Raw genomic sequence first — 72089 nt, forward strand, 5'->3', positions numbered from 1 at the left:
AACTTCTCCATGAAAAGATCCTCCCACGTAAGCATTCCCACAAGACCCCCCCCCAAAAAAAAGAATCCATACTTTCCAATAGCCAATACTATATATAAGCAATGGGTCAAGTTCTTAACTTGAAGCCCTTTCTCCGGGAGCTGCGGGGCGTCAATCTATCCTCAAAGACATAGTTATTAGATCTTTCGACTATGTTGAAGAAAACATCTATCTCAAAATTTTGATCGGACAACTTTGGGTGATAAAGGGGGATGGGAGAGGGCTAGCTGCCCTCCGATGTTTTCGGTCACTTAAAAAGAACACTAGAATTTATTTCCAATCAAATGATTCCTCTCCCGATCTTCTAGGATCGCTGTCTCGACATTATCATCCCTGGGAAAAAACACAAAAAACAAATAAACACGCATCAGTGATCTTTCTTCTGACAAAAAACCAAAAATCCACTTTTTTCTACATAGGAACTTGAAACATCTACAGTAGGGTTCTCTAATATGCTGAATCTCATGGTGTGATTTTCATTAAGATCAATTGGTTTTTTTCGTGATGTTTTTCCCTTTTTTCAAAACTAGGCAATTTTCTCAGGCTCGTAGCTTTCGAAGGGTAACATTAAACTTCATGAATTTTGTATATTTTGAATAAGCATCAAGACTTCATTCTCTTGATGTATCTTTTATTATCATGACTGTTCTGTTACAGTTTTGGTTACTATTGAGCCGCATCGCTCCTTACTTACAGTTCGTTACCGCGAAACTGTTTGACTACAATTGATTTGTTAATTTTTTTTTGTCTCGGCATTAGGCTGTAATTAGATAATTTGTCAGTATTTTGTGAGTTTAAATGTTGTTTTTTGTTTTTGTAATTTTTCATTTATTGTACCATGCTTTTTGCACATTTTCTTTAAATCAAGAAAACAAACAGAAATTGACAACATTCTTCATAATAATGTATTTAGGAAAAAGCATAATAATTTACAAATGAGATACAAGTAAACTCCACTGCAAAAAAAATGTACTGTACTATGCTTACTATACTGGGCACACTGCTACCAATCTCTATAACATATCCTCGTTGTTCCAAAATAGATTAAACCAGATAGACCATATCATTTGATCTATTTTGCCTAGCTTAAGAAATTAGACTCTAATAGCAGCTATTACCTTTAAAAAACTCATTAGAGTTCAATTAAAAAGTCAATACAGGGGTAAGCGTATAGATGAAAAACCACCTCAAAGAGAATCAAAATTACAACATCATCAATTAAAAATTGTACAATACGACGGAAATAGCACACTATGTCGGTCTACATAATTATTACTATTTTAATGATACCCAGATACTAAAGAAATGGGTGACCCGGTGAACTTACAAAACCAATTATTATTAATTAATTAATTAATACAAACTTAATTAGTTAAATTAAATTAATTAAAAATTTAATCAATTAAGACGGATTTAATTAGTTCATTTTGATTAGTTATTTTCAGGGTTCAACGTGGTAGCAAAGCGAAAATGTAGCACTGTCCTACTTCATGATTTTGACAAAAACCATTAAAAATTAGAACCCATTTCTAACCATTAGAAACCATTAAAAACCATTAAAAATTAGAACCCATTTCTAACCATTAGAAACCATTAAAAACCATTAAAAATTAGGCTTTTGCATTAAAATAGAGTTAAGATGGGTCCAATGAGAAAAATGTTCTTATTTTGATGCCCTTGGTACTTTAAAGTAATTATTTATTTAAAATAGTTATTAAAACTTATCAACGTTAAAATTGCATCACTAGCCAAAATCAAATTTTGGGATCAACTGAATCTCCACTACTGCTACTACTAACATCTAACTGAAGTAACAAACCACCTGAGGCAAACACAGCAATATACACTCCTCCTCCATCCCCATCTATCCAAATCCTCCCTATTTGCACCCTCTCAAGAAGGTCCTATTTCCCTAAAGCCTTTCCTTAGGATATATTCCGACCTCAAACGGACCCAAAATAGGAGCTGAACCCCAGTAGTAGAAAATTTTTGTGAATAAGTGTTCAACTTTCACCATCAACGAGGTTGATGTTCAGGTCTCAGAATTCCAGAACATGCAATTAATGTTTGCACATTTTCTCAAATAACTTTGAATCGACTTTGTGAAAAAAAAATTATTACTCGTAGCGCTCTAAATTTGAGAAGGATATTCGGCTATCAGCATTCATTGTAATTCTATAAGATAACTGATATTCTAAAAACAAGTAAATTTCTTTTAATAGAACGCAATATATTCAATAAAAGTGATTGGTAATTTAGTTTCATTAGAAACTAGTAGAAGAAAGATAGCAAAATTTTGAGAAAACAGGACATAACACTCATGAAATGATTGCCGATTGCTGCATAAAACTATATGGCAGTAATTTAGAATTTTAAAAGCTCTTCAGTCAGAACCGACAAAACTTTCAGGCATCTAAAGGACATCACAGCAAGGGTCAAACTGAAAAGCAATCAATGTTCCTACCTATCCTAATTGAAATTTCCCTCAGACTCAAGATCTTGGCACTTTTAGCTCGGGGTAAAAAAAAAAACTCGATACCGAATAAAAGGATTTCAGTTATATAATAGCATTTTTTTTAAATCGCAAGTGAAAAGCCAGGCGAATAGATTCTAACATATACATAATACGATTACACGTGTGTCGATGGACGTTTGGATACAGACATCAATTTGTTACCTGAGTATCTACTAGGTAGTATACAAAACGTATGATAATACGCAAGCAAGTGAAGGACCACGAGAAATCATCTAAAAAAATTGTGGCATTCGGCCAGGTAATGAAAATCAGACCGGTTTTAACTGCTTTAATAACCGATTTCAATAACTGGCTGCTTAATAACCGGTTTTTAATGCTTTAAAAATCTCTAAAAACATTTCCCGGTGGTATAGAAGAAAAAGCGAAGGGAGCTTGTCTACATCTATGGTCCCTAAAGTCTATTATAAATTGATATGTAAAAGGGTATTACACATCAGCTGATCAACGTATTACATTCCTTTCTTGTAATTGTCATTTGAGTTATAGATGTAAGGAAAGTGTATTGAGCCTCCAACACAAAACCCTTCCATAGTCAAATCAATGAAAAAAAAACTAAACATCATTATACAGGTTTGCCAGACTTTATGATTGTGCCATACGTTATAAGTGGACCAGACTTGATATGCCCACCACCTGATTACGGGTATACCAGACTTGATAAATACCATAGGTGTGATATTATATTATAGGTGGGCCATACTTGATAAGTGTACCATCACATTACAAGTGCACCATAGTTGATAGGTGTGCCATAGCAAATATAATTATATCGGTGTGTCAGACTTGATAGGTGTGGGATTACAATATAGGCGTACCAGCTCTTCAATATTGAATAGCTAGGGTAATGTGTTCTAGTTTCCATAAAAGTTCATTTAATAAATCCAAGGATGTAGCCAGGATTATATTTGGTATGACCTAACGCAAGCTAAACTAAGGCAATAAACAGAGTAATGATAAATCATGTTGGAGAGGTAAACTAAGGAGAACAAATGACGTCACTATAAATAATTTTTGCTTTGTTCACGTTTAGTGAGTGAACACAATTAAAAACATACCCCCCCCTCTCTTGCTTACACCTCTGAACTTAAATTGTTTATTAAATAACTGAAAAAAATAAGTTTTCGACATTAAGAACATCAAACAGTTCGTGATAACAAACTGTAGTAAGGAGCGACCCGGCTCAATAGTAACCGAAACTCTAAAAAATGGAATTTTGGTATCAATAGTTAAATCAAAAGAATTGCATTTTAATGCTGATTTTAAATATATAAGTTTCATCAAGATTAGTATTACCCATCAAAAGTTAAGAGCCTGAGAAAATTTGCCTCATTTTAGAAAATAGGGAGAAACACCCCTTAAAAGTCATACGATCTTAACGAAAATCACACCATCAGATTCAGCGTATCAGAGAACCCTATTGTAGAAGTTTCAAACCCCTATCTGCAAAAATGTGGAATTTCGCATTTTTTGCCAGAAGACAAATCACGGATGCGTGTTTATTTATTTTTTTTTCCCCAGGGGTGACCGTATCGACTCAGTGGTCCTAGAATGTCGCGAAAGGACTCATTCTAAAGGAAATTAAAAGTTCTAGTGCCCTTTTTAAGGGACCGAAAAAATTGGAGGGCACCTAGGCCCCCTCCCACGCTCATTTTTCCCTAAAGTCAGCGGATCAAAATTCTGAGATAGCCATTTTATTCACCATAGTCGAAAAACCTAATAAGTATGTCTTTGGGGACGACTTACTCCCCCGCAGTCCCCGTGGGAGGGACTGCAAGTTACAAACTTTGACCTGTGTTTACATATAGTAATTGTTACTGGAAAGTGTACAGACGTTTTCAGGGGGATTTTTTGGTTGGGGTGAGGAGAGTTGAGGGGAGGGGTTACGTGGGAGAATCCTTCCATGGAGGAACTTCTCATGGGGGAAGAGACTTTCAATGGAGGGGGCGCAGGTTTTTCTAGCATTATTTAAAGAAACAATGAAAAAATAAATATGAAAAGTTTTTTCTACTGAAAGTGAGGAGCAGCATTAAAACTGAAAGAAACATACATTATAACGCATATGAGGGGCTTTCATATACGGAGTAATTTCTGTTCGTCTTAAGCTTTAATGTCGCTCCTTACTTTCACTTAAAAAAAACTTATTTTTTTTGTTTAATTATTCAAGGAATGGGGGATAATGTTTGCTAGGCATGAATTCAATTTCTCAGGCTCGTTTTTTAAAATACCAATTATCTATTCTATTCAACTGTTCAGTTTATTCAATCCAAATATGCGATTTCCCATTTGATTCAATTTCATTAATGAATCTTTTCGTCATTAATAAAATACTCAACGGTTTTGCCTACAATTTCTGTACGGTTAATTTTAAAAAAATCGGTCAATTCTACATAAAAAATAATATAGGCTATCCTAAATAATGATAATAAATTCGCTCTATCTCCTAAATATAAGAGCCAATTTACAATAAATATCAATTGTGACAATAAACATTTTAATGAAATTAAATACGAAACTAACTTGCAATACATTCTAATAGACATTATAGACCATCTCTAAACAAGATTAAAATCTTATTTTGAGAAATTTGGCAATTAATTTCTCAATACTACTAGGAAAAAGAAAAACTGTGTTATGCTTTTGCATGGGAAAAAATACTCGAGTGACCCTACAGTAGCCAAAGCCGGTGTTCAAATGAAAGACTGATGGTGAATTACAAATCATAACTGCTTAGATTTATCAAGCACAAAGTGGGTTTTGAGAAGACTAAAAGCGGTTTTATAGTTAATATACTCTGAATAAAAGAGGTTGGGAATCTCGCGAGAACTGGATATTTCGGGATTTAAGGGGATTCAGTGCCTTAAGATCATTTTGCGCACCACATCGTTGACTGGCTGTCAAAAAGACAAAGGGTCTATTGTTGGATTCTCCCAGAAGACTAGCCACCATTGACAGTTATTGAGAATATGGGGTTTGGCTAAAAAATTTGATTCAATAGGCAATGAAATCTTACGTATCCTGTGTCGGCAAGATTTTCAGTAAAAGCAGATAGCCCCACAGGGAACTCCCATTGCTGCCAAATTCCTCAAATATATTTCCTTTGTGCTAATTTTCAGCTTTTTTCCTAGTAATTTTGTTAGAACAATTTTTGAGACTGCCATTTCCTGAACTTTAAAAGAAAAATTCACCTCCGTTTGATCGGAAAAAACAACATTCATTCTTTCTAATATCTAATAGCTTCTAATGATTTCTAATACCTTTCTAATTTCTAAAATTTTTATCAAAACTGAATGTCCCAAGTTCTGGCAATAAAAAATAAAAAAAAAATAAAAAAAAAGAAGAAGTTAAATGGTGTCTGGGAAAGCGAATGTCGGCTTTTAGTTTTCCGTCGTTTATTATGATCTTTTATCAAAGCTCTACAAGTTAAAGAAAAATCACCCAGTCGATTCTAAATATTTGGCAACACAAACTAAAAAGGTTTAAAATGGACGAGGTAGTGCCAATTACAGGGTAGCGCCTAGCAATTGCATAAAAACGAAGAAAGATTTAAAAGAAAATTGAATATTTAATATTATTGATCCATAATGTAGTAGAATTAAAGGTGACATTTGTCCTTAAGTAGTACTTAATTCAGTATGTTCAACGACAAAATTCGGTTTGTGTCAAGAGGCAGAAGTCAGCCTGAAAATTTATGGCAGGTTTGGTAAGCTTTTTCCACCTACGGTCTAGGATTTGGTTTTTCTCCACCCTCCTCTACAATTTGAAACAGCTGCAAAGATGAGTGCGCCGCACTCTTGGGTACAACAAAGTCACCAGAAGCAAGATGACGTTTTGATTATTATTTGCAACACTAGCTCCTAGGTACCACTCTTATACTTTCCCATACACTGTGCTCTTAATTCTAATAACAGTCACCAGATGACGATGACGTTATCTGGCGTCATTGACGATGAAGTCACTAGAGGACGTTTTTATTATTATTACTGCAACTAGCTCCTGGGTAACACTCTTATACTTTCCCATACACTGTGTTCTTAATACTAATGACAGCTAAAGCGCTTAACTTTAAAACTTCGAATTTCAATAACTAACTTCGTTCCACTCCCACAGTTATGTTTTGACAAAAGTCGCTACATATCCTACTCTAACTCTATATTTTTAAGTCAGGGTCACCCAACCGAAAAGGTAGGCACTCTACGGCTAGAGGAAAAAATTCTACAGATAAATATGGAGATGATTTATTCCCAATCAATTATTTAGCTAAAAATATATGGCACCTTAAGAAGCTATAACTTTCCTTTGAAATTGTAGTTGTCTTTAGGAATCAACAGAGTCTTAATGTTTGAAGTTTTACGGACAAATATCACTGTAACAAAGCAAATTTTTTTTTGCATTTTTCATAATTCAACGTGGCAAAAATGGTATAAATATGGTACTACTCTATAAAATTCATAAATCTGAAAAAAACAAAAAAATAGTATTGAACATTTTCAATGAAACCCCAATTAATAAAATTGCGGTTTCCACGCATGAATAGATGAATAGACCTCAAAAGATAAAAAGCATGACCGTGTACAGGACCTGCCTCCCCCCTGGATACGGCCAAGGTATAGTTTTTTTTATTATTTTGATGTCCTTAGTACTTAAATTAGGTATCCATAGTGATACTTTAGCGAATATCTTATGGCTGTATTTAAAGGAGGTGAATAAGGATGTTACAAGGCTTAAGAGGGTGCTGACATGGAAAAAGGTTAAAAGATTGTGCTTTAAACTAGCTATAAATAAACTAACAATATTTGACACTGTAAACAAAATGAAAAAAAGAACACTCATTGTTTGGATTCTCACGGTCTCAGACATGGCTCATTCGAAGCGTTAGTTAGCCCACTTTTCCTGAGGGAGGGCTATTATTCTCTCCAAATAGAAAACTGATTGCCAGGGATTCAAAGAATGAGTAAGAAACACACAGTAGAAGGTATTTCCACAAGAAGGAATAAGATTAAAATATTGGATACTACTTATTTTCGATAAGTATTTGTAAAATTATTGTAAAAACAAAATTATTATTTGTAAAAACAAAAAACTTTCAGCTTTATTGCTTTCTGATAATTTGTTTTTATCCTTCTCAAAATTTACCCTTTGTCCTTTATCCGGGAAAATATACATAAACCATTTGGATTAAGTTTATTGGCTGCTGTGTATTCACAAAGTAATAAATGTTTTGGAAACTAACACAATAAGCCACGCGGGAAAGACATTTTTTCGCTGATTTACTTAATTTCCATCCACAAGTATATACGGCATGAAGATATCAAGCTACAAAAGATTTTCCAGCTACAAAAATATTTGGGATAAATGTTGATGTTTACAGGACTCTACCCTTTTGTGTAGAGTTGACTTGGTTTTTTTCTCGTGTTTAACTTTCAACATTCGATGCACATATGATATGCAATTATAAGGGTTCAAAATCAAAATAAATATTGAGCAGAGTAACCAAAGAAAGCTAGGCTTGTATGACTATCTAATTTAAAGTCTTTTTACTATTGAAACCATTTTACATTACAACAAGAGCTAAGAGCTCATATGGTACTTGTGACGAGGCCGGAAGAGCCAAGAGCTCATATGGTATGAGCTCTAGCAAAATTCTAAGAATCAATAGATTGATTTAAAAGGAAAATCAGAGGCTTAATGCCGGCCGGAATTTAAAATAAGAGCTCCGAATCACGATGTCCTTCTAAATATCAAAGTTCATTAATACCCGATCAACCACTCGTGAGTTATAAATACCTCCTTTTTTCTAATTTTTTCTCTCCATTCAGCCCCACAGATGGTTGAATCGGGGAAAACGAATTTATCAAGTCAATTTGGACAGCTCCCTGACACGCCTACCATTTTTCATCGTCCTAGCCCGTCCAGAAGCACCAAACTCGCCAAAGCACTGAGCCCACCCCATAAATCCTCCAAAGAGAACAGATCCAGTACGGTTACGTCAATCACGTATCTACGACATTTGTTTATTCTACCCACCAAGTTTCATCCCGATTTCCCCACTCTAAGCGTTTTCCAAGATTTCTGGTTTTCCACCCCAACTCCCCCCAATGTCAACAGAACTGGTCGGGATTTGAAACAAGAGCTCAAATAAAATAATCATTTGGTGATTATTTATTCGTAATTTGTATCTGGGAATAAACAAGGTTTTGACTCGGATAAAAGTCTCATTCAGCTTATTCATGATGACCGTGTGAGCCCACGGAAAAATTTCGGTAGAGGAGTCGTTGTATATTTCTTTTTATTTTAATCGTTTGTTATTATTTTTATATTGTTTATTGAGCGATGATTATTAATTTTTGCCGCTGATTAATGTTTCTGCAAATGGAGCTAACTTCAACAGAAAAGTTGGAAGGGTAAACGCTACTTTTAATTCTCCCGAGGTATTTCCAAGTAATACCGCTGAAGGGTACTATTTTCAAAATCCGGTCCAAGATCCAGGCCAAACTTAAACCGAGCTATGTTATTATTTGCCTTTTACAAAAAGAGTCTAACAAATAATATATACATGGGCTATTTCGATGACACTTTCATATTTTAGGCAGTGTTAAGGCAACCCTGAATAAGTTACAATATTGAAAGACACTAGGGTGGAATGGAGTCACAGAGCTAGCAACCTTAAACTAGCTGCAACACTTTAAACTAGCTTAAACTGGCAACAGCTGCTATGAGAGCAAAATGCAACAGAAACAACAGCACTAATGTTTCTAAGGTTTAAACATATTTCTTTGGAAGAGTTTTAAAGGAGCAAGTGCTGGTATGATTTATAATTCTGAAAAGCTAAGAAAAAAAACGAGAAATCAGCTTAAAAAAACAAATTGAAGTCCTTTTTGGAAACTGCTTAAAGTGTGTCAAAAACTTGCATACGTAAAAGAGCAAAAGCAGACAAAGGAGGCCATTATTCTAGCACAGGTCTGAGAAAGTCCTGCAACGTCCTCAAACCTAACCCCGAAATCCATTTATCTTGCCTCTGCTCTTTTAGACTTAATAAAAAGAGAAAAACAACTCGAAACAAAACATCTGAAAACAGGTTTAAAATTTTGAAGAATAAAAACTTCATTGGATGCAGTGGGTTTTCACAAAAGGCGGAATGGATTGGATATTTACAAGCGGTGGAAGAAGTTCCATAGGTGGAATGGGCTGCACGTTTAAAGTGGTGGAGGAAGGCGGTATTGGTTGCTGAGGGGTTTGTAGTTGTGCTTCTCGTTCTTGTATAATTTTCAAAAGTGAGTTTGGCAAGCGACCGCGCCTACCAGCAACAGATACAGGATTGCCACTACACTGACTGAGGATTCTCTCACGTCTATGAACCTAAAAAAGGAAATTAATTCAATTAATTGAAATGAAATTTAATTTTTAATTGACTAATTAAAATTTTAATTAATTAATTAATTAGAAAATTAATTATTTGAAAATAAATTAAAGCGAATTGAAATGTAATTCAATTCGTTAAAACTGTTCTTTTGCATTGAAAACGAATCTTGGCCGCTATTCATTTTTTTATATATTTGAATGGACACACGTCAATGTCTATTCGTACCTTTTGAAATGTAACACCCATCGATCTTGTAAATATCTGAAATCGATCTTGTAAACGTAATGAAGGTTTTCTGATAAAATTATAGAGCAAAGTTTAAACTTGATACAAACAAAAATTACTACATTGGGGTCTAGACAATACATATATGAAAAATTACTTCAAATAAACTGAATCCTGGTATTTTCATAAATTTGTAGAATTTCTGAAAAACTAATCTTTACTGAAAACTGAGCATACTTCAGTTTTTAGAGAATTAAAATTGCACAGAGAAATCTACTGATTTCATGGCCACTGAAAGTCATTTGAGTGCCATGTTAGATAGTATTTTATTTTGTAGGCTGTTAAAGTATTTTTTTTTTGTCCTAACCATGAAATCTCCATTTTGTCACAAAGACCCCAAGGGGTATAATAACGCTGGTATATTTGAGGAGTTATTTATAAAATACTGTACAATGAAATATATATTGAATCTAGAAAATTGAAAGATACTAAAAGAATCTGAGGTGTGTATTTTATATAATTTACGGAAAATCAAGTTATTATTGTAATTTTTCTGCCACAACACTGCCAAGATTTTGAACTTCTCCTAAAAAAGTATATTTTCCACATTTTTACTTCTTGGGCCCTAGGAGTCGGAGAAAACAGATCATTAAAATAATATTATTGATCATTAAAATATTAATATTAAAATAATATTATTGGTTAAAAAAGAAAATTGTCTAAATTGTAGCGGGTCAAAACCCTTATCCAGCCCCAAAATCATGCACTTGTGCCTGAAATTAAAACCAGTGATCAATTCTTAAACACCTTGACTGCGTGGCGGATGTAAAATCCTAATTTTGAAAACTTTGCATGGTTACACATTTCAACACTCCCGATCTTCCGATCATGATATGCCAATCCCCAACTAGCACTGGAGAAAAAAAAAGCAACTCAGGGTTTCAAGCTCTTTTCGAAACTCCCAAAAATGTGTTATAGAGCTTTACTTTTACTGTTATAATAAAGGTAAGGAGTATTTATTATTGTACATGAATAAATTTTGAAATTGAGTGAAAGCATTTTTACACAAGGCAGTTTTTTTAAACTCAATTTTGCATTTTCATGTACCAAGGGAAAAAGCATTCAGGAGGTAAATTTTAAATATCCAATTAAGATTTTGTGGCCATAGGTATTTCGATGGCACACGACAGAAAGTCCCATTCTCCGGTGCTAAATGCCATCTTGTACTCCTATTGTCAATGAAAATTTATTCTAAACAAGTGCAAGTAACTATTAGTTTTCAAACAAGCTCTCATAGAACTTTCAGCGATTTACACACGTTGCGCTAGTACTTTGAAAACAAAAAGGAAAAAAAAGAGATATCATCGTTTCAAATTATTTTTTAAAACCCTCGAAAAAATTGTTTTTGTTATTAACGTTTACTGTTAAGATATACATAAATAACAGTTATTATTCCAAGACCAACCTGAATTATTTCATTTCATTCAGCAGTTTTTCTTAAGAACATTTTTTATTTTTCACTCATTAAGGGAGGTGGGAGGGAATCTTGCAAGAGGGAGAATCTTAAACCCCCAGCTAAGGATTTTCCACCGTAGAAATTATATCGATACCCTTTTTATGCTCATCCGCCTTTTAACTCCAGAAACGATCCAAATGAGTGCCATTTTTTGGTACCATTTAGCATTACAATACCAGTCTATGAAAAGTAGGTTAAGATTAAGAAACTTGAATTTAGCCATTTAATATATCTCTACGACGTTGCAGTAACGTAGTTTTACTAGTCAGCAACCGATGGATGAAACTTATCAACGGCACGTGGAGAGTGGGTACACAGGGAAAGGGATTGTAAACCACAGAATCAAGGTTTTTGACCTTGAGGAGATATAGGCGGAGATCCATACTTCCCAGTCTTTCCACGCCATAAGTGGCATCAAAAGTGTCAATTTTGGTGTCATGAGCCACTTTACCAAAAACCACGTCGATTTAAGAATTAGCATTCAAATTAGACCTAACAAGCTCTATATAATATCGAAGTACCCCACTAGCTTAGAACATAAAAATAAAAAAAGACACATCAGTACTTTCCATGCAAAAAAGTCTACTTTTCAGACTCTTTCAAATATACCCTAAATTTGTTTTCATATTAAACTTTAACTATTAAAACTATCTCAAATAATACTTGTTATTCTTGACCCAACTATAAATGGCAGTTTTTTCTCACTCAACAATTTCGTTCTTAAAACTCTTTTTTCGACTTCCAGTTACTATGGGGCCATGGTTAACTCTTTACTAAAATAATAAAATGCGAGAGAATTTAAGCTCCTACTCACACCATTTCACAAAAAAAAGGTAGAAAATAATTGCATTGCCATTGCAAATACCATATACCAATACGACAACTGTCATAAGTACCTTTGACAGCAGCTTTTACGATTTTGCCAGCGATAATTGATTGCAAATGACACTTAGCAGAAAGACTCAAGACCAAACTTCTTTTCCCTTCTCTGAAAAAATTTCCAGAAAATTTCCAGGAAATTTCCAAGAAACAGAAAAACACGCTTCACGATCACCGATTTGATTAGTTTTAGTACCTGGATATCACTTAGTTGAAAATTCGTTTTTTATATTAATGTAATAACTGTTTAAAAAAATAAATTCTAGAAACAAATGTCTGCTTTCATATCTCTGTCACATTTTCTTTTAAATATTTTAAGAGATTCTAAGACCTAAGGCATAGAGAATCAATCTAAAAACTAATTTGAGGTGGTCTGTAAATAATGACATAGAAAAAAGCTCACAAGAAGAGTCTTGGCTAGTTTTGACTAAATATGTAGCAGAAAAATGTCTATGTGCTAAGAGCTTCAAAGTGTGCTTAGAAGGTGTTGTAAAGCTTCTATCAAGCAAAACTACAGCCACTTCTATAAAACCAAATTAAAGGAAAAGAACAATCAAAAAGAATACTTCTTTTATTTAGAAAAAAATCAAGGGTCGTTTGTTCTATTCCGTCTACCCGAATGTGCTACTATTTACAGAATGTACTACACCCTTTTTTTCTTAAATAGATAAATAGCTCGATAATTTTCTAAAATTAATAAGATTAATTTGTCTGCAAAAAAAACGCGTTTGATAAACCTTGTGCACTTTTGGAATTTTATGGGTAAACTGGAAAGCAAATCAGCCAATGAAGGGGCGGAAATAGTGCTCCTGGCATTTTCATTTTCTGACTTACTTTCCAGTTTGTCTGACTTACATTCCAGTCTCTGACTTTACTTTCGAAATTACGAAATGGAGGCGCGGATTTGCCTGTAAAGCTGTGTCTGATTCTTGATACTACTTTGAACCGCAATACTCTTTATGATGCTTACATTACAAGTCATTTTAGTTTTAAATCAAACTGGAAACGCTAAATGCGTTTGAGCCACCAGTAATTATTATTTCCAATGAAGCGCAAAGACCAAACTCTTCATTTCTTCTTGAATGTCCAATTCACATGAATGTCCGAAATCCAAAAGCATTTCATGGTTATTTTTAGGGAAACTATTCTTCTCCTTGGGAATTTACATTCAATCAATTCATTTCATAAAAAAAAAAAAAGACAAAGTAAATGTACAGCAAATCTTGTTACAATTATGAGAAAAAATGCATCAAAAAGTGGGTAAATTTGTTTATCCACGTTAGTGATTTTTTTCGTGGGCGGAGGCGTAAACAATACACTTTAAAAACGCATCAAAAATTTGTTTATGTTAATTTTTGTTACGTTTGTACGAGTCGTAAAAAATATTTTCCCCTTTTTTTCTTTTTAGTTTTTTTTTGGTTTTTACTTTTTTTTAGTTTTTTTAGTTTTTTTCGTTTTTTCTTTTTATTTTTTTTTATTTTTATTTTTTTAGTTTTGTTTTTCTCCTTTATTTTTTATTTTTTCCTTTTTTTATTTTTTATCTGGACAACAATATCTAGGCGTAACTATTGCCTAAAAATCCTAATTTATTTTCTCATTTACAAGCAACCCTCTGTGGTTCAAAGTTTCGATGTCCAGAAACTGGTTTCTTGCTTGGCACACGTGTAAACGTGGCCTAATGAAAAGAAATGTATTAACACGCGGAAGTAAGGATCTTAAGAGAATAGATGGTAAAATAAGGAGAAGATGTTTAAGGTAGGCAATTTGAGAAATAAACAATTGTTCGTTAGTAACAACCTAAATCACATTTGTACTCTCCAGTACAGCTTCTGCGCGCCTATCCCCTCACCACCGTCTTATCCGTTGTTTTCGTTGGTTTTGTGTGTGTATTTGTTTTCCTCTTTGTGTTTTTTATATTTATTCTTATTCCGCCATATTTACTTTATGTATCGCGTGGGTGAGAAATAAAATAAATAATAAATAAATTTCTGATTTTCCACTCTTTTGTAAGATTAGTGTTACACAAAATACCTCTTTTAAACTATGGCAGCTGAGTTGAATTTAGAAACAGAACAAGCTTTATTTTGGAACTAAATAAAAAATGAACTTTAAAAGGCTGAGGGAAAAATTAATTTTTTTTTTACAAGGAATACCTTTAGGAAAAATATGGTTCGGTCACACTTTCCGAGGCTATAATGAAAGACGACTTTAATGAAACGATGATTTTAATGACGGCTATAATGAAAGACGACTAAGGAGTAGGCCGTGTTTTAAGGGTGAAGGATGTTTTGCCAAAATCTATGTTTTTTACTGTCCATCTAAGACCAAAAGAAAAGCAGGTCAAACCGAACGGGGTTTTAAGAGGTAATAAGAAGAATTTATTACACATTGGAATTATTAATGAGGGGCGAATAGTGAAGCGTTTAATTGACTGGTTTGGAAAATGATTGTGAGAGGCTGTGTTGGTCTTGGATGGTTGGACAATTTAATAGGTAGTTAGGAGTAGATTTAGGGGCATTAGCCAAAATACCCTTAACCTCCTCTATTTACGCTAAAGTTTGATCCGTGCTTCACTGAAAACACTTGAGAATGCAGGAAATATAGCCAGCTGGTAAATATAATTTGTTCATATATTTATTGTCTTTCAATTTATTTGAAGTAATAATTTTATTGTTTAGACAAATAAAGTTGAAAAAACTCTTTAATTTTGGGCATTCAGACATGAAAGAAAGATAAGCTAATATTAAATTCCTCTTGTGTAAACACTAAGGTGAAAGTAGCAAATGGTTGAGAAGGTTTAATGCAGTTTATTAAGATGCTTTGTTTGCAAAAAATATGCTCCATATTTAAGCTCGATGTATTTTCAAATGTATCTAGATGATTATGCAATTATCAGACAGTCACATTGCTCCAACCCTCGCTTCTAGCCTTATACTTTAAATTTTAAATATCTTCTAGAGTGGAAGGGCTTAATTGAATGTTCTGGCTCTATTGAAGTAATCATTCTAGATCAGATTCGAGCAACCATGTTATGCTACACGAGCTACTTACGTTAGAGCTCAATTTTTTTTGTCCAATCCTTCCTTTTTACAACGAACACCATGTTAGATAACTTCGAAGACTACACTGCCTTCCCAAGACGAAAAACATAACAGTTCAAAATAGGTATGAAACCTTTTAATCGCCAGTGAAACAAATATAAAATTTTTTAACTGAATATTTCGGACACATATACAGTGTCCATCATCAGCAGTAAAATTTCGAAGTGTTATATTTTAGAAATGCCGTTTCATTGTAAAAAGAAGCAACAGACTTCATATAGAGGGGAGTTCTCCTCCCTCGAACATCCTCTGCTAACTAATATAGAAGTTTGACAAATTCCTTTATAAGTTGTGGTGAATTTCATAAATAATGGATAAATTGAAAACAGAAACATCACTAACAGAAGTTGTTGCTTGCTGTATAGAGTATCATTAATTTACTCATTAAAAATTGCGAGTATAAAGAGTTCAAACCTTTAAATGTTTAGCAAGGTGGTCTGACCTTGAAAATTTCTTTCGACAGGCAAGGCATTCATACGGCTTGTATCCAGAGTGAGATCTCTTGTGGCGGGACAGCTCGTCTGACCTTGAAAACCTCCACCCACAGTTTGGCCAATTACAATGGAACGGTTTTTCCCCTGAAAAGGGAAAATAAATTCTAAGAGGCTCCAGTTAAGATAACTGGACAAGGTTAATATAACTTAGACTTTGTGTATCCCTTCCTCCTTACATAGACCATAGAAAGTAGTGATGAAATTCCATTATAGAGGCTGGAGTGTTTTCAGCAATAAAACCCAGTTTGCCCTTTCGCGTGGAGGGACTTTTAGACTTTGTGTATCCCTTCCTCCTTACACCGACCATAGAAAGTAGTGATGAAATTTCATTATAGAGGCTGGAGTTCTTTCAGCAATAAAATCCAGTTTGCCCTTTTGCGTGGAGGGACTTTACCCAAGTCCATTTTCTTCCAAGTTAAAAATTTTTGGCATATTTGGCCTTTCCAACACTCCGATAGTTTAAATTTGATCCCCAACACCATTCTTATCTACAAATTTGGTGATTTATTACGCAAGGGTCTCAGAGCAAAAAGAAAAAAAAAAACCAATAATAATGACTTGAAATTAAAGAATAGCACCTCACCTCTACCATTTTCTTCCAAGTTAAAAATTTTTGGCATGTTTAGCCTTTCCAACACTCCAATAGATTTAATTTGATCCCCAACGCCATTCTTATCTACACATTTGATGTTTTATTACGCAAGGGTCTCAGAGCAAAAAACAGCTATAATAATGATTTGAAATAAAAGAATAGCACATGGCCTCTACCATTTTCTTCCAAGTAAAATTTGGGGCATATTTGGCCTTTTCAACACTTCAATAGTTTAAATTTGATCCCCAACACCATTTTTATCTACAAATTCCACATATAGGAGCAAATCTCCAGCATTTTTATTCAGGGGACAAGAAGGTTCTATACCCGGATAGTCAAGGGACAGGGGCTATACAATAATTTTTCTCCAAATTATAGGGAGGGCAACTTACCCCCCCCCCCCCCAAGGTCTCCTCAAACGACGCTATTTGAGAGCCTGGGTACATGAATCGTCATTTGGTTGGCAAAATAAACGATATAAGCTTGTTGAAACTGTAAATAATATAAAAAAGCAACATTAAAAAAAAGTTTGAAATTCACCTGTATGTCTTCGTAAATGAGCTTTCAAATGGGATGCTTTCGCATAAAGTTTGCCACAACCTTCTACTGTACATTCAAAAATACGCTCTTCTTCCTTTTTTTCATCTGCAACTGTTGCTTTATTTGGAATCTTTATTCTGGGTAAAGAGCTTGGTGTCTCACTGATGTGGTAAGGAGAACAATTTGAATAGTAATTAGTTTCCTCTTCTACGTAATTTACCTAAAACAACATTTTTCCTTGTTAAAGTCGTTAAAATTATGGAAAATGGGGACAAATGAAGACTGACAGTGCTTCGCTTTTTATTTAGTATAGTCTTTGAGTGGCGTCAGTTTGGAGAAGGCAGATGGGGCTTGTGCCCACTAGATTTGTTTGCCTCTGCCTGCTGCTACTATTATTACTAACAACTCACCGGAGCACCAAGTCGCCTGAGGTTAATACAGCTACGCAGGCTCCTCCTCAATCCCAATCTATTCAGTGCTCCCTCTTTACATCCTCTCAAGAAGTTCCCATTTCCTTTAAATATTTCTTTATGACATCCTCCCACCCCAAACGAGGGACCTACTTTCTGTTTAGCCCTAGACGGTTGGCCGAAAAGAACAATGTTTGGCAATCTGTCATCCTTCATCAGCAGAACGTGCCCTAACCATTTCAACCTTTCTTTCATTATAGCCCTAGAAAGCAGAATTGAACCCTATTTTTCGCACAGCTTACTGTTTTAAATACGATCAGTCAGCCGGGTACCCAGAACAATCTGTAGGCAAATTCTCTGGAAAACATTTAGTACATCTTCATCCGCTTTTCGGAGCGCCCATGCTTCAGAGCCATATTTGACCATTGTCATCACTATACCTTCCAATATTCTAATCTTGGTTTGCAGACTTATCTTCCTATTCTCCCAACCCTTCTTTTTATTTGCGAAAAAATACCCTGAGCCTTGGCTATTCTACTTTTAACATCTTCACTGTTCCCACATTCTTTACTAATAATACTACCAAGGTAAGTAAGCTGCCCACCTGATAAATCTTTTCGTTACCCAACGTCACCTTCTCATTTTCAGTTATTTCTAGGCTTAGTGACTTAGTCTTCTTAACATTAATTATCAAAACTATTCTGAACCCGCAAAACCTATAAAAATTCATTCATTTTGCTCACACTTTCATCTAGGATGCTTAAATCATCAGCATAATCTAAGGCCAGGAGTTTTTGATTTGATTCCGCCATTTGATTCTGTGGTCTCCCATTGCCTTTCCTGTACTCCCCAAGACAAAGTCCATCAAAATGATCCATATAAAGGGGGATAGAACACAACCCTGTTTAACTCCTGATTTAATACAAAAGCAGCTGCTAACCTCATTTCCTACCTTAACCACAGTAGTATTATTCTCGTACATAGTACTAATTACTTTAAGTTATTTGTCTGGTATACCATATAAGGATAATACCTCAGCTAAAGCTCTTCTATTAACAGAATCAAAAGCTTGCTTATAACCTATAAAACTAAGGACAAAGGCATTTGAAAGCTAAGGCACTTCTCAATTATTAACCTATGAGTAAAAATTTGGTCGACACAACCTCTATCTTTTCTAAAACCGCATTCATCTTCTCTTAAAACTTTGTCTACAGCATCTCTCTGTCTAAAAAGTATCATATAACTAAGTAATTTGCTAACTACAGAGATCAGACTAATGCCTTGATAATTACGACACTCACTCTTATCACCTTTCTTATAAAGTGGTTTATTTAAGGTTCTCCTAAAATCGTTAGGTACTTCCCCTTTTTCAAAACCATATTCATAATATTCAGTAACTTATTTCTAACCTTAGAGCCACCATGTTTAAGAAACTCTTTAACCACACTACCAGCACTTGGAGCCTTATATTTTTTAATCCTTTTAGTACTGTCGCTAATTCTTCCTCATAAAACTAATGTTGCTTCACGTCCAAGGTATCACAAACTTTTTCAGTTTCCTCTTTATCTTTTCTTGCAACTGTATCTATTTTTAATATATTCTCAAATGTTCCGCCCATTTCTCTTTAACTCGCTAGAAAGCTACAAATTAGCTAGGAAGAGGTTTTTCAGCCCAAAAATGCCCGTCAAAACAGACCAAGACCAGAAGAATTATCCATTAATCAGAATCCCTTGTGAATGCTGTGTCGTTTACTAGGCTATAACCTCCTCGAAGGGTGCCACTCCTCAAGTGGGAATAGAGTTGACTGCAAGGTTCCCAGTCTTGCAGGTACCCCAAAAGGGTCGAAACAGCCCCTTGCAGAGGGCGCTGTCTATAGATCTGGATCTTAAACCTTTCCGCAGCTGTCCTCCTATAGAGGATCATCCCACCATGTTTTCTGCGTCACCATGTAATTTAACCCATTACTGGGAGAAGGTTTGTAACTCAAGGGACGTTTGGACACGCCGGTGAGCCCTGTTGAGTGCACATTTGAGGAACCTTCTTCCTCTTCCATTTGTATTTATGGCCCCGGGCGAGGGTGCCCAAGTTTCTACTGTGGACCCCCAGGGACAAGGTCTCCCCTTGGTCCGTGCCTCCTATGGATGTACCCTACATATATGTAGGATGTTCCCCTATTGCCACCTGGGGACAGTCTTCTCCCAGTAACGGGTTAAATTGCATGGCTACGCAGAACACCACCGTGGGAGGATCCTCTATAGGAGGACACCTGCCACTGCCTAGATTAAAAAAATTATTTTCATTAAAAAAATACACCTATTTTGGTATTCACATTGAAAAAAATTGGTATTCAAATTTGGGTTAAATTCTAGTTAATTGACTTCTTGCTAGGGAAATGAAACTTTCAGGGATGAATCTACAGACTAAAGTATGTCCCAGGAAGGTATTTTGAAGCAACTACCTCCATAAAGTATAAGGGGATAATGAATAAAAGGAGGGGGGTAGCCCATTCTTCAATTTACACCATTGAAACCTGAATTATAATACTTGGCTTTTCTATAATCGAAAACTAACTCACTTTAACATCTTCTACCATTTTTGTAGTTTGAATGTTTTAATTAGCAGCTGCTCATAGTTCCATTGAAAAACAATAAATATTTTGTAAGATAATTTGTGATTAACAAAACAAGCAGCGGTATCCTATATAATTGCTGGTTTTAAGATTTTGATTTTAGAGCGTCTTTTTATTTTAGGATTTCAGGAAGAGAGTGGGCACCGAAGCCCCCATCCGAAGCACTTTAATAATGAAGTGCCTATGTTATAATGTTTATTTTGAAATAATTTCTTACAGTCTTTACCACCAATCCTTTTCAAAATTAAATAAAAAAACAAGTTTTTTTAAATGAAAGTAAGGAGCGACATTAAAACTTAAAACGAACAGAAATTACTCCGTATATGAAAGGGGCTTTTCCTCTTCCAAGCCCTGCTCTTTACGCTAAAGTTTGATTCTTTCTCTTAGCTCTACTTTTTAAAACAGTAAAAAACTTTAGCGTAAGGAGCGGGGTGTCGAGGAGGAAAAGCCCCTTTCATATACGAAGTAATTTCTGTTCGTTTTAAGTTTTAATTTCGCTCCTTACTTTCATTTAAAAAAACTTGTTTTTTATTTAATTTCTGGACGTTTTTGAATTAATACATGTTTTGGCTCTCCGCACATAAATAATTAAAACGAAATTTGCATATTAATTTGTTTTGGCTAAATGGCTTTCTCATAGTTTTAATCAGAAGATTTAGAGGAAAAAAAGGGCGAGAGAGGAAGTCTAGTTGCCCTCCAATTTTTTGATTACTTAAAAAGGCAGCTAGAACTTTTGATTTTTTACGAACGTTTTCGTTAGTAAAAAATATACGTAACTTACGAATTAACTTACGTAACGAACTTCTATATTCGTATGTTTTTATTGCGTATTTGAGGGGGTTTACCCCTGTCGATACCTCACTCTTTACACTAAAGCTTAAATTTTGTACCAACTCCTTAAGAATGACCCATGGATCACAAAGGCCGTAGAATAAATAGTTGAAATTACTAAAAATACTTTAGCTTAAAGAGCGAGGTATTACGAGGAGGTAAACACCTCATATGCGTAATAATTTCTGCTCGTTTTAAGTTTTAATGCTGCTCCTCATTTTCAGTAGAAAAAAATTCCCTGTTTATTTTTTCATTTTTTTTTTAAATAATGCTAGAAAATCCTGCGCCCCCTTCATTGAAAGTCTCTTCCCCCATGAGAAGTTCCTCCATGGAAAGATCCTCCCACGTACCCCCCCTCAACCCTCCCTCCCAAACCAAAAATATCCCTCCTGAAAACGTCTGTACACTTCCCAGTAACCATTACTATATGAAAACACAGGTCAAAGTTTGTAACTTGCAGCCCCTCCCACGGGGACTACGGGGAGTAAGTCGTCCCCAAAGACATAGTTAAATGGTTTTTCGACTATGGTGAATAAAATGGCTATCTCAGAATGTTGATTAAATAAAAAAAAACAAGTTTTTTTAACTGAAAGTAAGGAGCGACATTAAAACTTAAAACGAACAGAAATTACTTCGTATATGAAAGAGGCTGCTTCCTCATCAACGCCCCGCTCTTTACGCTAAAGTTTGACTCTGTCTCTCAATTCTTCTTTTTAAAACAGTTAAAAACTTTAGCGTAAAGAGCGGGGTGTTGATGAGGAAGCAGCCTCTTTCATATACGAAGTAATTTCTGTTCGTTTTAAGTTTTAATGTCGCTCCTTACTTTCAGTTAAAAAAACTTGTTTTTTTTTTTTTAATTTCTGAACGTTTTTGAATCAATGCATGTTTTGATTTTGGCTCTCCGCAGAGGAATAATTAAAACGAAATTTGCATTTTTTTCTTTGGCTAAATGGCTTTCTCATAATTTTGATCGAATGATTTTGAGAAAAAAAGAGCGGGGGAGGAAGCCTAGTTGCCCTCCGATTTTTTTGTCAATTAAAAAGGCAACTAGAACTTTTAATTTTTTACGAATATTTTTATTAGTAAACGATTTACGTAACTTATAAATTAGCTTACGTAAAGAACTTTTGTATTCTCATATTTTTATTACATATATGAGGGGGTTCGCCCCCCGTGTCAGATCCTCGCTCTTTACACTAAAGCTTAAATTTTGTCCCAATTCATTAAGAATGACCCCAGAATCACAAAAACCGTAGAATAAATAGTTGAAATTACTAAAAATACTTTAACGTAAAGAGCGAGGTATTAGGAGGAGGTGAGCCCCTCAAATGGGTAATAATTTCTGTTTGTTTTAAGTTTTAATGCTGTTCCTTACTTCCAGCTGAAAGAACTTTTTCATATTTATTTTTTCATTGTGTTTTTAAATAATGCTAGTAAATCCTGCGCTCCCTTCATGGAGATTTTCTCCCCCCATGACAAATTATCGATGGAAAGTTCCCCCAGCATATCCCCCTCTTCTCAACCCCTCCCCCAACCTAAAAAATCCTCCTGAAAACGCCTGTACAGTTCCCAATAACCATTACTATATGTAAGCATTGGTCAAAGTTTGTAACTTTTTGCCCCTCCCATGGGGACTGTGGGGGAGTAAGTCGTCCCCAAAGACATAGTTATAAGGTTATTCGACTACGCTGAATAAAATGGCTATCTCAGAATTTTGATCCGTTGACTTTGGTAAAATAATTAGCGTGGGAGGGGGCCTAGGTGCCCTCCAATTTTTTTGGTCACTTAAAAAGGGCACTAGAACTTTTCATTTCCGTTAGAATGAGCCCTCTTGCAACATTCTAGGACAACTGGGTCGATACGATCACCCCTGGGAAAAAAAAAACAAAAAACAAAAAAAACAAATAAACACGCATCCGTGATCTGCCTTCTGGCAAAAAATACAAAATTCCACATTTTTGTAGATAGGAGCTTGAAACTTCTACAGTAGGGTTCTCTGATACGCTGAATCCGATGGTGTGATTTTCGTTAAGATTCTATGACTTCTAGGGGGCGTTTCCCCCTATTTTCTAAAATAACGCAAATTTTCTCAGGCTCGTAACTTTTGATGGGTAAGACTAAACTTGATGAAACTTATATATTTAAAATCAGCATTAAAATGCAATTCTTTTGATGTAGGTATTGGTATCAAAATTCCATTTTTTAGAGTTTTGGTTACTATTGAGCCGGGTCTCTCCTTACTACAGTTCGTTACCACGAACTGTTTGATTCGGTGACTTTTGGGAAAAATGAGCATGGGAGGGGGCCTAGGTGCACTCCAATTTTTCGGTCACTTAAAAAGGCCACTAGAACTTTTAATTCCCGTTAAAAAAAAGCCCTCTCGCGACATTCTAGGACCACTGGGTCAATACGATCACCCCTGGAAAAAAAACAACAAAAAACAAATAAACACGCATTCATGATGTCTTCTGGCAAAAATGCAAAATTCCACATTTTTGTAGATAGGAGCTTGAAACTTCTACAATAAGGTTCTCTGATACGCTGAATCTGATGGTGTGATTCTCGTTAAGATTGTATGACTTTTAGGGGGTGTTTCCCCCTATTTACTAAAATGAAGCAAATTTTCTCAGGCTCGTAACTTTTGATGGGTAAGATTAATCTTGATGAAACTTATATATTTAAAATCAGCATCAAAATGCGATTTTTTTTATGTAACTATTGGTATCAAAATTTTATTTTTTAGAGTTTCGGTTACTATTGAGCCGGGTTGCTCCTTACTATAGTTCGTTACCACGAACTGTTTGACAATATGTCCCTATGTTTAGTCTATCTGTACGATTATTCTTCTTTATAGATTTTTATTTAAAGTATGACTGGACATATACCCAAATGCTGTCTGTCTGTAGCCTGTCAAACAGTTCATGGTAATGAACTTTAGTAAGGTGCGACCGGCTCAATAGTAACCGAAACTCTAAAATTTGGTTTATTACTGATTTAAAAAGTAGAGTTTTGAGAAAGAGTCAAGCTTTAGCGTAAAGAGCGTTGCGTCGAGGAGGGGACAGCCCCTTTAATATACAGAATAATTTCTGCTCGTTTTAAGTTTTAATGTCGTTCCTTACTTCCAGTTGAAAAAACTTTTTTTTTATTTAATAATATTTTAACGTCTATTTGTTAGAATAACAAGAGAACAATCGATAAATTAAAATGTTAGTGTTTTATGTCTTACTTCTCGTTACACGTTTTGTTACACGCTTGTCAAAAAAAAACAACGGAAATTATTCCTGTTTGACGGGAAAACAGATAGCTAATGAGCAAGGTGATTTTTTTTAGCATTAAATTTTGAAAAGGCACCACTTTTAACAAAAAGTACCTCTTTTAACAAAGTATAAAAAAAAGTACTACTTTCGCAGAAAGTATTCAAAAAGTACTCCTTTGATTAAAAAGTATTAAAATAGCACTTTAGTACCCCCCGTCGCAACCCTTTATACTATCTTTCAATCAACAAGTTTTTTTCAGTGTCAGTGTCAAAGACACTGACATTGTTCCTATGTGAGATTAAACAAAAAAAAAACAAGTTTTTTTTAAATGAAAGTAAGGAGCGACATTAAAACTTAAAATGAACAAAAATTACTCCGTATATGAAAGGGGCTTTTCCTCCTCAACGTCCCGCTCTTTACGCTAAAGTTTGACTCTTTCTCTTAACTCTACATTTTAAAACAGTAAAAAACTTTAGCGTAAAGAGCGGGGCGTTGAGGAGGAAAAGCCAGTTCGTTACCACGAACTGTTTGAATTGCTTGAAGGCAAGAATGCTTGTCCCATGAATGCTTGAGCGTCTTGTCTATTAGCAACGCTCACAGCCACGGTGGCGAAGGTACGCTTGGGCTACAATTTTTACTAATTTTTAAACGTTTGAATTGTAGGATAACTAAGCACTTTTGAGATTCAAAAATATCGGAATACTTAAATGTTAGGTAAAGCGAAGCTCCATATAAATTTTGAGCCAAATCGGATACGAAGAAGGGGTCAAAATAAGCACATCAGATTTTGGCCTAAGACAGACGAAGGACAGGAAGCAAGTTAAGTAAAACGTGGTAAAAAACGATGTCTATTTTACATATGGGAAAATTTTTCAGGAGGGAATTATTGAGGGGAATTTTCCATGGGAGGGGGAACGTTTCGAGGGCATTTTCTCATGGAAAATTTCTGCAGAGCCAGCGGGAGAAATTTTTTGGGGGGAGAATTGTTCGAAGAATGAATTTTACGAGCGAAATTTTTCAAAAACTTAAAAATTTAAAAATGCGATCCCTGTTAACATTTGCGGGCTTGGAATTTTCGGGGGGGGATTCTCCTTGAATTTCCTTTTTTTAGATTGGAGCAGCATGTGACAAGTAAGCTAATAAGACTACAAAAATAGTTTTTTGTAAATGTTGTTTTAAAAAGTTGTATTAGTGCGTTAATATAGAGAAACAGAAAGACTACTTCTGAAACAAGTCCTTTTTGTAACTCTTTTACCTAAGGGATTTGTCCATCTATCAAATAAATTCAATTTATTTACCACAGAGAAACAGAAAAACTTCTTGAAAAAATCTTGTGACTTATGAGTTGTTGTTCCTTTGCTGCTTTTAATATGAGAACAAATCAGATAGATTATAACCAATCGGTCTGACAAAAATACGTCACAGGTGTCAACCAACAAAATCAAAGCCCACTTTTTACCATAGAACTATAGGAAAGTAAGATATTGTTGTTCTCTTTGGCCTTTAGTCATGACTAATATCATATGGCAGAAGTAAAAACTTCTATAACCCACATATCAATCAGACAAATCTAGATCTATAGTAATAAAGCTAGATGAACAGCAAAATCTGGACGGTTGATACTTCCGGGGTGCAGTCTTAGGTTGATGAGCATTTGCCTGCTATCCAAAGTACTCTAATAACTTAAATTTAAGCTGAGTCTTAGGACATTAGAAGGAAGGAAAGAGGTGCCATTTCACGAAAATTTAGGGGGGGTTTAGTTCTTGTATTCCTTTAATGACGATAAAAAAATGGATTTCGAAAACCTGTGCCGGAAATTTCTCCCCCTAACAGCCCCTCCTCCCAAATTAGCATCCATAAGGACGAGAGAAATTTTTTAAGATTCCGTTTGGTTGACAAAAGTAGACCTTACGATTTTTTTTTCATTTTTTCTACCTCTTTCATCCCTATTAAGTGTTTGATCAGCTTTCTCCTTTTCTTCTAAATTTTATCCTAGCTATCTTTTCTAGATATTTTCTTAATGCACGTTCTTTCTTTACGGATTAGAATGTTATTAGATTGTCACTTAACTTAATATTAGACTGATTTTTTTTTATGTTGTTTGTGACTGCTTTTTGAATGTACTCTTTGTTTTGAACAATTAAATTGCAATGCAAGTGAGAATGCAAGTGAAAATCGCAATGCATGTGACTTGTTTAAAAACAAGTAAATTTCATTTTTATTAATGTAAGAAGTATTTTTCATAATTATAATGTATTTCCTTTATTAATGAAAATGGTCATTAATAATTTTGGTAGGCTATCGATAGCCGATATTAAAATTGTATAATAATTTTAAATAATTAGATATAAAAATGAGACAATTAATATCAATGGTTATTTTTTTTATTTGAGAAAAAGCACAAATCTGGAAATTATTGCTTGCAAAATTCGTTTTGAAATAAAATTTTTGTATCAAATGTAACATGGAATCTAACATGTATCTTAAAAGTAGTTTCATATTCTATCCTGTCAACATTTTGCATAAATCCAGATTTTTGTCTTCAGTAAAAAAAAGGTCTTTGAATATATTTATTCTCTATATTTTTCAAACATTCCCCTTAAAAGAAAAACAAGGGACTAACTTTAATTTCATCATTGAGGTTGCTAGAGACTGAGCGATTGTTTGTGACTAGAAGTATTTTTAATTTATTTAACGTCTTTTTGTCTATGCTTAATAGATGTCTCTCCCTTCAAAAAGGAAAAAGAAAAGCCACCAGAGCAGGAAGCCAATGAAAAATGAAAATCTTGTATTCGTATTTTTTTTTCTTAGCAAAACAGAAAGCTTAATCGGCTGATGTGTTTCTAGCCTAGAGATGTAAATAGCTTAAAACTCCTGAATTGCATGTATAACTCCTGAGTTGTATGTTTTTCTCCAGAAAGAGATTTTACGCTCGTAGAGTATGATCATAGAGCATAGAGCCGAAAAATTCTAAGGTATGTTTTCCTGCAGATAAGAGATTACACTTTTATAGAGCATGATTATAGAGCATAGAGCCTCATAAGGGATTGAGTGAGATTTCACGCTAATAGAGCATAGAGCCGGAAACTCCTGAAGTGTATGCTTATCTGCAGGAAAGAGATTTCACAAACATAGAGCATGATCATAGAGTATAGACTATCATAAAGCATAGAGCGAGATGTCACGCTCATAGGGAATGATCAGAGAGTGTAATGCGTCAGAGCATAGAGGGAGATTTCACGCTCATAGAGCACAGAGTCCAACACCTGAAGTACGTTTTTCTGAAGCGAAGAGATTTTGGGCTCATAGAGCATGGTTATAAAGCACAAAACATCTTAAAGCATAGAGGGAGACTTCACTCTCATAGAGCATAGAGCCAAAACTCCTGAAGTGTACGTTTTTCTGCAGAAAAGAAATTTCAAGTTCATAGTTCATCATAAAACATGGAGCGTCATATAGCGTAGACCACTATTAGACGCTCATTGAGCATAAAGCCAAAAACTCCTGTAGTGTGTCTTTTCTGCAGTAGAGATTTTTGACGCACACAGAGCATGATCATACAGCATAGAGGAAGATTTCACACTCATAGAGCATGGAGTCAAAACCCCAGAAGTATGTTTTTCTGCGGCCAAGTGATTTTGCGCTCATAGAGCGTGATCATAGAGCATAATGCATTATGCAATATGAATGAAAATTTCACTCTCTAGAGCATAGAGTCAAAAACTCCTGAAGTATCTTTTTCTGCAAAAAGATACTACGGTCTTTTCCTCCGGTATCTTGGTATAACTATTGATGAAAATCTATCTTATAAAGAACATTGTAATAGATCACGCGTTAAAATTGCCCAAGGAGTTGGTGTAATGAGGAGACTTCAGCATTTTTTCCCCTATGAAGTTCTAAGACTCATTTATTTTGCCTTGGTGCATTCCCATCTTACGTATTGTCCCCTCATTTATTTGGCAACATTCAAATATCATATAAAACCGATACAGACTCTTCAAAACCGGGCTCTTCGAATTTTGTAAAGATATTTACCGTCGCCTTCTTCCTATCCAAATAAATCTAAAACTGAAACTATATATTTATTAACTAATATTTTGCCTGTTTCAGAATTATTCACTCTTCATTCTTTTTTATTCAAGGTAAAATATATCCGCTCAGAACTGCCTTCGTACTTTCGTACGAGAAATTTTTTCCCTGAGCAACCTGACCATGTTTATGAAACCCGTAATAAATGGAGAATGCAGCACCTGAAATTAACCACTGAGAGATCATGGTTCTCGCCATATTTCTCGATCATGGGTTCATGGCATCTTTATCTACCATACATTGACTACAGTAAATCTCTCCCACATATTAAAAAGCAACTTCATTCTATCCTTATAAATAAATTCAAGAATCAGTGATAAAAAAAAATCTTAAAGTAAATAGTTGTTTGTTTGATGTTGATAAGGTGGGCTCATTTTTCTTTTCTTTTTTCAAATAAGTTGCCGGTCATCGGTTACCCTCGCTTGCACACTGTTTTTGTTTTGTTTTTCGGATTGATATTTGCCGAGTGTCAATTGTTTTGTGGGTGGGTTCCCGTCTAGTGGTGAGTCGTGGATTTATTTATATTTATTTTATGCATTTGTTTTCATTTCTTTTTTTGTCAAATAGGAGTGCTATATTGTTATACCGGGTCTTTGTCAATTGACCTTGTGTCTCCGGCTTGACCCTTTTTTTTATATTGTGTGTGTTGTACAGAAGTTCAAATAAATATCTTGAAATATTGAATCTTGCAGCAAAGAGATTTTGCGCTCACAAAGCATGATCATAGAACATATTGCATCATAGAGCATAGAGACAGACTTCGCATTCATAGAGCATGGAGTCAAAAACTCCCGAAGTATGTTTTTCTGCGGCCAAGTGATTTCGCACTCATAGAGCGTGATCATAGAGCATAATACATCACACACCATATATGGAGATTTCACACTATAGAGCATAGACTAAAAACTTGATAAGTATTTTTTTTCTACAGCAAAGAGATTTTGCTCTCACAAAGCAGGATTATAGAGCATAGTGCATCATACCGCATAGAGACAGAATTCATCTTCATAGAGCATGGAGTCAAAAACTCCAGAAGTATGTTTTTCTGCGGCCAAGTGATTTCGCGCTCATGGAGCACAATGCATCATAAACCATAGATGGAGATTTCACACTCTAGAGCATAGAGTAAAAACTCGAGAAGTATGTTTTTCTGCAGCAAAGAGATTTTGCACTCATAAAGCATAGTGCATCATACGGCATAGACAGAATTCGCCTTCATAGATCATGGAGTCGAAAACTCCTGAAGTATGTTTTCTGCGGCCAAGTGATTTCGCGCTCATAGAGCACAATGCATCATAAACCATACATGGAGATTTCACACTCTAGAGCATAGAGTAAAAACTCGAGAAGTATGTTTTTCTGCAGCAAAGAGATTTTGCGCTCATAAAGCATAGTGCATCATACGGCATAGACAGAATTCGCCTTCATAGATCATGGAGTCGAAAACTCCTGAAGTATGTTTCTGCGGCCAAGTGATTTCGCGCTCATAGAGCACAATGCATCATAAACCATAGATGGAGATTTCACACTCTAGAGCATAGAGTAAAAACTCGAGAAGTATGTTTTTCTGCAGCAAAGAGATTTTGCACTCATAAAGCATAGTGCATCATACGGCATAGACAGAATTCGCTTTCATAGATCATGGAGTCGAAAACTCCTGAAGTATGTCTTCTGCGGCCAAGTGATTTCGCGCTCATAGAGCACAATGCATCATAAGCCATAGATGGAGATTTCACACTCTAGAGCATAGAGTAACAACTCGAGAAGTATGTTTTTCTGCAGCAAAGAGATTTTGCGCTCATAAAGCATAGTGCATCATACGGCATAGACAGAATTCGCCTTCATAGATCATGGAGTCGAAAACTCCAGAAGTATGTTTTTCTGCGGCCAAGTGATCTAGGACATAGAGACAGACTTCGCATTCATAGAGCATGGAGTCAAAAACTCCAGAAGTATGTTTTTCTGCGGCCAAGTGATTTCGCACTCATAGAGCGTGATCATAGAGCATAATACATCACACACCATATATGGAGATTTCACACTATAGAGCATAGACTAAAAACTCGATAAGTATTTTTTTCTACAGCAAAGAGATTTTGCTCTCACAAAGCAGGATTATAGAGCATAGTGCATCATACCGCATAGAGACAGAATTCATCTTCATAGAGCATGGAGTCAAAAACTCCAGAAGTATGTTTTTCTGCGGCCAAGTGATTTCGCGCTCATGGAGCACAATGCATCATAAACCATAGATGGAGATTTCACACTCTAGAGCATAGAGTAAAAACTCGAGAAGTATGTTTTTCTGCAGCAAAGAGATTTTGCGCTCATAAAGCATAGTGCATCATACGGCATAGACAGAATTCGCCTTCATAGATCATGGAGTCGAAAACTCCTGAAGTATGTTTTCTGCGGCCAAGTGATTTCGCGCTCATAGAGCACAATGCATCATAAACCATAGATGGAGATTTCACACTCTAGAGCATAGAGTAAAAACTCGAGAAGTATGTTTTTCTGCAGCAAAGAGATTTTGCGCTCATAAAGCATAGTGCATCATACGGCATAGACAGAATTCGCCTTCATAGATCATGGAGTCGAAAACTCCTGAAGTATGTTTCTGCGGCCAAGTGATTTCGCGCTCATAGAGCACAATGCATCATAAACCATAGATGGAGATTTCACACTCTAGAGCATAGAGTAAAAACTCGAGAAGTATGTTTTTCTGCAGCAGAGATTTTGCGCTCATAAAGCATAGTGCATCATACGGCATAGACAGAATTCGCTTTCATAGATCATGGAGTCGAAAACTCCTGAAGTATGTTTTCTGCGGCCAAGTGATTTCGCGCTCATAGAGCACAATGCATCATAAGCCATAGATGGAGATTTCACACTCTAGAGCATAGAGTAACAACTCGAGAAGTATGTTTTTCTGCAGCAAAGAGATTTTGCGCTCATAAAGCATAGTGCATCATACGGCATAGACAGAATTCGCCTTCATAGATCATGGAGTCGAAAACTCCAGAAGCATGTTTTTCTGCGGCCAAGTGATCTAGGACATAGAGACAGACTTCGCATTCATAGAGCATTGAGTCAAAAACTCCAGAAGTATGTTTTTCTGCGGCCAAGTGATTTCGCACTTATAGAGCGTGATCATAGAGCATAATACATCACACACCATATATGGAGATTTCACACTATAGAGCATAGACTAAAAACTCGATAAGTATTTTTTTCTACAGCAAAGAGATTTTGCTCTCACAAAGCAGGATTATAGAGCATAGTGCATCATACCGCATAGAGACAGAATTCATCTTCATAGAGCATGGAGTCAAAAACTCCAGAAGTATGTTTTTCTGCGGCCAAGTGATTTCGCGCTCATGGAGCACAATGCATCATAAACCATAGATGGAGATTTCACACTCTAGAGCATAGAGTAAAAACTCGAGAAGTATGTTTTTCTGCATCAAAGAGATTTTGCGCTCATAAAGCATAGTGCATCATACGGCATAGACAGAATTCGCCTTCATAGATCATGGAGTCGAAAACTCCAGAAGTATGTTTTTCTGCGGCCAAGTGATTTCGCGCTCATGGAGCACAATGCATCATAAACCACAGATGGAGATTTCACACTCTAGAGCATAGAGTAAAAACTCGAGAAGTATGTTTTTCTGCAGCAAAGAGATTTTGCGCTCATAAAGCATAGTGCATCATACGGCATAGACAGAATTCGCCTTCATAGATCATGGAGTCGAAAACTCCTGAAGTATGTTTCTGCGGCCAAGTGATTTCGCGCTCATAGAGCACAATGCATCATAAACCATAGATGGAGATTTCACACTCTAGAGCATAGAGTAAAAACTCGTGAAGTATGTTTTTCTGCAGCAAAGAGATTTTGCGCTCATAAAGCATAGTGCATCATACGGCATAGACTGAATTCGCCTTCATAGATCATGGAGTCGAAAACTCCTGAAGTATGTTTTTCTGCAACAAGGAAATTTCATGCTCATAGAATAGAGCATGATCAAAATTAGCTTTAGTCTGTTTTCAAAAAATATCTAATGCAGCAAGTGAGACAGCATCATTTTAAGTCACTTGATTAACTGTTATCTAAGGTTCCAGTGTAGTGGTTGGCTTCCTCAGAAGGACACACTATAAAATTCTGAAAATAACTAAAAATTTCTAAAATAATTACTCATAACGTTCCCAAAAGTTTTTCACTTTACTTTACCCTCTGGCTCCCCTCTATTGGTAAAATATACAGCCCATACTATTTACTCTCTAAAAATTTTCCACATGTGACTTTTTCCTTCAAATATATTTGACGAGAACGAGCAACGTCGACGATATGAAGTACCGAGAAAATTCACAAATAACATACAACTTGATGTATAAGTTTGACCGTTAAAAGGGGGAGGGGGCTAAAGCAAAGTGACACAATTTTAGGGAAGATATAAGTAAGTAATTTCTCAGAGTTGTTTTCAGATTTTATAGTGTTTTCTTCTGAGGAGGGCCAACACTACACTAGTACTGTGTCTGTTAACTGACATGCAATTACAAAGCAAGATACTTACTGCGTATCTTTTTGTTGCGTAATCATGCACGGCTAAATGTTCTTCGTTATATACCGACGATAGTTGACCGTCGTAATACTGACAGTTATGCCATCTATTTTGATTTTGTGTTGGAAATTGGGACGAAAAATTCCTATTCTCCATCCAAGGATCATCAAAGCTATTATTAAGGTACATGTATCCATCTAAAGGTTTAATTAGATGACTTAGAAGATCTTCATCTGGCGGCTTTTCTACCTCATGTGTAATATCTTGTAAAGGTGTGATGTCGATTTCGGCAATCCATGCCAGACTGTTATCTTCTTGTTCTTGTATTGGTAATTCTATATCTGGAAATTCCGTAAATAAGGCATCAGAAATTAATGGGTCATCTGTCTAAAATGAAAAAAAGCATCATAAGTTTATTTGCAAAGCTTATTTGTTTCTTTTTCTTACACCCAAATGCTCACTCAATCCTTATTCTGAGGATAGAAAAAAAACTTGAACGTTTTTCCAATGCCATCACTTCCAAGCATGGAAGAAATAAACTGAGAGAAAAAAATGACCGTTTTTTAATTTTGAAATTTTTTTCGCCCGTTCATTTTAACAAATCAAAAAAAAAATCTTGCATCTCCCCCTTTATATTTTTAGCGTCCCAATTCTAAATAAACTTACGACAGTACGGTCCGATTGTCCCAGACATTTTATACTTTGGGAATATTAAAACAATTTCGATCTTTATGGAATATATGAAAAGATCTTGTTTTTATATGATTAAATATTAATAAATTTTTTCCATTGCAAATATAAAGGGAAAATAGAATTAAAAAGAATACAAATCCTCCCAGTACACGAAGAGGCTGCCGCTCTGATCGGCTGCGGTGTACTTGATCGCTTATACTGGGCAAGACAATCTGTTGATTTGGATTTCATTTATTCATCTATAGCAGTATCTGTTTTTTTATTACTATGGTCATTATTCATTAAAATAGCCAATCTGTTCGGTCATTTAGTATTTCGTAGTAACTTCTGCTCTTTTTAGGTTTTACTTTTCTGTGAAAAACTTTCATCTGGAAAATTTTGTAGTCTTTTTTGCTCAAATTCTTAACTTGTCAAGACTAACATTTGATACTTTATCAATTCAGGTTTTTTTAATGATCACATTCTTTTTAACTCTTAGATATTCGTATACAGGGAGGGGGGCTCTTACAAGATAGTATGTCTCTATTTTGTCCAAAGACTGCACTAGCCTTATGAACATTGCTCAAAGATTTTGAAAATGCTGACCACTCAATAATTGGCTCAGTTATTGGTGTTAATTAGAGGGAGGGTATCCCAGCCCCCCCCCAAAAAGATACGATTTGGTATTTTTAATGAAGAAATTGAAAAGAATTACACCATACATTTCCGTGAATTTACCCAACTGAGCCCAGGGTGTGAGCTCCGTAGGGTAATTGACCGTAGAGTAAACAGCCTATTTTTATGTTATTGTTCGCCTCTGGGTAGCTTTCTCTACCAAAGCATCAGAAAAGATTTTAGATTACCATTTCACTCAGAAAACTCGAAAAGTTCAAACAGGTAATTAAGTCCAAAGGATCCGGACTCCACAGTCTCAGGAGTATGGACTCTATACGAGATACACAGTCTTGCAGAAAATTTCCAAATATAAAAAGGACACACCGTATTAGAATTGTCTCAATTAAAGGATTTTCCCTTAGTTCATTTACTTTATTTACAAATTATTTGTTAAGACAAGAGAGGTAAAAAAAAGGTAAAGGATACGGCATTAGACTTTACAGTCCGTACCGGCGGTGTTGATCTCCGTTTCTTGGCCCTTCGGCCAGGAAGTGAAATGGGGGGTTTGGGGCCAGTCATCCTGTGCTTTCGCACACCCTTCCTGTTTACCTTCCCCAGATTTCTCCAGGTACCCATTTAGAGCTGGGTCGACTCTGGCTAAGCTTACAGAGTCACGCCACTGACCCCCGTCCCAAACTGAAGAATTGGGTACACTGGGAGACATGCATAAAATTCAAAACTATGCTTTGAGACAGAGTATGGGCTGATAATTCCTCCAGCCACCTATATCTTTCCTCCGCTGCCAGCTATCAATGCAAAAATCTAGGTATATTGCATCTGTTCCAACCGGAATCGCTTGAAATTTTTCCATCTCTATAATTGAGGGCAAAAATGTAGCCCGTGGAAACGAGGTACAAAAACGAGGTGAGTTATGAATTGGTGTAAAACCAGCTAGTTCCTGACTCAGTTCAAAAATTAAAGGAGTGGAAAAGTGAGACTGGAAGAGTTTGTTAAGAAGTCTGTATCGATACTAATTCATTCCAAACTATGGCTTTATATAGTTTGTCAGACTTGTCTCACACAGGTGAAAACTATTGTTCCAAGCTTCTAGCTTTTCTAATTTTGAAAAATGATGTCTTGTATCCTTACTCTGATTGATCAATCACAAATCTTGTGCTTGAAAGTTGGTTATCGTTCAACGTAAGAAATTACGAACTTGTTACATAACTGGCATTGTTAATCATGATTTTATCCACAAGTGTAACTGTAATGTAGCGCGAACATTATTTTATATCGGTCACTCTTTCCATTTTGATCTGTATTCATCAAATTTGGTAAGTGTTCGGGCTGCTCACAACTGTGGCTTGCCACAATTACACAAAATATGTTCTGTTCCGCCAGGGAAGAGAATTTCAAGAGTCTAAAGGCACCAGCAATGGGGAATTCTTCTCTCTTTATTAATGCCTGTTTCCCACGCTGCCATGCAAATTTCCTCAAAAAGGATGCGGATTTCTCTAGAATCATCAGTCACTGCAAAATGATGTACGATTTTTTGATTGATAGAAAAAGACATATTTTTTATAGGTCAAATATGTTTAAAAAAAAATCCACCTCATAGAATTGCAATGGGGATAGTATAATGTTAATAGTAAGCTCAGGTAGAAGCTTTTGAGCTCAAAGACCCCCTATTTTATCAAAATGCCCCCAAAATCAGGATAATTGTTTGTTAATAATATCGAAATCAGGCTACTGTTTGTTGTTTTAGCTTGTTTAGTGCTTACTTATTAAATTTTTCTACATACTTAGTCATATAGCTTTCCATTATTTACAATATGGAATAAAAACCGTTTAGTCATTTCTTTAGATATTTATTTCTATTTGTACTTTCAGAAAACGATTAATAAAAATGTGAGAGATAGAAGAAAACTTCTAATGAAACAGTTTGTGGTAACGAACTGTAAGTAAGGAGCGACTCTGCTCATTAGTAGCCGAAACTCTATAAAATGGAATTTTAATATAATAGATACACCAAAGAATCAACTTATTATGCTGATTCCAAATATATAGAATTCATCAAGTTTAGTGTTACCCATCAAAGGTTCGCCTGATTTTGAAATAGGGGAAATCACCCCCTAAAATTCAAGGAATCTTAATAGTCATGCTATTATATTCAGCGTGCCAAAGAACCCTTCTTTAGAAGTTTCAAGCTCCCATCAGCAAAAGCGCGGAATTTTGCTATTTTTGCCAGAAGACAGATCACGGATGCATGTTTATTTGTTGTTTTTTCTCCATGGGATATAGTATTGAAATAATGGTCTTAGAAGATAGTTAAAGAGTGCTTTCAAACGGAAATTAAAAGTTCTAGTTCCCTTTTTAAATCACCAAAAAGATTGGAGGGCGACTGGGCCCCCTTCCACGCCCATTTTTACCCAAAGTTATCGGATTAAAGTTTTGAGATAGCCATTTCGTTCAGTATAGTTGAAAGATCAAATAACTGTGGCTTAGGTGTAAAATAACCCCTGCAGTCCGTGGAGAGAGGCCTGTAAGTTATGAAATTTGCCCATTGTTTATGTATAGTATTAATTATTGGGAAGTATGCAGACACTTTTCAGGGCAGGGGGCTGTGCTTGGGGTAGGTTTTCATAGGTGGATTCTTCCTTGGAGAGGAAAATTTCCGGGGGGTGGATTTACCAGGGGATATCTTACACTTGGGGGATTTGACAGAATTACTATACGAAGTTCTTTTTAATTCTCTTACAGTCTCGTAATTTTTCACGTGGAGATGTTCCGGGAGAATTATCCAGAGGCTATTTTTCGTGCGTTTTGATTTCCTGAAAATAATTTCCACCGAAGCGGGCATTTTTGGAGTGATCGAGAAACTGATTAGAGATTAGGCTTATTCAAATGAAATGATACCAAGGAGAATTTTTCAGACTGAATCGCCGGCAAGCATTTTACAGGTAGGGGGAGGGGGATTATCAGCGAGGATGGAACTGTTGGAACTGTGTGGATGGAATTTGACAGGGAGGGGGTGCATTTTGCGTTGTACGACATTTTCACGGAAGAGTTCTTCGTGAGGGGGAGGGGTTTATTTCATAGATGGTGAGTCAGATTTACCGGCATTATTTGAAAAATATACAGAATATGAAGGGTTTCCCCCTCCTCAATACCGTGCTCTTTACGCTCAAATTTGACTGTTTGTTCCAATTTTTTAAGAGCGGCTACTGAAACATGAGGGTCGTTTGATTAGAACAGGAAGCCTTTTTAAAAATGAGAACAGGCTTAGCGTAAAGAGCAAGGTACTGAGAAGTGGGCAACCCTTCATATACGGAATAAATCTGCCAATTAATATGCAAATTTTGTTTTAATTTTTCATGTACGGTTAGCCAAATTCGAACCTTTTTAGCCAAATTCGAACGTTAGTTGAAAAACGAGAAGTTAAATAAAAGAACAAGTTTTTTTTTTTAAACTGAAAGTAAGAAGTTCCATTAAAACGTAAAACGAACAAAAATTATTCCGTATATGAAAGGGTCTTTCCTACCTAACGCATTTCTCTTTCGACTAAAGTTTGACTCTTTGTCAAAATACTACTTTTGGTGTTAAGAGTGAGGCGTTGAGGAGGGACAGCCCCTTTCAAATACGGAATATTTACTGTTCTTTTAAACAACTTGTTTTTTTTTAATAATTTTAAGGGAAGACAGGCCAGGTAAGGTCTAGCCTCAACATTGCTGATATTTCTTCAACGCCTTTGTCTCCTCATTATTCTTCTTTAAAAATTTTTTAAACAGTTAAGTTTTCGTCTTCCTATCGAGCTGTATAAAAAAAATGAAATAGATATGATTAATTGCTGTGTTTTATCTTCCTCGGGTTTGTACAGAAGTTTGTAACGGTGTTTTTATCATCTCAAGACTTCCTGTGCAGTTTACCAATTCTTCCAGGCAATTATTGCTATTTTCTTGTGCACCTGTTACTGTCTTAATGATGGATAAAGGTCAATTTCAACAGGTTTATCTGCATCTGCACTTAGGTTTAATTGCGTTTGGAACAACTGTGGCGTCGTCAAGGTATCTTTGGAAGAAACCATTGAAAAATAATTCGTAATAAGTTGCAGGGTTGTGGAGAAGTTTTTTAAAAGTTCCTTAAATCCAGCCAAAAATACATTTTTTGGCGTTTTATTCTGGCGGGAATGAGCCAAATTAAAAATTACAAGAACTGCCGCGTAAATTTTAGAAGAATTTTAAATCCTACTATGGAAAGTTTTCCCATGCTCTTTTAATTTGGCTCAAAATAATACTTTCTGTTAAAAAACACAAGTTTTTTCAACTGAAAGTAAGGAGCAACATTGTTACTTAAAACGAAAAAATGACTCCGTATGTGACGGAGGCTGCCCCTTCCTCGACCCTTGCTCGTTACACTAAAGTTTGTTGGTCCTATAAAAACGCTTTTGATTCTTATCAAGTATTCCTTGTGTTTCAGGTTTTGCCCTTACAGAATCGGGCCAAAATGTCGAACTTCACCATAAAGGGCGAGGGTTGAGGAAGGGGAAGCCCCTTCTGGTAAGAAGTAATTTTCATTTATTTCTAATGTTGCTCCTTACTTTAAGTTGAAAATTTTTTTTTTATATTTAATTTCTTAACATTTTTAAGTTTTCCGGGAAATCCAACTCCCCTCTCCACGAAGAATTTCTCCCAGAACATCCCTCCCTCACGAAGAATACATCCCGCAGGAGATCCTTCAATGGAAAGTTAGCCCCCGTTATAATCCCCCGGAAAATTATTTTCGGATCATTCCCTCTCGCTGGAAATTCACCTAGACAATTCTCTCTGGAAAATTCTCCCTTAAAATCCTCGCCCCTCAGTGGTAAGCTTGCCCTCAAAAATGCCTGTATTTCCCAATAATAATACTATATTTGAACAAGAGCCAAGAGATCATATGGTATGAGCTCTAGCAAAATTCTAAGAATCAATAGATTGATTTAAAACAAAAATCAGAGGCTCAATGCCGGTCGGGATTTAAAATAAGAGCTCTGAGTCACGAGGTCCTTCTAAATATCAAAATTCATTAAGATCCGATCACCCACTCGTAAGTTATAAATACCTCAATTTTTTTTAATTTTCCCTCTCCCTTCAGCCCCCTTGATGGTCGAATCGGGAAAAACGACTTTATCAAGTCAATTTGTGCAGCTCCCTTACACGCTTACCAATTTTCATCGTCCTAGCACGTCCAGAAGCACCAAACTCGCCAAAGCACTAAACCCCACCCCCTAACTCCCCCAAAGATATGATGGGCCAATGCAGAGAAATTGGAGCTTAAAATATCAGTAATGCCCTTGATTATATCAATATTATAATCAATAATCTGAATAATCAAGGGTGGATCTGAAGTAATCTTGATATAATCAAGGGCATTACTGACATTTTAAGCTCCAAACTCACTAAACTTGGCTTTAAGGTGTTTTTTCCCTCTGGAAGGACTATTTCCTCCTTCTTGAACAAAGGCAAGGATAAGATTACTTCAGATCCACCAGGGGTATATGAGATTCCTTGCAGTTGTGGTGACACCTATATAGGTCGTACCATGAGACCTCTACATCACCGATTAAAAGAACATGCTGATTCCATTGATGCCTGCCTTAAAAAGACAAAGCTAAAGGAGGAAGATAATTTCTCTGCATTGGCCCATCATATCTTTGAAAACCCTTCCCACTCCATTAAGTTTGACCAAGTCCAACTTATTGCTATTGTCCCACAACTCTTAAAGCAGAAAATCAGAGAAGCTTTGGAAATTGCTAAAAATAAACCAGCCATCAATAAAGACAATGGTGAGTTTCATATTAGCGAAATTTGGGAACCAATCACCCATAAATTGAAAACTCACAAAAAACTCCACCCCTTTCCTAAAGGCCCAACCTCTTTAAGATCCACTAGGACAGCAGCCATCAACGCCTCTACCAAAATTCGGGCCATGGCACAACAATAACTCCAGGTTCGGCTCATCATTAGTGTTCTTCAGTGTTTTTAGTTTTATTTATTTAGTGATTTTACTTTCTGGCAAGAAATTTGAATTAACCTGATGATGACAGGCACAGGTCCTGTCGAAATTATCGTTAGAAGAAAAATCAATCACCTGACATCAATAGCTTAGGTAAGCTTATTACCTTCTATTATCATTGTGCTTATTCTTACCACCAAGTTCCATCCTGATCTCTCCGTTTTAAGCACTTTCTAAGATTTCCGGTTCCCTTCAAATCCCCCCCCCCAATGACGCTGGATCCGGTCGGGATTTAAAATAAGAGATCTGAGTTACGACGTCCTTCTAAATATGAAATCTCATTAAGATACGATCACTCCTTCGCAAGTTATAAATACCTCGTTTTTTCTAATTATTCAAAGTTAACCCCCCCCCCCTCCAACTCCTCTAAATAGAGCAGATCCGTTCCGGTTATGTCAATCACGTATCTAGGATTCTGCTTATTTTTCCCACCAAGTTTCATCCCAATCCCTTCACTCTAAGCGTTTTCCAAGATTTTAGGTCCCCCCCCCAAATCTCCCAATGTCACTGGATCCGGTTGGTATTTAAAATAAAGCTCTGAGACACGATATCCTTCTAATAATCAAATTTTATTAAGATCCGATCACCCGTTCGTAAGTTAAAAAATACCTATTTTTTCTAATTTTTCCGATTTAGCCGTCCCCCCACTCCCCCCCAGATGGTCAAATTGGGGAAACGACAATTTCTAATTTAATTTTGTCAGGTTCCTGATACGCCTGCAGAATTTCATTGTCCTAGCTTACCTGGAAGTGCTTAAACTAGCAAAATCGGGACAGACAGACCGACAGACGGACCAACAGAATTTACGTTCGCTATATGTCACTTGGTAGATATTAAGTGCCATAAAAACTGACATATTGCATAAGTTACACCCCTTTCCATCCTGGACAATTTCCTTGGAAAAAATTTCTGCCTGAACCTCTTCCTTTATAGAAAATTCTTCCTGTGGGAAATCCCCCAACAGAAAATTCCCCCCAAAAATTTCCGTATGCTTCCCAATAAGAAATACCGTAACGTAAACAATGCACAAATTGAGCTGAGATTCCTTTACCCAGAGACTATGGGGGGGGTTCATGTCCTCCCCAGGGGAAAAGTTATTGGAACTTTCAACTATTTTGAATCAAATGGCAATCTTCGATAGGTAAAGTTAAGCGCAAAGTCTTTTACGTATCTTCGTATCACCATAAAAAGCTGATTTTTTTCTGAATTAAGCAGGAAAAACAGTTTTTTGATAAAATTAAGGTGCGACACGAGCAGAAATTATTCTGTATACGAGAGTGGCTGACCCCTTGGCTCCCCTCTTTAAAGAAGAGGCTAACTAGTACCTGACTGAATAGGATTTATTCCAAATTCCAGGGAGGTTGCCTCCCCCTTAACCCCTCTCTCTGCGCTGAAGCAAGAAATTTTGATCTGACGCTTTAAGAACTGCAACCCAAACGAGGGCAATTAGAATGGGATACGAAGCATTTTGCATAATGCCCAAGAATTGATACCTTCAAACGGTAAAATCTCCTATGCGATCAGACAGTTCCTGGCAAGGAGCTATAAGTAAACAGCGACTCCTGCTAGTATTAATCGAAGCTCTAAAAACAGTAGTTTTAATAAAAATGTGTTAATCAAAATACTTCTTATAAATCTCTTCAGCAACAGTACTGTTTTTTAACAACATTTAGAATAGGGTTCTCAATATCTAAAAGAACTTATTAAATTCAAAGTTTTTCACCGAAAGTTATGAGCCCAGAAAATTTGTCCCATTTTCGAAAAGGGGCCAATTACCGCCAAAAGGGCGAGTGGTCTTGGTCGATTTACGTCATTAACTTCAAAAGAACAGAAAACTCTTACCGGACAGAGTGTAAGCCTATATCTAAAAAAATATAAAATTTCGCTTTCTTCCCCAGAGGACTGATCATTGAGGTGTTGTTTTTGGAGGGGGTGATTTCACTGAACCAAGTGTGCTAAAAACCGAGAAATTTTTCATTCGGACGGGAATTAAGCTCGGGTCCCTTTTAAGTAGCAAAGAAGCTTGGGTTGCACCAAAGTGGCGATCTCTTCCATTTTGTAGAACAAAACAATTTTACCTCAAAGAGGGAGAAAGGGCTATCGACAGAATATCGTGAGATAGCGAATTGAGTTAAAATTGTCTAAAAATTATATTTTGAACTTCCTAGTTTTAGGGGCGGTGATGCCACGTGGTGGCAAATTTAATTCTAAAAATGCAAGAAGTTCATAAACGGTTAATATATACATTTACTATTAAAAAAAGTGAAAAAAAGTGTTGTTGAAAAAAAAGTGTCTGTTGAAAAAAAGTGAAAGAAATCTGCACTTCACGGTGGCATGCTATCCTTTTCTACATAAAAAGGGCAATTTTATCTTCTAACTTTCTGGCCCTCTTTCAATATTTTTCACCAATATTTTGATATGATTACCCCTGGGGAAGAAACACGGACCCACTGTAAATTCGCTGGAAAAAAATTAAATTTTCGTGTTTTCAAACAGTTCGCAGTAATGCTGTAAGTAAGGAGCGACTTGGCACACTAGAAAACAAAACTATAAAAATGGAATTTTTAATAATAATGGATGCATTAAAAGAAGTATGATTTTATTCCAAATACGTAAAATTCATCAAGTTTAATGCTACTCATCAAGAGCAACAAGCCTGAGAAAATTTGCATGATTTTTGAATAAAGAAGGAAACAATCATTAAAAGTCAAGGAATTTTAATGAGAATGGCATCTTCAGATTCAACGTATCAGAGAATACAGCTGTAACTGTAACTAAAGGTTTCAAGATCCCATATAAAAAATTGTTTGTTTTTTTTCAAAAAGAAAAATCATGGATGTGTGTTCATCTGTTTTTCCCCGAGGAATGATCGTGATTGTATCAAAGTTATGGTCCTAGAAGATCGAAAGAAGGCTCACCCGAACGGAGATTAAAAATTCTAGTGTCCTTTTTAAGTGACTGAAAAGAGTGGGCAGCAACTAGCCCCTCATCCAACGCTCCTTTTTCCAAAGTTATCTGATCAAAAATTTGAGATAGCGATTTTGTTCAGCATAGCCAAAAATTCCCTTAACTATGCTTTTGGGGATGACATAACCCCCCACAGTCCCTGATGAAAGGGTAGTAAGCTATAAATTTGCCCATTCTTTACATGTCGTATTTGTTATTGGGATGTATTACAGACATTTTCGGGGTATTTACTTTGGGGCCAAGAATTTTCTGTGGGTAGGGAAGTTTTCAGGGCGAACTTTTCAGGGGAAATTTTACATGGGAAAATTTGTCAGACTTAATCTATGAATTCCTTTTTATTAGTCTTTTCTTCCTTTGGGGACTCAGTTTCGCATGTGGAGATGTCCCAGGGAAATTGTCAAGGGAAACTTTCAGGGGGGCTGGAATTGTCTGGGAAGTTTTTTCTGTGGATGGGATTTTATGGGGTAAACTTTACATTGGGTGGGATTTATTGGAAGAGTTGGTAAAATTCTAGTTAATTGACTTTTTTCTATCTCGGAAAGGGTTTAGGTTAGGAAAATGAAACTTTTAGGGATGTGTCTACAGGCTAAAGTATGTCCTGGGAAGGGGTAAAGTTCTAATTTAGCTACTTTTGGCTATCTTGGAAAAGGGTTCGTTTATGAAAATGAAACTTTCAGTAAAGAATCCAGGGCCAAAAAACACTTTGGGAAGGTATTCCTAAGCTCCCATGTTAACCCTCTTCTGATTCTTAAGTCTTAGAAACTAACCTAGTTGGCAGATTTATATCTATAGAAAATTTGATAAAGCAACATTTAACCTTCATTTGTAGTTATTAGCTTCTTTTTCTCTGGTTTTAGTTCTGAAAGTGCAATTCTTGTTGGTTGATTAGAATTTTAAGCCATATCAAAGGGCTTTTTTTCTAAATTTAGGAAATGTATTTGCGGATCTTTGAAACCTCATAAATTGGGATTGAGCAATGTTTTGAAGCTGAAAATACTTTTCTTGTGCTTCATTTAAGCGGAAGATCTATTTTGCAAGGTTTCACTTTTATAAAACAAAGATTTTTAAAGGTTGTCAAAGGCCAGGCCTTCTAGAAGGAGAAGAAGTGGTGGGTACTTCAAAATACTTTACCGGGACATACTTTAGTATGTAGACCCCTCCCTAAAAGTTTCATTTTGATAATCTAACCCCTTTGAAATCTTTCCTTATAACATCTTCCCAGCCCAACTGGGGACAGACTGCTTTTCGTTTGGCCCTAGAAGGTTGGCCGAAAAGGATAATCTGTGGCAATCTGTCGTCCTTCATCTTCAGAACGTACCCTTGATATCTCAACCTTTCTTTCATTATAGTCCTAGAAAGCGGGGTTGGACCATACTTTTCGAACAGCTTACTGTTTGAGATAGCGTCAGTCAGTTTGGAACTACGTTCAAAGTCAGTGAAAAGCCCCTAAACTAGAATTACTTCGCACGTTTCTATTAATCCGATTAAAATAAGAACTTTGAAAGTATAAAAAGAAATCTGGTAAAATTTTAGTTAATTGACTTCTTGCTATCTCGGAAAGGGTTTAGGTTATGAGAATGAAACTTCAGAGATGGGTCTACAGGCTAAAGTATGTCCTGGGAAGGTATTTTGAAGTACCTACCTCGGTAAAATTCTAGTTAATTGACTTCTTGCTATCTCAGAAAGGGTTTAGGTTAGGAAAATGAAACTTTCAGGGATGGGTCTAAAGGCTAAAGTATGTCCCGGGAAGGTATTTTAACGTACACACCTCTGCTCCTTCTCCCTCTAGAGGGCCCTGAAATTTGCCTACATGACAGGTCTGTACCTATTGATATTTTGACAAAACAACATTTTACCTTAATTCTCAGTTACCAGTTGCTTTTTCTCTGCCTTTAGTTCTGGAAATGCAATTCCTGTTATTTGAGTAGAATTTTGAGCCATATCAATGTTTTTTTTTCAAAATTTAGGAAATGTATTTACATAACTTTAAAACCTTATAAAATGAAATTGAGCAACGTTATGAAGCTGGAAACAATTCTGTTGTACTTTAATTAAGCTGAAGATCTATTTTGCAAGGTTTCACTTTTATAACACACATATTTTTAAAGGTCATCAAAGGTCAGAGCCCTCTAGAGAGAGAAGGAGTGGAGGTAGTTGCTTCAAAATACCTTCCCGGGAGATACTTTAGTCTGTAGATTCATCCCTGAAAGTTTTATTTTCCTAACCTAAACCCTTTCTGAGATAGCAAGAAGTCAATTAACTAGAATTTTACCCCTACCTCCACTCCTTCTCCCTCTAGAAGACCCTGACCTTTGATGACCTTAAAAAATATGTGTGTTATAAAAGTGAAACCTTGCAAAATAGATCTTCTGCTTAATTGAAGTACAACAAAATTGTTTTAGCTTCATAACTTTGCTCAAGCCCATTTTATAAGGTTTTAAAGATATGCAAATACATTTCCTGAATTTCGAAAAAAAACATTGATATGGCTCAAAATTCTACTGAAATAACAGGAATTGCATTTTCAGAACTAAAGGCAGAGAAAAAGCAACTAGTAACTGAAAATTAAGGTAAAATGTTGTTTTGTCAAAATTTCAATAGGTCATGTTGACAAATTTCAGGGCCCTCTAGAGGGAGAAGGAGTGGAGGTGGGTACTTTAAAATAACTTCCCGAGACATACTTTAGCCTGTAGACCCATCCCTGAAAGCTTCATTTTCCTAACCTAAACCCTTTCCGAGATAGCAAAAAGTCAATAACTAGAATTTTACCAGAAATCTAATAGGTATACTGCAAAAGAAATCTTGGCTACTTTTATTTATTAGAGCGTTTCCGTATTTACTAAACTTACCGAGAACATATGTATTTTTGCCGAAAATATTTTGGTAAAATTCTACTTTACCTACTGTTGGCTATCTTAGAAAGGGTTTGGGTTATGAAAATGAAACTTCCAGGGATGGGTCTACAGACTGAAGTTTGTCCTGGGAAGGTATTTTGAAGTAACTACCTCCACTCCTCCCACTATATATAATGCAAATTATTGCACATTACTAGGCGAGTTGTTTTTGCTCACATTTTTTGCTTTAATAATTCTTACCGAATATATTTCCCAAAAGCAAATTTACCAAAAATATATGTATTTTAGGTGTTGAAGGGGCGCCACCGCCCCTTTTTCTTCCTCGAGGATGCCCTTACTTGTGCTAGCCTATCTTCTCTCCTGAATGTCTGGTCGGATCTTTGGGCGTCAATAACTCGAGCCAGGTCAAAAAGTGATGCCTTTTAAATAGATCAGTTTAAAAAAGAGAAGCTGTTACTAATACCTAAATGTGAAAGTCCTGAAATCCCATTCCTTATTCAACTAACTCTCCACAGACTACAGTCTACGACTCTACAAAAACAATGCATAAGTAACCTCACATAGCATAGCAAGCCAGGTTGGTGTCTATGAACTTAAGCGCTATGGGGTATTTCTTTCATAGACAAAGCAAGAGGTCATTCACTTTGCTTTAGGTATGCACTTGAGAAAATACAATACGGCAATTTTTGGTCTTTTCTGTGAGAGATGCCATTCGGGGTTGGAGGGACGAGGGGTGAGGAAGGGGAAAATAAAGTTTTCGCCCGCTTGTGCCACCATATTTTTTCAGTGCTGCCACAACCATGAAAATAAACCAACAGAACTTGTTTGTCACATTTGACTAGGCAGTAATAATTCAAAGAAAAGCAAGTAATTCAAAGGCTTTTTATGCATTTTCACTCGTGTTTGCCTTTTATAAATTGACACCGGCTACTGCCAAGAACTGCATAACTGCATACGGAATGCATATGGAAGCCCTTTACGCTGAAGTTTTTTACTGTTTTAAAAGTAAAGTTAAGAGAAAGAGTCAAACTTTAGCATAAAGAGCAGGGAGTTGAGGAGGAAAAGCCCCTTTCATATACGGAATAATTTCTGTTCGTTTTAAGTTTTAATGTCGCTCCTTACTTTCAGTTAAAAAACTTGTTTTTATTTAATTAGCACAAAAAGCCAGTTCTTTTGATGCATTAATTTTGACAAAGGAAAATTTTGATACGTAAGTTTTTTACGTAAGTTAATTCTTAAGTTACGTATATTTTTTACTAATAAAAACGTTCTTTACAAATTAAAAGTTCTAGTTGCATTTTTAAGTAACCCAAAAATTAGAGGGCAACTACGCCTCCTTCCCCACCCCTTATTTCTCAAAATCGTCTGGTTAAAATTAAGAAAAAGCCATTTAGCCAAAAAAAGAATTAGTATGCAAATTTCATTTTAATAATTTATGTGCAGAGAGCCAAAATCAAACATGCATTAATTCAAAAACGCTCAGAAATTAAATAAAAAAAACTAGTTTCTTTAACTGAAAGTAAGGAGCGACATCAAAACTCAAAACAAACAGAAATTACTCCGTATATGAAATGGGTTTTCCCCTTCGCAATCCCTCGCTCTTTACGCTAAAGTTTGACTCTTTGCCACAATTTTAATTTTTAAAACAATTAGAAAACTTTAGCGTAGAGAGCGAGGCGTTGAGGAGGGGACAACCCATTTCATATACGGAGTAATTTCTGTTCGTTTTAAGCTTTAATGTCGCTCCTTACTTTCAGTTAAAAAAACTAGTATTTTTTTATTTAATTAACGTTAAAGAACAACAAGCAATGGGTGATCGTAATTCACAGTAAATTGTAAAAAAAAATGTTTAAGAATCTATTTAAAGGACCTAATTTTTACGCCGATTCTAAATTTTGATACTTACTTGGCAGCTAGCACACACTCAAGAATTGAAGTGAAATTAATTATAATAAAATATATCAAAATATTATGAAAGTATATTAGTTTAGTAATGAGATTATGGAAACTTCCATAGAGAATTATGGAAGGAAGGCCGCCCAGACTTCATTATGAGACTGCATAAAAGGCTAAAGACATGGCAAGGAGAACGGAGAAGAGTGATATAAGGTTTACAGAATCAAATTATTCTTCCTATCTTACTTATGGAAAATCCTTGCACGATTCTGGTTCAAATAAGATGCCACAAAATTATCTTACTGCTAAGGGATGAAAAAAAAAAAAATCTTTTCCAAATAAGCTTTTCAAAGAGAAGCACAAAGGCAAAACAAACCTAAGAAATTTTGAACGTTTGTTGAAAATTCTCCCGGAACTCCCCCATATTCACCCTGGCTAATTTTGGATGCTTATTTAAAAGAAAATTGAAAGTTCTACTCAGCTGTTTAAGTCAGGGGCAATGCTAAAGCGTTGCCTATAGTAAAGAGTCATAAGACTTGAATGCAATATTTTTTTTTCCAGAGGTACTTCATACGGAAGAGGAGGTCGAAACTTCAGGGGGGCCCACTCGATTGTAAATTGAAAGTACTAGTTGCCTCTTTAAGAGTCCAAAGTGGTCGGGGGCAACCGGCTTTCTCCCCCTCGACGCCTTTTCCCCTCAAAGGCATGTGATTAAAATTATACGATAGCCATTGGGTTCAAAATTGTCCTAAGACCAAAAAATTATGCCTTCGGGGTTGAAAAAAACCTCCTCAGTATTCGGGGCAAGGGTTGTAAGCTATAAACTTGTGGTCGTACAAAATTTGCAGGAGACTCATTTGATTTGAAATCTAAAGTTCTAGTTTCCTTTTCAAGAATTGAAAGTGATCAAAGGGCGACCAGTCCCCCTCCCTACACGCATTTTCTCTCAATATGCATTCAATAAAAATTTTGAAATAGCCATTTCATTGAAAATAGTTCAAAAGCGAAATAACTATGCCTCTAGGGCTGACATCTCCCGCAAGCCCCTGGTGTAAGGGCTTTAAGTTATGCAAGTTGCTCATTGTTAACAAGTAAGGTTTTAAAAAAAAAAAAAAAAAAAAAAACTTTTCCTTTTCAAGAATTGAAAGTGATCAATGGGCAACCAGTCTCCCCCTCCCCCTACATGCGCTTTCCCTCAATATACATTCGATCAAAATTTTGGAATAGCCATTTTATTCAAAATAGTTCAAAGGCGAAATAACTATGCCTCCGGGACTGACATCTCCCGCAAGCCCCTGGTGCCAGGACTCTATGTTATGCAAGTTGCTCATTGTTAAAATATAAGGTGTTTTTTATTAAGTAAAGAAGAAAGTTTGATCCTGGATCTCGAAAAAGGTTACAGAAACAGGGTTTAAGGAAATATTCAGAGATGTCAAGCACAGTGAAACCACACTTTGTCCTTGCTGGTTGTGAAAGGGGAATATTATCAATATCTAAATAATTTCTAGAAACCTACCGGCTAAAAATACAAGATGAGAAAAAACTCAAGCAGAAGAAAAAGCGAGGATACTTCTTTTTTCTTCTGCTTGATTTTATTTTCTCATCTTGCCTAGCAATATATAAGAAACGGATGATTATAAAAGGTTGAAGCTTTTAATCTATGTTGAAGAAGAGCTGAAGACAGGTTGGAAGGTAGCTAGCCCCCCTTCTTACCCTTTTTATATGTCTCCCCTTCATTAAAATATTCAAAATTTTATAATCGTCATCATACAAACTAGTCAAAAGGTCTAATAGCTATGCCTCTAAGAATGCCACTTCCACGGCCCCGAGGAAAGGATTGTAAATTATGCAGTCTATCCTTATATCTTCGGCAACCAGAGCAAGCTGCTTTTATGTCGGGCTGTTCAACCATTGAACAGATTTTCGCGATTCAACAGATATTAGAAAAAGCTATGGAATTCTGATGTAAAGCTTTTCTTGCCTTCGCCGACTTCCGTGCTGCACTCGGCACAGTGAACCGAGAAGTTCTTTGGTGGATTGTAGAATTGACTGTCCTCCCTGAGAAATAGCACAGACTCTTCAAAGCTCCACACCGTGGTACAAAGAGCTGTGTTTAAGTAAACGGCTGGCGCAGCTTGTTCTTCCAAATCACAACCGGAGTGCGTCAAGGATGTGCGATGTCCCCTGAGCTCTTCAATACCATCAGAGACCAAATTATGACAAAGGCAACTTCACATCTAAGTTTTGGGCTCAAGTTTGGGGATGGCGTCGTCTCAGATACTGATTTAGTCGATGACCTTGCCATTATAGCGGACTCCATGGATCAGTTCCTGGAAGTGCTTCAGATCTTAAGAGAAGAGACCGCAATCTTCTCCTATTGTTTATTCTCCAGTTAACCTTGAAAGAACAAGTAGCATTGAATGTGTCCAAAGGTTCACCATCCTGGGCTCTACAATTTTTCTCAGATGAATCGCTTCTCCTCCAGCTGCAAGCAAGGATATCCGAAACGTCTCCTGCCATGGGTAAGCTGAACCGTCATCTTTGGCGAAAACCTAACATCAGTCATTAATCAAAACTGCGGATTTTCAATGCCCTCGTCGGTTCTGTAATGCTTTACGGAGCTGAAAAATAGCATTCATCAACCGTAACACTAAAAATCATCGATGTATTCCAGATAAAGAGCCTGAGAAGGATCGAAGGTCTAAGGTGGTTTGATTTCATGAGTAATGCTGCAGCAAGCTGCATAATGTATGAGTTGCTGCAGCTCACCAAGCAGTCTCGGTTTTCTATCCAAGCAGCTAAGCGTACCTTACGATGGTTCGGACACCTAGTTCAAATGCCCCTGCACTTACCCGCAAATATGATCTTTGACTTTGACCCCACGGAAGGCGGTTGGAAGTAACCCCGCGGCCGACCGAAGAAGCGATGGTCCGACAGCTTGTACAAGTTTCTGGCAATGAGAAACATCAGACAGAGCAAAGCACAAACGCTCGTTCTGGATTGAAGCAGGTGGAGAAGCAGACATCACTCTCTACGCCAAGCAGCACCCGACAGGAGACCTAAGCCAAGTCAAGTGCAATAGCGCTGCCTGATTAAAGAGCGATGTGAGCACAATGTATAATTTATGTTTCTGATCAGGGATCTTAGTATAGAAGCTGTTGTCGTAAAAACTTCGAAAGAAGCTCATTCGATTGGAAATTAAAAGTTCTAGTACCCCTTTTAAGAGTTGGAAGTCATTGGAGGGCAACCAGCCCCGCTCCCACGTCCATAATTTCCCCAAATACATCAAATAAAAATTTTAAGATAGACATTTTGTTCATAAAACGGCATCTAGCCCCCTCCCCCTAACATCTGGAACCCTAACCTGGAAGTTACATCCTGGGGGCATATAAGTTTTTATGCAATGGGTGTCTGTATAAACTTTGGATTGGGTTCATTTCATTCGAAATTGGAAGTTATGGTATCCATTTAAGAGTCAAAGGTGATTGGAGGACAACCAGCCAACTCACCCCCACGCCCATAATTTTCCAAAACAAAAATTCAGTCAAAATTTTGAGATATCCATTTTCCTTATCATTGTTGGAAGATCCAGTAATACCTTCGGGGATGTGAACTCTCAAACAGCATACAGGGTAAAGGCTGTCAGTTAGGCAATTCGTTCATTTTTTGTACATAATATGTTATCGAGAAAGGTATGCATGTTTGACCTTTCAAACAGTTCATGGTAACGAACTGCAGGAAGGTGCGACCTGGCTCAATAGTAAACGAAACTCTACAAAACCCTAAAAATTTTGAGACTAATAGATACAACAAAATAGTCAGATTTTTTGCTGATTTTAAATATATAAGCTTAATCGAATTTAGTTTTACCTATAAAAGTTACGAACCTGAGAAAATTTGCCTTAATTTGAAAAATAGAGGGAAAACCCCCCTGAAACTCATAGAATCTCAAACCACACAAAAATAACACCTTCGCATTCAGCGTATTAGAGAACCCAACTGTAGAAGTTTCAAGCTCCTATCTACAAAAATGTGGAACTTCGCACATTTGCCTGAAGACAGATCACGGATGCGTGTTTATTTTTTTTTCCTAGGGGTGATCGTATCGACACAGTGGTCCTAGAATCTCGCGAGAGGGCTGATTCTAACGGAAATTAAAAGTATTAGTGCCCTTTTTAAGTGACCAAAAAATGGAGGGCACCTAAGCCCCCTCCCACGCTCATTTTTCCCAAAGTCACCGGATCAAAATTTTGAGATAGCCATTTTATTTACCATAGTCGAAAAACCTAATAACTATGTCTTTGGGGACGACTTACTCCCCGTAGTCCCCATGGGAGGGGCTGCAAGTTACAAACTTTGACCTGTCTTTACATATAGTAATGGTTACTGGGAAGTGTACAGAAATTTTCAAGGGGATTTTTTCGGTTTATGGGGGAGAGTTTAGGGGGGGGTTACGTGGGAGGATATTTCCATGGAGAAATTTTTCAACCATTTTGTTCAGCATAGTCGAAAAACTTAATTATGTCCTTCGTTATGACTTAATCCTCAATAGCCCCCTAGGGAGGGGCTTCAAATGTTTTGGGAGGGGCTAAAGTATTTTTAGTAATTTCAACTATTTATTCTACGGCCTTTGTGATTCAGGGGTCATTCTTAAAAAATTGGGACAAAATTCAAGCTTTAGTGTAAAGAGCTAGGTATTGACGAGGGGGCGAACCCTCTCATATACGAAATAAAAATATACGAATATAGAAGTTCGTTACGAAAGTTAATTCGTAAGTTACGTATATTTGTTACTAATAAGAACGTTCGTAAAAAAAACTAAAAAGCTCTAGTTGCCTTTTTAAGTGGCCAAAAATTGGAGGGCAACTAGGCCTCCTCCCCCACCCCTTTTTTATCAAAATCGTCCAATCAAAACTATGTGAAAGCCATTTAGCCAAAAAAATAAATTAATATGTAAATTTCGTTTTGATTATTCATTTGCGATGAGCCGTAATAACTTCGGTTATTTTATGTTCTTTTTATCGGTTATTTTATTATTCTGTGAGTAATAACTTCTGTTCGTTTTAAGTTTTAATGTTACTCTTTACTTTCAGTTGAAAAAACTTGTTTTTTATAATTTAATTTCTCATCGTTTTTTTAAAATAATGCTGGGATTTCCAGCGCCCCCTTCATAGAAATTGTCTTCTTCCATGAAAAAAATCCTCCATTGAAATATCGCTAATTTAAGTTACGTGGGAGAATCTTTCCACGGAGAAATTTCTCGTGGGGGAAGGGAATTTTCCATGGAAGGGGAGCTGGATTTCCCGTTGTTATTTAAAAATCGATCAGCAATTAAATAAAAAACAAGTTTTTTCAACTGAAAGTAAGAAGCAATATTATAAATTAAAACAAACAGAAAATATTACGAATATGAGATGGGTTGCCTTTCCTCAGTAGCTCGTTCTTACGCTAAAGTTTCTTTTTTAACTTTTAAAAGAGTCCATTATTCTAATTAGATAGCCTTTGTGATTCAGGAGTCATTCTTAAACAACTGAAAGAAAAATCAAGCTTAGGTTATTATAAAGTTATTATTAGTTTAAAAAAAGTAAAATTAATATGGAAATTTCGTTATAATTGTCCATGCATGGTGAGCCAAATTCAAAACCTGTATTAATTCAAAAACGTTCATAAATTAAATACAAAAACAACAGTTTTTTTCACTGAAAGTAAGGAGCGACATTAAAACTTAAAACTAACAGACATTATTCTGTATATGAAAGGGGAAGTCCCCTTCTCAACTCCCCGCTCTTACGCTAAAGTTTTTATCGTTTTAAAAAGTAGAGTTGTAACAAAGAGTCAATGCCCGTAAATAGCGGGCATTGAGGAGGGGACAACCCCTTTCATATACGGAATAATTTCTGCTCGCTTTAAGTTTCAATGTTGCTCCTTACTTGCAGTTAAAAAAAAACTTTTTTTTATGTAACACTTTCAAAAGGACGAAGGGCATTCAGGTTAGCTTTTCAGAGAATATTGAAGGGAGTGTCGAATTGAATCAAAACACGGTATATATAAAAAGGTTGTGAAAAGGGCAAACTCAGAAATGACACAGTATATTAGTTTGGAACTTTCAGGAAATGATAAGGGAGATGATCAATTGACCAAAAGACAATATTTGCACGTTACTACTACAACTACCACCATTGCTATTGCTACCACTACTTCTACCCCTAAGACTACTGCTTCTGTAGCGAGCACTACCAAGGCTGAGGATATTGAAATGAACATCTGAGGAAATGTTAAGAAGAAAATTGAACTAAATCAAAACATACTCTCTGCATTCAGACTGCTGAAAAGGGCGTTTCGGCAATTTTTTGGAGTTGCTTTTACCATATCAAGATGAAACTTCCGGGCAGGGCCGGATTTAAAGCTTTGATGCTCTTTGGCCAAAGTGTTTTTGCCGCTCCGTTTTTGCAAGATTTTTGGGTAATTCCCCAAAATTCGGGGATAGTGGAAGTACTGAAGAGAACGCAACTAATGAGCCAAAAGAAATGAAAGAGAGTGGTGATACTGAACCACTTTTGGGAAGAATCTGACAGTTTATGAGTGGCCACTGAATTCCCGTATTGTTTTAAAATTACTTTTCTGTGAATAGGCTGCATGACAGACAAGTGCACCTGGTACTTTGACGATAAATAACACTGGTCAAGTTTTTTTTAAAGAAAAAGATCACTCAGTGATAATATATTTTGCCCTCTGGCATTTTGCGCCCCTAGGTCCGGGCCTAGTGGGGTTATTGGTAAATCCAGGCTTGCTTCCGGGGCATCATGAGTGAGATGTTCCGCTTACCAAAAGGTAACATGTACCTCCTACTACTGCTATTAACACTGCTACTGCTACCATTACTACTATTACTAATACAACCCTATTACTGGTGTTACTGGTCTTACTATTGCCACCACTGTCATGATGCTAAATCAATTAAGGCTACGGGTATGAAAGTGAAAATTTGACAGAATACTGAGAAGGGAGTGAACTAAATAAAAACATTATGCGCATAGAGATTGTCAAATGCTCTTATCTCAAGAATGGACTTGGGTATCAAATTGGAGGTTTCAGAGAATGCTTAAAGGGAAAGCCCAAGCGACCAAAAGATATTATGTGCATGCCACTACTAACGCTACTGCTCCTACTACTACTACTACTGCTGCGATTGCTACTGAACAACCCCAACTACAACTTCAATTGTAACTACTTGTAAGGCTAAAAGCATTAAGATAAAAAGGGCGTTAAAACGATGGTTAAAAGGGCGTATCAGCAATATTTTTAGAACGGCTTACTGTATCAATTTGAAAATTCCGGAGTACAATGAGGGGGACGTCCGACTGACCAAAAGGTAACAAGCACATTCTACTACTTTTATTAATACTGTTGCTAATTCTGTAATGCTGCTACTCCTCCTGTTACTACCACTACTGCTATATATTGGTACTATTAAGACTAAGTATATGAAGGTAAAAAATTTGAGAGAATAATGAGGTGAAATTCGAACTAAATCAAAAGAAACTATGCGCATGCACATTGTCAACAAGCGTTTCTTAAGAATGGATTTGGGTATAAAGTTTGAACTTTCAGCGAATGCTAAAAGGGGATGACCAATAGACCAAAAGGCAATATGTGCATGCTACTACTAGTATAACTACCACAGCAACATTTACTGTTACTACTATTATTACTACTACTACTACTACTACTTCTACTGCTACTTCAACAACTTTTTCTTTTGCAATTACTTTTAAGGCTAAGATCACTAAGTTGAAAATTTCAAGAAGTACATGAATAAACAGGTTATCGAAAGGACAAATCATAATGGTATAGTAATGGCTAATTGTATTAAGTTGAAATTTCCAGGGAGTGATGAGAGGGATATTCAACTGACCAAAAGGCAAAACATTAATGCTGCTGGTGCTACCAGTACTAGTATTATTACTATTAAAACTTCCACTAATAATAATAATGCTACTATTGTGACTGCTATTACATTTACGCATAAGGGTATGATGGAAATTGGAAATCTTGAGGGGGAAGGTGAACTGAATCACAAAACACCGTATGTATGCAGGCTGTCAAAAGGGCGTATCAGCAATATCTTAGGAACAGTTTGGTATGTAAAGTTGAAACTAACAGGGTTTGGTATGAGAGATGTTGAACGAACTAAAAGACAATATTTGCATCTTATTGCTACTGCTTCTACTCATACTATTGCTAAACTACTACTACTGCTATTATTATTACTTCTGCTACTACTACCGCCACTAAGCTAAGGCTACTATTTTTAATTCTACCGCTACTACTGCAACTATTACGGCTAGTGCTACTACTACTAAAGCTAAGGGTATTGGGGCGAAAAATTTGGGAAATATTGAAACTGTATTGAACTAAATAGAAACACACAATGCCAACCAAGGTTGTCAAGAGGATGTATCAGTAATGCCTCAGGAACGGTTGATGATATTAAGTTGAAACTTTCAGCGTGCGTTGAAGGTGATACGGAAGAAACCAAAGGTGCCGTGCCAACACTGCTACTAATGGCACTATTGCTTACTATAACTATTGCTGCTTCGCAAGCTAAAGGTATTAACGTGAATCTTTCAAGAAATATTCAGGCGGGTGTTGAACTAAATCAAAACGAATTTTGTGAATGTAGATCTTCAAAAAGACGAGAAAGAGATATCTTAAGATCATCTTACTTTATTAAGTTAGACCTTGTAGTGTAGGTTGTGGCGGATTTTGAACTGGGTAGAAGGCACTATGTGTATACTAGTTATAGGCAGTTTTAAGCAATATCACACGCAATGCCGTTCTAGAATAAATAGCAATATCAGTGAAACTAATAAAGGAGCTAATTTGATTGGCAATTAAAAGTTCTAGCACCCTTTTTAAGATTTAAAAATGATTAGAGGGTAAGCAGCCCTCCTTTCAAGCCCATTCATTTTCCAAACACATCCAATAATTATTTTGAGACAGCCATTTTGTTTAGCACAGTGGAACAGTCCAGTAACTATGTTATAGGGATATTGTGAATGTTCCCATTATGCTTTCAAAACGAATGTTGCTTTGAAACTAAATCAAAAGGCAGTGTGTGAATGGCTGCCAATAAAATGTGTCGGCAACGTCTCGAGAATGGCTCAGGGTATTCAGTTAAAACTTTCAAGGCTACTACTATTACTACTTCTGCTCTAGCAATTTAGCTAAATCAGAAGAATGTAAGTATATCCAGGTTGTCAAAGAGCATAGATAGAAATTTTCGGAAGTGGTTTTAAGTTTAATTTTATCAGGCCAACTTGAGAAGATATGAAACAAAATTAAACAATGATATTTGTATGAGGATTAAAACATGCTGAAAAAATTTCTCCAACATACAAATGGAAATTAACAGAAATTAATTTCACAAAGTTTTTTACCATAAAATAGGTTTTAAAAGAAAAATAAAGGGAACCAATAAGCCAAAAATGAGCAGAAATAAAATAAATTAATCTTCCAAGCGTAAACCCAAAACGAACAGAAATTGCAACAAATAATTGAGTCAAACTCAAAACGAGTAAAACTTAACATGAGTAGGGCTAAGAACCCCTTGCCTTCTCAAGACCAGAACATAAAAAAAAACATATGACCGTAGGTTGTGAGTTTAATTATATATATACTGTTATTTGTTCCTTAAAGTCGTATTATTTTTTATTTATTAAAGCCAAAAAGTGAATATATTTAAAGTGTATTTTGTTTTCAGTAAAGTGCAAATTACATTCTGGTCTTGAGAAGGCAGGGGGATTATAAGCCCCGGATATCTTTCCCTCTCACGATCGCTTTCTCTTTTTTTTCCTCTGTCTTTTTGTTTGTTTGTTTTATTTACTTTCTAAGAGTTAGTGTTTATAGATTATGTGCATATCCCCTCCCTTTAATAAGCCTTTTCGGTTATCAGTACATTATGCTTGTTTTGCGATTTAAAAAAATAATCTTTTATTTTACCTTATTTGTGTAAAGTAAAATAATTTTTTAAGGGAGCAAACTCATTCTTAACTAAACGGCCTAAAGTAGGTTGAACTAAAAAACTCAATTGAAAACAAAAATAAAACCAAATTAAGAATTAGAAAGTTTGTATTGTACGAACAAAGAATATGCGTCAACATATCATATTCATATTCAGAGATAAAATCATTAAATAGTGTTTATTCCTGGAACCACGTGAGAGTTGGAACACAAACACAGGGATACAAGTAGGTCTAGCTAGGGTAAAAAAGGTCTGAAGGAGAAGCCCTCCTCACCATCCATATCAAATAACATCTTTGCTAAATAGATGAAGATACTTACAAGAGACATGGTGAAAACTTATTACCCCTTATAGCAATAAATCAGATCAGAGTTGCCGCTATTACCACTGGAGCAAAACAAACATATCTAAACTCATTCAGAAGTTTCCAAATTTCTAACCTAATTGGATGAGAAAGGAGGAGCTTTCATGCGATTTCAACTCTAACTTGACTGGGTATTTCTAACTCTAATGAAGTATGTTGATCTTGTTTCTTGTTGGAGAAATGTTAGCCATGTTTATTTATGCATAACAACAGTATCATGAATGCAGCCATAGCTGCAACCTGGTAAAGAGTGAGACACATCCCATATTAAACGATATTTTGAAATGTATTTTGGAAAAAAAAAACACTGTCTACCAAACACACTTCTTCACTTAGGGGTTATTCAGGGAAGATAACTATAGTAAATAGGTTCTTCTAAATAGTAAAATTCAGCTGCGGAGACAAATTTTCGTTAGTTTCAACGAAGAGCTTGGAAGCCCTCGAAATTGTGGCCGGTTGGATTACAATCACCATGGTCAAAACCATTGACTTGAGGTTTTTAGGCCGTATCTCGAAAACTATAGAATTGCTTTTCAGCATGGGTAGCAGTGGTGTAACTCATTTCCCCTACCTGGGCTATCAGGCTACTGTAAGGTCATAGAAATTATATTTAATGACGTATTTAAAGAATCCTGGACATATCTAGGTTTTTGTTTTATAAATTTGTTTTCACAATGCTATTGTAGTGCCATATGACATCAAGAATGGCCCTTTTAGGTGCCAAATCTAGATTTAAGATGCTGAACCGCACAGATACAGTATAATTATACGGTCGAAAACCTATAGCAAGCGTTTCATAGTACTCCCCTTGTTTACTCCCCCACCCACCCCCCTTAGTAGGTGAAAACTAAAAAACATATTTTGAAAAAGAGCTTGAAACGCTAGATTGTCTATTTTTGCTTCTTTTTTGCTTCATTTTTTGCGTCTATTTTTACTTCTATTTTCTCCTGAGCAAGTCTTCTGCGGGTTAGAAGGCCGTTAAAAAGCTTGTTTTAATGGTAATGCTTATATCTACCTTTTAAGTAGAATTTTGTCTGGACAGCGACATCGTATAGTGGCTCAAAGCGTCGAAAACATATAATTTTTGTGCCGATTACAGCGTTGATAGGCTTGAAAAATAAACAAGGTTTAATTGGAGTCTTCACGGTCAGAAATTCTTAACCAGATGCTTAAAATCCCTATTTTCACTCCCCTCTTTTGATCCCTCCCCCTCCAGGTCGACTTAGCTGGCTAAAAGAAGAAATTTCGTTGAAATGTAAGGAAAAATGATTCAGCCAAAATTTAAAAGTGATTCAGAAATGACGATAAATACCATTTATGTTTATACTAATAGCATAAATTAATTATGAAAGAATGTTGGTGAGAAATTCAGAAAAGAGCTTGAAGATCTTATGTGTCTATTTTTTTCTTTTTATCTCCAAGACCAGCAAGCCTCTGGAGTTTGCAAGGGCGTCAAAATGGTTAATCAACGGGTAACCAATCCTACAGTTTTACTTCCTCCACCCTGTTAAGGTTCACATGAGCTAGTCACTGTCTTTGGTCTAAGACGCAGGCCTGTCATTAGAAGACCGAAGGAGGGCACTGGGCCTATTAGAAATTTGCAAGTGTTTCCTACTGTGTGACCTTCTATTATTCATAATAATATATTTGCAATGATCAGTTCTCCAAAAATGGTGAAGTCAGAAAAGCGAAAAATAACGAAATTATACTTTCTTATGAGAATTAAAATTTATTTGCAGCATTAAGGTAGAAAAAAAAGCTTTAATAATAACACTGGTTTCTGTATATTGTCAGGGGAATAATTTTTTCCAAATCCTAGGGAGGGGCAAATCTGGAGGTAATTTTCTAAAGCCAAGTAAAAATGACAATGAAAAATGGAAAATGAGCCATAAAGTGTCGTAAAGACGAATATATCTGCCTTTGCAGCATTTAAGATAGCAAAAAAAAAAAATAAAAATGGTGTGATAATAACACTGGTTTCTGTATATTGTCAGTGCCATAATTTTTTCAAAATCCTTGGGAGGGACAAATCTGCAGGAGATTTTCTAAAGTCAAGTAAAAATGACAGTGGAAAATGAAAAATGAGCCACAAAGTGTCGTAAAGGCAAAGATATCTGCCTTTGCAGCATTAAGGTAAAAAGAAAAGTTACTGTGATAATAACGCTGATTTCTGTATATTGTCAGTGGCATAATTTCTTCAAAATCCTGGGGAGGGGCAAATGTGGAGGTGATTTTCCAAAGGCAAGTGAAAATGACAGTGGAAAATGAAAAACGAGACAGACAGTTCCGTAGAGGCAAAGATAGATAGGTAGATAGATAGATAGATAGATAAGTGTATTTTAAAGCCAAATATCCAGCCATGAACACAGTACAATAACATAAACGAAAGACACAAATAACATAAACTTTGATCAGCGATCATCATAATACGCTTAAATGAAACACTGCATTAACCTAATATTAGTACTTAATACTTGAAAAAAAGGTCATTGAAAAGAACGCTTAACCCTCGGAAAAAGACATAAATAAAACATAACATTTACTTTATACTGAGATTTTTTTATTTATTTATTTGTTATTATTTTTTTCTTTAACACTATTTCCAGACACCTTGCTACTCTACAAATAAACTGAGGCGACATACTATTTATGACACCTTGAAGTATCAACTTATTACTTCCAAATATCCGTTTTGGGAGGGGCAAATATAGAGGTGATTTTCTAAAGTCAAATGAAAATGACAGTGGAAAATGAAAAATGAGCCATAAAGTGTCGTAAAGGCAAAGATATCTGCCTTTGCAGTATTAAGGTAAAAAAAAACTTACTGTGATAATAACGCTGGTTTCTGTATATTGTCAGTGGCATAATTTCTTAAAAATCCTGGGGAGGGGAAAATCTGGAGGCGATTTTCTAAAGTCAAGTGAAAATGACATTGAAAAAGGAAGTATGAGCCATAAAGTGTCGTAAAGGCAAAGATATGCTAAAGAAAACTGATCTATTTCTGTGGCTGTTTGAAATATGTAGGCCTATCTTAGTTTTGACAATATTTTTAAAGAAGCTAAATTTCAGCTGGGGTGGGGATAAACTTTGTGTGGGGGCAGTTATCCTTTCTTCTCCAGAGCAAATGACGCCCCTATAAATTACATTAGCTATATGTCTCAAATTCTCTTACTATCCTGCAGTTTTCTAAAGTCTCTATGCATCCCTTATTGTTTTAAAAACAAGAAAATATATTGAATGACATAATTAAATAGCCTAGAAAACAAAGAATATATCAGCCAGTGGACGGAAAAGAAGCGAAAAGAGTAAAAGCAGATATTTCGGCTAAGACCTCCGCCAAGCCGTCTTCAGTGGTAGAAAAAAGAAAACAAAACCTTCTGAAGTAAACCCGAAAAGAGAAGAAAAAATATTGAATCAAATAAACAAAAAACCAAGTCAAAATAAATGAAAGATCACGAATTCTCTGCTTAGCGATTGACTTAGCTTGCCTGCTTACCTGATTTTTATGAAAAGTGTGGTCAGATGATCTTAATTTCAACCGAGGAAAAATGTAATTTGAATCTTTTAACATTAAATTCTCGCGACTTTGGATTTTATGAAAACATCGAGTATCAAACAGTTCGTGGTAACGAACTGTAGCAAGGAGCGACCCGACTCAATAGTTATCGAAACTCTAAAAAACGGAATTTTGATACCAATAGTTGCATCAAAAGAATTGAATTTTAATGCTGATTATTAAATATATAACTTTTAGTTTAGTCTTACCCAGCAAAAGTTAAGAGCCTGAGAAAATTTGCCTCGTTTTAAAAAATAGGGTTAAACACCTCTTAAAAGTCTTAGAATCTTAACGAGCATCATAACACAGCAACAGATTCAGCGTATCGAAAAATCCCACTGAAGAAGTTTCTTGCTCCTATCTACAAAATTGTGGAATTTTGTATTTTTTGCCAGAAGACAGATCATGGATAGGTTTTTTTTTTGTTTTTTTTTTGTTATGTTTTTCCCAGTGGTGATCGTATCGACCCAGTGGCCCTAGAGTGTCGCGAGAGAGCTCATTCTAACGGAAATTAAAAGTTTTAGTGACCTTTTTAAGTGACCGAAAAAATCGGAGGGTACCTAGGCACCCGCCCACGCTCATTTTTTTCTAAAGTCACCAGATCAAAATTTTGAGATAGCCATTCTGTTCAGCATAATCGAAAAACCTAATAGCTATGTCCTTGGGGACGACTTAATCCCCCACAGTCCCAGGGGGAGGGGCTGCAAGTTACAAATTTTGAACATTGTTCACATATAGTAATGGCTATCGGGAAGTGTACAGACGTTTTTAGGGGGACTTTAGCGAGTTGAGGTGGGGATTGGTTGGGTTGGGGAAGGAGGTTATATTGGAGGATCTTTAATATGGAGAAATTTATCATGAGGAAGGAGAATTTTCATGAAGGGGGAGCAGGGTTTTTAGTGTTATTAAAAAATGAGGAAATAAATAAAAAAAAGGTTTTTAACTGGAAGTAAGGAGCAGCATTAAAACTTAAAATGAAGAGAAAATATTATGCATATAAGGGGCTCGTCTCCTCCACAATACCTTGCTCTTTGCGCCAAAGTATTTTTAGTAATTCCAACTATTTATTCTACGGCCTTTGTGATTCAGGGGTCATTTTTAAAGAATTGGGATGAAATTCACGCTTTAGTGTAAAGAGCGAGGTATTGACGAGGGGACGAACCCCCTCATATACGTAATAAAAACCTACAAATATAGAAGTTTGTTACGTTAGTTAATTTGTAAGTTACGTATATTTATCTATATATATAAAAATAAGTTGTCTCTCTCTGTGTGTGTGTGTGTGTGTGTGTGTGTGTGTGTGTGTGTGTGTGTGTGTGTGTGTGTGTGTGTGTGTGTGTGTGTGTGTGTGTGTGTGTGTGTGTGTGTGTGTGTGTGTGTATCGAGTGACGTCATGTTTGTGTGTCGACTGACGTCATGTTTGTCGACTGACTAAATTACAGACCGGAACATCAGGACACAAATGACGACCGGGACACCGGGAAATAGGGAATGTAAAATGACGACCGGTACACTCAAAGAGAAAGCGACCGGGACACAAGGAATGTTCGATTAGCAATCACCATCAACAAAGCACCAGGACACAAATGACGACCGGGACACAGGGAATATAAATGACGACCAGGACATAAGTAAAAAAAAACTAAAAAAAACTAAAAAAAAGGTAAAAACTACAAAAAAAACTAAAAAGAAAAAAAACTAAAAACTAATAAAAAAACTAAAAAACTAAAAAAACTAAAAAAGAAAGAAAAATAAAAAAAGGAAAAAAACTGAAAAATAAATGAGAAAAACAAAACTAAAAAAAATAAAAATAAAAATAAAAAAAACTAAAAAGGTAAAAACTACAAAAAACTAAAAAAAAAGAAAAAAAAACTAAAAAAAACTAAAAAAAAAGTAAAAACAAAAAAAAACTAAAAAGAAAAAAAGGGGAAAAACACAAAAATTTATTTCATCATATACCAATTCAAAAACGAATGTATATACACACCGGGACACAAATGACGACCGGGAAACATGGAATATAAATGACGACCGGGACACAGGGACACAACTACAACGGGGACGTCGGGGGGCACGAGGGGATATATAAATGACGACGGGGACACAGGGAATGTTCGATTAGCAATCACCATCAACAAAGCTCAAGGGCAATCATTAGAATCATGAGGTATAACTAAAAAAAAACTAAAAAAAAGGTAAAAAACTAAAAACTAAAAAAAAGACCAATTCAAAAACGAATGTATATACAGACCGGGACACCGGGACACAAATGACGACAGGGACACCGGGACACAAGGAATATAAATGGCGACCGGGACACTCAAAGAGAAATTACAGACTGGGACACCGGGACACAAATGACGACCAGGACAATGGGAATATAAATGACGACCGGGACCCATTGTCTGTGCATATAAATAGATTGTCAGGTTTACCGACTCTTGAACATGCAACATATAATTGTCCATGGGAAAACAATCCGTATTCAGATCTATACCTCATGATTCTAATGATTGCCGTTGAGCTTTGTTGATGGTGATTGCTAATCGACCATTCCCTGTGTCGCCGTCGTCATTTATATATCCCCCTGTGCCCCCGGGCGTCCCCATTGTAGACAGCGAAGAATGTTGTATATTCGCAAGTTTTACGTAGTTAAAAACATATATATATATATATATATATATATATATATATATATATATATATATATATATATATAATATATATATATATATATATATATATATATATATATATATATATATATATATATATATATATATATATATATATATATATATATATATCTATCTATCTATATTCACAGGTGGGACACAGGGACACAACTACAATGGCGCGTAACGACTTAAGCTTGCGGGGGGGCTTGGGGGGCGTGAAGCACCCCCCCCCAGCTAGGTGTTGGGGTGGTGCGAAGCGCCACCCCAACAGCTAGTTACTAATAAAAACGTTCGTAAAAAATACAAAGTTCTAGTTGTATATTTAAGTAACGAAAATTCGGAGGGCAACTAGACCTCCTACCCAACCCCTTTTTCAAAAAATCTTCCGATCAAAACTATGAGAAAGCCATTTAGCCAAAAAAATATTAATATGCAAATTTCGTTTTAAATATTCATGTGCGGTGTGCCAAAATCAAACTATGTACTTGTACTATGTACTATGTACTATGTACTTTTTTACTGTTTTAAAAAACAGAGTTAAGAGAAAGAGTCAAACTTTAGCGTAAAGAGCGAGGCATTGATGAGGAAGCAGCCCCTTTCATATCTGAAGTAATTTCTGTTCATTTTAAGTTTTAATGTCGCTCCTTACTTTCAGCTAAAAAAACTTGTTTTATTTATTTAATTTCGAATCAAAGCGTTTTTTTACAGTTCAAAATGGTATATTAGTAACTATTGGTGTTATAGCTGGTGAGACCGAGAAGTTACCTGATAAATCAATTCAATGTTTTTGTATTCTATTTAATGACTTCGCGGTTATTAAAATAATATTTATTTTTATGCTTAAGTTTTAAGATAATTTTAATTGTATATTGAAAATTACTGATAGCACAGCTAGCGTAAGACTTTGAAAACTGTTTCGGATTAGTTTATTGTTGTCAGGCTAGAGGCCCACTTTTGACTCCTAAATGAATATTCTTGTTTCTTATACTCGGCTTTTGCGTTTTCAGTGAAGCGCTAGTTTCCCAAAATCATATAAACATGGGGAAACATCATCAGTTTGTTTATATTTTTGTTTGCTTGAATTTTCAACTTCACTCTTAACTTCCTTCAAGAAAAGTTTGATTTTTAAATTAATCAACACTGCCATGTTTTTTTTTCTATGGGGTAGCCCCCCTCCTCATATGTGGAATAATTTCTGTTTGTTTTAAGTTTTAATGTTGCTCTTTACTTCCAGCTGATTCTTTTTTAATTTGTGATTGTTTTTCAAATGATGCAAGAACCCCCCCCCCTCCCCGCCGCCCCTTGTAAAATTTTTCCTAGAATGTTTCCCCCACACATAAATATTCATCTCACACATAAATGTATGAATATTCCTTAATAACAAATACTAGGCTAAATGTGAAAAATGACAAATTGATTAACATACGACCATTTCTTCGGAGACTTAAGGAACAAACAAAAAACAATGAATTGACAAATTCGAACAACTTGATTTAAGTTTCTTCTGAAATACTAAAAGAAGGTTACAAAAAAGTGAAGTCGATTTCTTTTAATGGCCCTTGGTATTTACCAAGTTAAATATAGCGATCGCAAATTCTGTCTGTCTGTCCCGGTTTCGCTAGTTTGGGCACTTCCAGATAAGCTAGGACGATGAAATTTGGCAGGCGTATCACGGGCCAGATCAGATTAAATCAGAAATAGTCATTTCCTCGATTTGACAAATTGAAGGGGGGAGTGGGGAGACGGTTAATTCAGAAAAATTAGAAAAAAACGAGGTATTTTTAACTTACGTATCGGTGACCGGATCTTAATGAGATTAGATTTTTAGAAGGGTATTATGTCTCAAAGCCCTAAATTTAAATCCTGACTGGATCCGTTGACATTGGGGGATTTGGAGAGGGAACCCTAAAATCTTGGAAAACGCTCAGAGTGGAGGGATCGGGATGAAACCTAGTGGGAAAAATAAGCATAGTCCTAGATACTTGATTGAGATAACTGGAATAGATCTGCTCTCTTTGGGGGAATTGGGGGGGGGGATAATTTGGAAAAAATTAGAAAAAAGAGGTATTTTTAACTTACGAATGACTGATTGGATCTTAATGAAATTTGATATTTAGGAAGATTTAGTAACTCAGACCTCTTATTTTAAATCCCGCCCGGATCCAGTGTCATTTGGGGGATTGGGGGGAGCTGGAAATCTTGGAATACACTTAGAGTGGAGAGATAGGAATGAAACTGGTTGGGAAGAGCAAGCACGAGTCCTAGATACGTGATTGACATAATCGGACGGAATCCACGCTCTATGGGGGAGTTGGGGGGTGGGCTAATTCAGTAATTCGGAAAAATTAGAAAAAATGAGATATTTTTAACTTACAAATAGGTGATCAGATCTTAATGAAATTTGATATTTACAAGGACCTCGTGTCTCAGAGCTCTTATTTTAAATTCCCACCGTATTTGGTGATACTGGAGGGAGCTGGAGGGGGAAACGGGAAATTTTGGAAAACGCTTAGAGTCGAGAGATCGGGATGAAACTTGGTGGGAAGAATAAGCAATAGTCCTAGACACGTGATTGACATAACTGGACTGAATCCGCTCTAATGGGCGGAGTTGGGGGGTGTTAATTCGGAAAAATTAGAAAAATTGAGTCTTTTTAACTTACGAACAGGTGACCGGATCTTAATGAAATTTGATATTTAGATGGAATTCATGTTTCAGACCTTTTATTTTAAATCCTGACCAGATCTGGTTACATTAAGGGGAGTTGGAGGGGAAAATTGGAAATCTTGGAACACACTTAGAGTGGAGAGATCGGGATGAAACTTGGTGGGTAGAATAAGCAAATGTCGTAGATACTTGATCGACATAACCGGACTGGATCTGCTCTCTTTGGGGGGAATTAGGGGGGTCCAGTGCTTTGGCAAGTTCGGTGCTTCTGGACGTGCTAGGACGATAAAAATTGATAGCTGTGTTAGGGACCTGCACAAACTGACTTGATAAATTCTTCCCCTGTTTCGACCATCTGGAGGGCTGAAGGGAGAGGTAAAATTAGAAAAAATTATGTATTTTTAATGTACGAATGGATGATCGTATCTTAATGAAATTTGATTTGTAGAAGGGCCTCGAGTCTCAGAGCTTTTATTTTAAATTCTGACCGGTATTAAGCCTCTGATTTTCCTTCAAAATCAATTTATTGATTCTTAGAATTTTGCTAGAGCTTATGCCATATGAGCTCTTGGCTCTTGTTTGAAAGTGAAGCCTTTTTTTTATCCAGAAGTTATTAGAAAAAAAAATCAAACTCGTAATTGCTCAAATATTGGCTGCTAATTATGATTTTTTAGTATTTTAGGAAAAACAGTATTGGTTAAGAATTTCAGTAGTTAACCTTGACAAAGACAAGTTCTCTAAATAATCACTTAGAAGGTAAAAACCATGATTGAAAAAAAAATCTCTGAAAGAGATTTTAACCCTTACCATCCTATTTTTAATTGAAAAAGAAAAGATTTTTCAACTGAAAGTAGGGAGTAACATTAAAACTTAAAAACAGCAGAAACTATTAAATATATGAGGGGGCTCACCCCCTAGTCAATACCTCGTTCCTTACGCAAAAGTTTAAATTATAATAGATAAATTATAATTATAAATTATAAATTATTAATAAATAATTATTAGCTTTTTCAACCATGCTAAAAAAATAGCTATATAAAAATTTTGATCGGGTGACTCGGGGAAAGAATGAGAGTGGCAGGGGGCCGAGTTGACCTCCAAGTTTTCGGTCACTTAAAAAGGCACTATAACTTTTATTTTCCTTTGAATGAGCCCTCTTCGATATTCTAGGACCACAGGGTCGGTACGATCACACTTGGGAAAAAAACAACAACAAGAAAACACGCATCCGTGATGTTTTTTCTGGCAAAAAAACAAAAAAACATTCAACATTTTTTTCAGATAGAGACTTAAAACCTCTACAGTAGGGTTCTCAGATACGCTGAATCTGATCGTGTGATTCTCATATGGATTCTTTGACCTTTAAGGGGATTTTTACCGTTTTTCGTAAATAAGGCAATTTTTTTCAGGCTCGTAACTTTGTAAGACTAAGCTTGATGAAACTTATATATCTGAAATCAGCATAAAAATCTGATTCTTTTGATGTAACTATTGTTTTCAAAATGGTGTTATTTAGAGGTTCGGGTACTATTGAACCGGGTTGCACCTTACTTACAGATCGTTACCACGAACTGTTTGATTCAACGCAGAACCGTCTAACTAACAAGACTGGTAACTCAATTTAATTTATCAAGCGGTTCAACATCATAATGGCATAACTTACAGTCCTTTACCCAGGGACTATGATGGGCAATTTCATCACAGAAAGCATAGTTATTGGACCTTTCAATTACGCTGAAAAAAAGACTATCTCAAAATTTTGATCAGAGGACTGGAGAGGAAGAGGGCTTCTTGGGAGGGGGGCAGCTGCCGTCCAATCTTTTTGGTCACTTGAAATAGGACAATAGCAATTTTAGCGTTCGTTCGAATGAACCATTATATGACTCTCTCGGATTTTCTGGTAACCTGTTAACCCTGGTAGAAAAACAAGGTGACACATCAAGGCTATCATGCAAAAAATTATTTTCCTTGTTGTTCAAGGTGAAGGACTGTAATTACCCAACGTGAGGTGTTTGACCATGTTGAGTCTAATGGTGCATTTTTTATTTGATATGACGCCATTTTCGAGGGGTTTAACACTCATCTTGGAAAACAACATAAATTTGTTTTCTCAATAAACTTTTACTTTTAAAATTAACCGAAATAAAAATTACCATTCTTGAATCTGTATCAGACCATAATTTTTCGTATTAACCTGTTTTTTTTTCAAAAGGCGTTTTTCAACTTTTGGTTACTATGGGTTGTGGTTCGCTTTTTACTATGTTGCAACTACTGCTGCAAGCATCATTAACGTTCAATCTTTAGCTCATTTTGAATAAACATAGAGATGTTGTTTCTTCAAAATTTTTCCAAACGAGTCCCAAGATATAAAAGTCCCAAGGTAAAATGTAAAGGTTTTATTTTCAATTGCCGGAATAACTAAAGAAAGGGGGACGGGTTCATTATTTTCTTGTTTTACCTTTTTCAATCTTCTGTCTATGATGGAAAACAACCTAAAAGGAGGCAAACCCAGTTAAAACATGACATCAAATTCAGTATGTGTGAATACCCATGAGCCTACATCTTAAGCCCCTATAATCAATCAATCAATCAATCAATCAATTTATTAATACTAAAAAACAGTTACAAAACGTAAAGTAATTACAAAGCCCAAGAAGCTTAGCTTGTAATGAGCCAACAAAAAAAAAATAAAACGCTTATAAATCAAATACAATATAAAAATCACAGACAATAAAAATACAAGCACATACAAAAAAAACTGAAACAAGATAATCTTTTTCATTACCATTCAAAACAAAACTAAATTCTTTGCTACCCATCAAAACAAGACAGAGAGTTTTGAAATATTGACCGTTTTTCGTTTGTTACAACAGTATTATGTCAATAATCTATACGGTTTCAAGAAGTCTAATTAAATACAAAAAACTAAGCCTTTTCAAATTAAAATTAAGAGCAACTTTAAAACTTACAACAAACTGAAATTATTCCGCATATAGTCCCCTCCTGAGCTCCTTGGTCATTAAGCCAGAACTTTTTGATGCCCTCAAAAAACTTGTTTTTCTAATTCAATGGCCCTTGTATTTCACCAAATGTTCCCAAAGAATTTAAACCAAATTTAGACTTTAGAGTAAAGACCCAGGAGGTGAGGAGGAAACAGCCCCTCTCAGAACAGGGATAATTTCTGTTTGTTTAAAACTTTGATGATGCTCCTTACTTTCAGTTGAAAAAGTTTTTTTTTATAGTATAATCCTAATCCTTTTTCAAATCACACCCAGGCCTAACGAAGATATGATGTGGTGTACCGGCCCCTATACTCTCAGTGTTTTGCGATATATATTATCAATAATTAAATGTATGCATCAATAATCAAAAATTGAAAATTGATTGGTAGCACCCCACTTTTATTAGTTTTTCTGCATAAGAATTAAAACGTTGGATTTTGATTAAAATTAAATAAAAAAACTAGTTTTTTTTAACTGAAAGTAAGGAGCGACATTGAAACTTAAAACAAAAAGAAATTACTCCGTATATGAAATGGGTTGTCCCCTCCGTAGTCCCTCGCTCTTTACACAAAAGTTTTTAATTGTTTTAAAAAGTAGAACTGTGGCAAAGAGTCAAACTTTAGCGTAAAGAGCAAGGGATTGCGGAGGGGACAACCCATTTCATATACGGAGTAATTTCTGCTCGTTTTAAGTTTTAATGTCGCTCCTTACTTTCAGTTAAAAAAAAACTGTTTTTTTATATTTAATTTCTGAACGTTTTTGAATTAATGTATGTTTGATTTTGGCTCTCCGCACATAAATTATTAAAATGAAATTTGCATATTAATTATTTTTTTGGCTCAATGGCTTTCTTTTAGTTTTGATCAGACGATTTTGAGAAATAAGGGGTGGGGAAGGAGACCTGTTGCCCTCTAATTTTCGATTTTTCCAATGGCTAAATGGAACAAAATGGCTATCTCAAAAGTTTGATCCGTTGACCTTGGGAAAAAATGAGCGTGGGAGGGGGCCTAGGTGCCCTCCAATTATTTTGGTCACTTAAAAAGAGCACTAGAACTTTTCATTTCCGTTAGAATGAGCCCTCTTGCGACATTCTAGGACCACGTGGTCGATACGATGACCCCTGGGAAAAAAAAAATAAAAAAAAATAAATAAACACGCACCCGTGATCTCTCTTCTGGCAAAAAATACGAAATTCCACATTTTTGTAGATAGGAGCTTGAAATTTTTGCTAAAGGGTTCTCTGATACGCTGAATGCGATGGTGTGATTTCCGTTAAAATTCTATGACTTTTAGGGGATGTTTCCCCCTATTTTTCAAAATGAGGCAAATTTTCTCAGGCTCGTAACTTTTGATGACAAAGACTAAATTTGATGAAACATATATTTAAAATCAGCATGAAAATCCGATTCTTTTGATGTATCTTTTAACATCAAAATTCCGTTTTTTAGAGTTTCGTTTACTATTGAGCCGGGTCGCTCCTTACTGTTCGTTACCACGAACTGTTTGAACCACGAACTGTTTGATTTTGGACAAAGTTCTATATATTGACGAAATAACAACAAACAACAAAAACAAACAACAAAATGACAAAAAAAATCAGAATATTTTGGCTCCACGTCTGGGAAAAAAACCTTTCCAGTGAAAAATTTTTTTAAGAAATTAAAAACACAGAATAGTTTTTTTAA

General features: G+C 35.8%; 1 protein-coding gene across 2 annotated transcripts; it reads right to left on the bottom strand.

Annotated features, from left to right (window-relative positions):
- Positions 1-927: 927 nt before the first annotated feature.
- On the bottom strand, positions 928-58651 carry LOC136037682 (Kruppel-like factor 2). Of its 2 annotated transcripts, none has more exons than XM_065720434.1 (5): positions 58458-58651; positions 33070-33444; positions 17283-17502; positions 16099-16234; positions 928-9931 (listed from the first exon to the last, which is right to left on the bottom strand). In XM_065720434.1, the coding sequence occupies exons 1-5, from the start codon at positions 58464-58466 to the stop codon at positions 9841-9843; spliced, it is 831 nt and encodes a 276-aa protein (XP_065576506.1). In that variant the 5' UTR covers positions 58467-58651; the 3' UTR covers positions 928-9840. The 2 variants fall into 2 exon arrangements, with proteins under 2 accessions (XP_065576506.1, XP_065576505.1); XM_065720433.1 differs by having other exon boundaries at positions 16071-16234; positions 58458-58640.
- Positions 58652-72089: the final 13438 nt, after the last annotated feature.

Source organism: Artemia franciscana, chromosome 17 (genome assembly GCF_032884065.1).
Source record: "Artemia franciscana chromosome 17, ASM3288406v1, whole genome shotgun sequence".
Classification (NCBI taxonomy): Eukaryota; Metazoa; Arthropoda; class Branchiopoda; order Anostraca; family Artemiidae; genus Artemia; species Artemia franciscana.

What these genes read in the sequence shown, in the direction of transcription:
- LOC136037682 (XM_065720433.1), bottom strand. An exon ending in ACGCAACAAAAAGATACGCA is followed by an intron (nt 17,503 to 33,069) that starts GTAAGTATCTTG and finishes ATGTTGTTTTAG; the next exon opens with GTAAATTACGTAGAAGAGGA. An exon ending in TCATTTACGAAGACATACAG is followed by an intron (nt 16,235 to 17,282) that starts GTGAATTTCAAA and finishes TTCCCTTTTCAG; the next exon opens with GGGAAAAACCGTTCCATTGT.